This window comes from Harpia harpyja, chromosome 4, assembly GCF_026419915.1.
Source record: "Harpia harpyja isolate bHarHar1 chromosome 4, bHarHar1 primary haplotype, whole genome shotgun sequence".
Lineage (NCBI taxonomy): Eukaryota > Metazoa > Chordata > Aves > Accipitriformes > Accipitridae > Harpia > Harpia harpyja.
The window spans coordinates 80,267,885-80,334,677 of NC_068943.1; the positions used below are offsets into that span (position 1 = coordinate 80,267,885).

General features: G+C 54.5%; 11 protein-coding genes across 12 annotated transcripts in view; 5 read left to right on the top strand and 6 right to left on the bottom strand.

Moving 5' to 3' along the window:
- Positions 1–2,111: 2,111 nt before the first annotated feature.
- On the bottom strand, positions 2,112–2,895 carry LOC128140742 (feather keratin 1-like). The gene has a single exon (XM_052784947.1). The coding sequence runs from the start codon at positions 2,756–2,758 to the stop codon at positions 2,453–2,455; it is 306 nt and encodes a 101-aa protein (XP_052640907.1). The 5' UTR covers positions 2,759–2,895; the 3' UTR covers positions 2,112–2,452.
- A 5,292-nt stretch (positions 2,896–8,187) lies between these two features.
- LOC128140741 (feather keratin 1-like) lies at positions 8,188–9,491 on the top strand. The gene is made up of 2 exons (XM_052784946.1): positions 8,188–8,328; positions 8,744–9,491. The coding sequence occupies exon 2, from the start codon at positions 8,765–8,767 to the stop codon at positions 9,068–9,070; it is 306 nt and encodes a 101-aa protein (XP_052640906.1). The 5' UTR covers positions 8,188–8,328; positions 8,744–8,764; the 3' UTR covers positions 9,071–9,491.
- Positions 9,492–13,797: 4,306 nt separating this feature from the next.
- On the bottom strand, positions 13,798–14,986 carry LOC128140740 (feather keratin 1-like). The gene is made up of 2 exons (XM_052784945.1): positions 14,766–14,986; positions 13,798–14,353 (listed from the first exon to the last, which is right to left on the bottom strand). The coding sequence occupies exon 2, from the start codon at positions 14,330–14,332 to the stop codon at positions 14,027–14,029; it is 306 nt and encodes a 101-aa protein (XP_052640905.1). The 5' UTR covers positions 14,333–14,353; positions 14,766–14,986; the 3' UTR covers positions 13,798–14,026.
- Positions 14,987–20,432: 5,446 nt separating this feature from the next.
- On the top strand, positions 20,433–20,753 carry LOC128141264 (feather keratin 1-like). The gene has a single exon (XM_052785859.1). The coding sequence runs from the start codon at positions 20,448–20,450 to the stop codon at positions 20,751–20,753; it is 306 nt and encodes a 101-aa protein (XP_052641819.1). The 5' UTR covers positions 20,433–20,447.
- A 3,853-nt stretch (positions 20,754–24,606) lies between these two features.
- On the bottom strand, positions 24,607–31,921 carry LOC128141266 (feather keratin 1-like). 2 transcript variants are annotated; one of them, XM_052785863.1, is made up of 2 exons: positions 31,906–31,921; positions 24,607–24,914 (listed from the first exon to the last, which is right to left on the bottom strand). In XM_052785863.1, the coding sequence occupies exon 2, from the start codon at positions 24,910–24,912 to the stop codon at positions 24,607–24,609; it is 306 nt and encodes a 101-aa protein (XP_052641823.1). In that variant the 5' UTR covers positions 24,913–24,914; positions 31,906–31,921. The 2 variants fall into 2 exon arrangements, with proteins under 2 accessions (XP_052641823.1, XP_052641822.1); XM_052785862.1 differs by lacking the exon at positions 31,906–31,921 and having other exon boundaries at positions 24,607–24,936.
- On the top strand, positions 30,307–31,337 carry LOC128141265 (feather keratin 1-like). Its single transcript, XM_052785860.1, has 2 exons — positions 30,307–30,491; positions 30,909–31,337. Exon 2 carries the CDS (start codon positions 30,930–30,932, stop codon positions 31,233–31,235), a length of 306 nt encoding a protein of 101 aa, XP_052641820.1. The 5' UTR covers positions 30,307–30,491; positions 30,909–30,929; the 3' UTR covers positions 31,236–31,337.
- Positions 31,922–43,872: 11,951 nt separating the features above from the next.
- On the bottom strand, positions 43,873–45,146 carry LOC128141267 (feather keratin 1-like). The gene is made up of 2 exons (XM_052785864.1): positions 45,006–45,146; positions 43,873–44,590 (listed from the first exon to the last, which is right to left on the bottom strand). The coding sequence occupies exon 2, from the start codon at positions 44,567–44,569 to the stop codon at positions 44,264–44,266; it is 306 nt and encodes a 101-aa protein (XP_052641824.1). The 5' UTR covers positions 44,570–44,590; positions 45,006–45,146; the 3' UTR covers positions 43,873–44,263.
- Positions 45,147–50,656: 5,510 nt separating this feature from the next.
- On the top strand, positions 50,657–51,411 carry LOC128141268 (feather keratin 1-like). The gene has a single exon (XM_052785865.1). The coding sequence runs from the start codon at positions 50,681–50,683 to the stop codon at positions 50,984–50,986; it is 306 nt and encodes a 101-aa protein (XP_052641825.1). The 5' UTR covers positions 50,657–50,680; the 3' UTR covers positions 50,987–51,411.
- Positions 51,412–54,780: 3,369 nt separating this feature from the next.
- LOC128141269 (feather keratin 1-like) lies at positions 54,781–55,724 on the bottom strand. The gene is made up of 2 exons (XM_052785866.1): positions 55,584–55,724; positions 54,781–55,166 (listed from the first exon to the last, which is right to left on the bottom strand). The coding sequence occupies exon 2, from the start codon at positions 55,143–55,145 to the stop codon at positions 54,840–54,842; it is 306 nt and encodes a 101-aa protein (XP_052641826.1). The 5' UTR covers positions 55,146–55,166; positions 55,584–55,724; the 3' UTR covers positions 54,781–54,839.
- A 5,514-nt stretch (positions 55,725–61,238) lies between these two features.
- On the top strand, positions 61,239–61,559 carry LOC128141270 (feather keratin 1-like). Its single transcript, XM_052785867.1, has one exon. It carries the CDS (start codon positions 61,254–61,256, stop codon positions 61,557–61,559), a length of 306 nt encoding a protein of 101 aa, XP_052641827.1. The 5' UTR covers positions 61,239–61,253.
- Positions 61,560–65,413: 3,854 nt separating this feature from the next.
- The window catches only part of LOC128141244 (uncharacterized), a 3,371-nt gene continuing 1,991 nt past the window's right edge, over positions 65,414–66,793 (bottom strand). The window contains exons 2-3 of the mRNA XM_052785840.1: positions 66,117–66,269; positions 65,414–65,740 (exon numbers count right to left, since the gene is read on the bottom strand). Coding sequence (XP_052641800.1) covers positions 65,414–65,740; positions 66,117–66,269 — 480 coding nt within the window. The remainder of the gene's footprint in view (positions 65,741–66,116; positions 66,270–66,793) is intronic.

The following is a 66,793-nucleotide window of genomic DNA, read 5'->3' on the forward strand; positions in this document are numbered from 1 at the left end:
GCCGACTTAAGAATTCCCAAGATTTAAAGCGATGGCTCAAAATGTGCCTATCACTCACCTGAAAGCTGAGGGCTCTCTCCCTCGAGGAGTTACCTCGGGCGGTGCCCCGGCCCGAGGGGGAGTCCCCGACTGCAGACCCGCTGCTCCGAGGAGGACTGCCAACGTGTCCTCCTGCGGGACCCCGTTTATACCCCTGTCGAATCTGACCTGTGGTCATTTAATTCTATTGGCCAGGAGGGTCGCCTCGGTGTACCTGGCGCATCTCGATTGGCCAGTTCAAATTTCAACCTGCAGCCTCCAGGGTTTCCTTCCCCTTCTCGCTTCCTGGAGAAGTTTCATTTCCTGCTGGCAGGATGGGGGGGGGGGGGGCGGGATGCAGCACGCTGTGGCTGTCACTTTCTTCCTACATGTCAACACCTCTAGGCCTTGCTATTCCCCCCCTTCCAGCTCTGCTTTCTGAGTACTCAGGGACCCAGGAGAAACCCAAGATGACAGGGAGTGGGAAGTGGGATGTAACTTTCAGAGCAGCTCCTGATTCTCTCACCCTGCTGGAGGTGTCCTGGTCCCAGCACACAAGGGCCAGGCACTACAGGCTGTTCCCTGGGGCTCTGGGAAGCAGCAGACCAGGGACCTGGAGCAGGGGCACAGCACAGCTCCCCTTCCAGGCCACCCTACAAGAGGTGATGGGCATAACTGTACTGCACTGCAGGATCCACACTGAGCCAAGAGCTCTGAGCTCCTGCCCCAAACCACTGTCCACCTTGTCTCCAGCCTTCCAGTTCTTGCTGCAGAGCCAGGAACATGTTGCCTTCTCCAGGATCATCTGGATTGTGGAGCCTTTCCCTGTGCAGTCACTGACTCACACTTTTTCCAGATTCCATGGGAAAGACCACTGTCAGTCAGCAGAAGTGACTTGTCATGGTGGAGGAAAGAGGCACCTTCCAGACCATCAGGTCTTATCAGATATGCCACTTTGGTGCCATGCTCTGGTACTAGCAGAGAGGAGGCCAAACCCCACACCTGCTCTCATATCACACAGCAGGTGGCCCCAAGCAGAGCAGCCAACTCACCACACAGATGAATACCATGGGGAAATACAAATTCCAGTGGTTGGAGGGATTTGAGGTCTCTGATGCTGGTTTGTGCCTGTGCTGTCCATGACACCCTGGTGCAGGGAGCTTCCTTGGTTGGGCAAAAACCTGGGAAAGGGAGTGGGTGTTCCTGTGCAAGGCTGAGCTGGGGGGACAGCTCTCCCCTGGCTGTGCTATTTCACCTCCGCAGCCAGGCATGTCGTCAATAAACCTCTTTCTAAAGGTGGCCACACTTCAGAGGATGGACAAAGTGGTGAGAAAGCCTCTGTGGTGGAAATTTTCTCTCTCCACATCCCAGGTCAGGACCACACTCACTGTAGGCTACACAGGGCTATTTTGACCTGGTCTCACTGCATGGTTCCATGGGCTGAAAGAAACTGGTAAAGGCTCCTCCAGGTCCAGCAGTCCTGTGTCAAAAACTTTTTTGGTTTCTCCAGAGGACTTTTTCCCACAACACAGAAAGAAGAAATTGTTCCCAGGTGGAACATTTATGCTGAACAAAAAAGATACTGACATACAGCTTCCGTGGGAAGTGGACCCCCAACCCACAAGACAGTAGAAATTTCAAGGCATTGGAAGGATTATGAGATGTGGACCAAGTTATTCTGGTGCATTACAGAAACACAGTGGCACTCTGTGTGCACTTTCCCTCCACAGAGTTTAAGGTTGGCCAACGGTGTCATTCAGAGTAAAATCAGTTTTGCAGCTGGAATATTATCAGCCTGCTGGTTTTCAAAGAGGCAGAGAAGTTTAGGAAGCAAAGAGTAACCCAATGCATGCCTAAGCACACTCTAGACAAACCTAGGATACCTAGTCACTGCACAAGCATCCCCAAACACCTCCTCCGAGAAATAACCTTGAGCAACATCTCTCTTCCTGGGCATCTTGGGAGAGCATCTGCAAGGGAAAGAATGACACAGAACCATGGGCTGGGATGCAGCAGAACTTTAATGATTCAAAAGAGGGAAACTACATCAATCTGAGTTGAGATCCTGGTGCAGGGAGCACCACGGGCAGAAAAGAGTCTGTGGTCCATGGCTGTGCCAGAGATCCTGCCAAGTGTCCATCTGCCTGCCCCACAGAGGGTGCAGGGTCAGCAGGTCTTCCCTAGGCTGGCTTTGTGGGGCTCACAGCCCAGGGGAGCACAAAAGAACAAGGACATGGGAGGAAAAGGAGAGAGTGGAGGAGGGGAAAGGCAGGCAAGGACTGTGCTTTCTCAGAGCTGAGGCTGGCCCCGTCCTTTTGCAAGGGGTGCTGGGGTTGCTCCGCCTCTTTGCAAGCAACAAGCCGATGCTCCGTCCCCAGTGCGGTACCATCTCCTGGGTCCCTGGTGGCCTTGCCCAGGGCCATCGCCAGCAGCTTTAGCAGGGGAGGCACCTCCTGCCGCAGTAGCGGCTGCCAAAGCCGGAGAGGCCAAAGCCCCCGGAGGAGATGGGCACTCCCTCAGAGCTGAGGATGCTGCCAACGGCAGCGGAGGTGGAGGAGCCCACGGCGGTGTTCTGTGGGAAGGAGCTGAGGATGGGGCCGGGCAGGGTCACCACCACGGGGGAGGGCTGGATGACAACGGTGGAGTCCTGGCACTGCCTGACACAGGGCTCATTGCAGCTGTTGGCCAGCGGGGTCGGGCCGCAGGGCTGGCAGGGCAGGCACTGGTTGTAGCAGGACATGTCTTGGGTCCGGAGGTGCACCTGGGAGAGAGGGCAGGGGGGAGCAGAGCACAGGGGCTGGGTGAGGAGAAGCCTGTAGGCCCACCACAAGGAAGAAAAGCCACAAGCTGGAGGTGAGAGCTGGAGGCTGTGTAGGGAGGCCCGCTGTCCTCACCATCCCCTCAGCCCAAAAGAGCCCTCAGAAGAGCAAACATGCCCAGGGAGATCCCCTCCTAGCCCATAGCTCAGGAGACAACTCAGCCAAGCCCAACCTCTTTCCATGCACACCTAATACCTCCATCCTTCTCTCATGACAACGAGCTCCATGACCCAGCAAGGACAAAAGGCAGTTTTGTGCTGAGAAATCCCGTAGCAGGAAGAGGAGGAGGAAGAAGAAAAGAAGGAAGAGAAAGAGCTTCAGACTCACCTTTTTCCCAAGGAGATGCAGGCAACAGGAGCGGATGAGAGAGAGAGGAGAAGGGCCCACTTTTATACCGCTCCTGCACCGCCCCAGGCCCACAGTCACTGCACGCGGGCAGTAATTTTCCAACAGACTCACCTCCAAAGCAAAATATCCTACCTAATGGCACAGGTGGTGTTTTTGTTTCCGTCAACGCTGCCATTTCGGTTCCTCATTTCTGACATACCCATGAGGCCACAGAGGCTCCCGTCATGTACCAGGATGAGAGGCCCAAGGATTTCCTGGGCAGGAACACATCAGTACAGGCAGAAGATGCACCAGCAAGTGCAGGAGGGGTCTGTGTAGGCAAGAGACATCGGTGTGGGGAAATTTGGTGAGGTTGTTTTCAACTCACATTACAGGAATGTACAGATATCCTCCTGCCAAAACAGTCCATCCTGGGTACCCAAAGGCTCCTGTCCCTGATGCTGTGACACATCCTTCTCCCTTAATCCTTTACAGGTTTATTTTACAAAGTCATCCCCACTCGTTACGGTCTATGGGTGTCTCTGATCACTGCCTTCAGCAGGCATGAAGAAGGAAAATGTTACCCTTCTGAACACCACGATTCCTCAACAAGCCCTGTGGAGTCGGGTCCGTCCTCACTACCAAAGGGGTGTGTTGGGGCTCAGGACAGCGCCTCGTTCCTCCCACTCTCCACCATGCACTTTGGTTGCAGGCTTTGGACCCTGACCTGCAGGAGACACAAAGGCCAGGCCACTTTTCCAAAACACACTGACCATCCTGCAACCACCCCCGAGCTGTGGGAGCGCTGGCAAGAAGGTCATGCTGAGGGCTATGGCCCTTGGGTCTCCCTGGCGCTGCGTACTTGGGTACAAGCCCAGCGCTCGGACATGGTTTTCCCGGGGCAGGGATGGAACCGCCCTGGCTGCAGGGGAGTTCAGCCCTGCATGGGACACGGCCCGCAGACAGCACGCGCTCCTGGCTTGGCCTCACGCCAAGAGGCTGACACATGGCCAACCCAAAATTAGAGCGTGACTCGCCATGGGTAGGGAGAGTCTATCCCAGGAAGCTTGGCTACTGAAGGCATTCCCTTGCCCTCCTGGGGCGCGCCCCAGCTGCCTCCGTGTCTGCAGGGCAGGGAAGTGCATCACCTCCTTGATGTAGTCTGAGAGCTGGTTTTGCACCCAGGGCCCTTCTGAGCACATCCCCTCCCTGAGCATCCCCAGGCGCGTAGCACTGCGGGGTCCTGCCAGCCCTCGCTCGCTGGGGAACCGGGGGAAGTTTCCCTACATCTCCAGCGGTGCTGGGTTGTGCTGCAAGCTGAGGAGGCCTGTGGGGCATGGGAAAGGCGGCATGCTGAAGCACTAATGCCATGAGAGGACATATTGCCTGGGACCCAGGGATGAGTCCCAGCCGCTGGGGACGTGTTTTCGGCAACCCTTTCTTTCCCTCCATGGAGCGTTCCGGAGAGCTCCTCACCACAGCCCAGTCTCTTTGGCCAGGAAGATGAGGCCTGTCCGTCCACCCTCCATGCCTCTCCCCAAGGCTGACCCTGCCCCCGCCGGCAGATCTGCCCAGAGGAGGGTCAAGGGCTCTAAGATCGTAGCACAGTTCAGTCCCCCGTTCGTCCTTAAGCAAGAGGTTCTTCCCTTCCTGGTGCAGGACTTGCCATCTGACCTTCTTGAATGCCATGAGGCTCCTGTGGCCCAGTCCTCCAGCTGCTCTACGTCTCCCCTTACAGCACTGCTGCCCTGGAGCACGTCACCTGGCTTGTATGGGTTGACTTTTCTCAGGCAGTCCTTGATTTGAAGCCCACCCACTGCTGGGAGGGCCCCGCCTCCTTCCTTCAACTCTTTCAGAGGGCACATCGGCCCGGGAGAACTTGCACGTAAAGAGTGAGAGAGAGAAGGCATGGACTCCCCCCAGACTGCTCTCTGTCCACTCGGAGGAAATCAGCCGCCCCAGTCAGCAGTGGGCCCGCTTCTTCCTCCGTCACTCTTCGGCTACTCTTGCAGGGGTTGATCTTGCTCTTGATGCTTGCTGCCTGTTGCTCTTCGTGCCCCTCGCAAGACTCAAGGCACGCTGAGCTTTGACTTTCCTAACAGCATCCCAACATGCCTAGGAATTATTTCCAAATTCCTCCTTTGCAGCTCGTCCCTCCCTACAACTCCAGGATGCTGCCTTTTGACGCTGGTGCTCTGCCTTGAGTACCCCACTTAGCCAAAGCTAGTCTGCTGAGACATCTGTTTGTTTCCCTGTGCACTGGGCTGGACCATTCTTGCGCTTGGACCATGAGGCGCCTAAGGCGCTGCCAGCTTTTCGGAGCTCTTTTGAGCTTCACAGCTGCCTCCGCAGCATCTGACCTACCAGCTGCCTGACTAGGCCAAAGTCAGCGTGCCTGAAGGCCAGGGGCCGTACTCTGCTACTCGCTTTCCTCCCTGCCGTCAGGTCGTGAACTCCGCTGTTTCGCAGGTGTGACAACCACGCCTGCCCTTGATTCCAATGTTCCCAACCAGTTCTTCCCTCTGAGGGGCAGCTGTGCAGCACCCGTCTTTTGCCCATGACAGCATCGCAGGATCCCTGAGGTTGGAAGGGACCTCTGGAGATCGCCTCGTCCAACTGCCCCTGCTCAAAGCACGGTCAGCCTTTGGAGGATGCTCAGGGCCAAGTCCTGTCAAGCTCTGCATACCTACAGGGATGGAGAAGCCACAACCTGTCCGTGGCAACCCCATCCAGTACGCGACCACCCTCACACTAACAAAGTCTTTTCTTAGGTTTTTGTGGGATTTCCCGTCATTCAATGTGTGCCTATCACCTCTTGCCCCTTCACCGCATAGGACTCAGGACAGTCTGACTCTATGTTCTTGACTCTCTCCCAGCAGCTCTTTTACGCATTGCTAAGAGGCGTGCTGCGGGGCCTTCGCTCCTCCAGGGTGAACAACCCCACCTCTCACAGCCCCTCCTGCCTCAGGGGCTCCAGTTGCTTCGTGGGCTCCGTGACGCTTTGCGGGACTCGCGCCAGTACGGCCGTGTGTTTTGGGGTTGTGTGGCAGGGTTTTGGTAGCGGGGGAGGAGCTGCAGGGTCGGCTCCCGTGAGAAGCTCCTAGAAGATTCCCCGGCTCCAAGGTGGACCCGCCTCTGACCAAGGCCGACCCAATCAGTGATGGCGGTAGCGCCTCTGGGATAACACACTTAAGAAGGGGAACCTACAGTGGGGGAGGAGATTGGAATTTGAGAGAAAAACCTGTGCAGATACCGAGGTCAGTGAAGAAGGAGGTGCGCCCTGCGGCCCGTGGTGAGACGGCAGGCTGTCCCCCTGCAGCCCGTGGAGGTGAGCGGGGAAGCAGATGCCCACTTGCAGCCCGTGGAGGACCCCACGCCGGAGCAGTCGGATGCCCCCGAAGATGGCCGTGACGCCATGGGAAAGCCCGCGCTGCCTCAGTCTGTGACTGAAGATCGGTCCGCAAAAAGGACCCATGGCCGAGAAGTTTGTGAAGGACTGCAGCCCGTGGAAGGACTCACGCTGGAGAAGTTTGGGAAGCACTCTCTCCCGTGGGAGGGACCCCACGCTGGAGCAGGGGAAGAGCGCGAGGAGTCCTCCCCCTGTGGAGGAAGGACCGGCAGAGACAAATGTGTGGCGAACTGACTGCAACGCCCATTCCCCGTCCCCCTGCGCCGCTGGGGGAGGACGTAGAGAAAACCGGGAGTGGAGCTGAGCCGGGAAGGAGGGAGGGGTGGGGGGGAGATGTTCTAAGGTTTGGGTTTACTTCTCAGTATCCTTGTTTTGGTTTGATTTGTAGTAAATTCAATTGATTTTGTTTCTTCCCCAAGTTGAGCCTGTCTTTTGCCCGTGACCATAAGCGGCGAGTGATCCCTCCCTCTCCTTGTCTCGACCCACGAGCTGTTCTTTATATTTTCTCCTCATCCCACCGGGGCCGCGGCAGGCGAGGAGCGAGCGAGCGGCTTCGTGGTGCTTTGATACCGGCTGAGCTTAAACCACGACACTGTGCATCTCTCATACTGGGGAGCCACGAACTCGACACTCTTTGCGGCAGTTGTGGTCTCGGCACTGTCGAGCAGAGGAGAGGGATCACCTTCCATGACCTGATGGCAAACCCCTTCCTCATGCAGCCCAGGATGCTTTCAAATGCCATTTCCGCAAGGGTGCAGGCCTGCCTCATGGTGTCCACCGGGACCCACATCCTCCCCGGCAAAGCTGTTTGGCAGCCCATCGGCCCCAGGCTGTAGCAGTGCAGGAGGTTCTTCCTCCCCCACTGCAGGACTTTGCCTAAAGGGGGTTAAACGTTATTGGCCCCAGGCTGGGCCCCTGCAGTGCACCAGGAGTGAGCGTCTGCCAGCTGGACTTGGTGCTGCTCATCACAACCCTTGGAGACCAGCAGCCATGCCAGATTGCAATGCCCTGCACTGCCCTCTTCCCCAGCCTGTGTTTCGTTAGCTGGTCTGTCAGGATCGTGCCCTGGTTTCGGCTGGAATAAAGTTAATTTTCTTCCTGGCAGCTGGTATAGTGCTGTGGTTTGCATTTAGGATGAGAATAATGTTGATAACGCACTGATGTCTCAGTCGTTGCTAAGCAGCGCCTATACTAAGTATGCTGCTGACCTACCTGGAAGAAGACTTTCTTGTTGCCCTCCACGTGCTTTGCCTGATTCAATGCCAGGTGGGCTTTGATTTTGCTAGCACCAGCCCCGCATACGCAGACAGCCTGGCAAATGTGCTCCCCAGAGCAAAGGGCATCGAGAGGAAGACAGCTGAAACCTTTGGCACGGCCTGGCTGCCTGGAGATGCCACAGCTAGTGACCGCTGGAGCGAGCTGAGAGAGAGGGAGGAGAGAGAAGCACGTGGCACGTCCTTGAAAAGAGCAGCCTTTGGGTGCTCTGCTGACGTGTGCAGCGGCAGGCAGAGCTGGGCCTCTTCCTGCCAAGGGAGTTGCAAACAGTCGCGCTTCACTGCCCCAAGCCAACATCCCCTGCCTGCACAGGACCATGGGAGCCATCTTCTGCCCAAACCGACGCAGCCCTGCCCGGGATATCCTTGGGAGTCTCATGAGGGCACATGAAAGGAGCCTGCATGGCAGACCAAGCAAGTCAGAAATGAGGAAATGAAATGGCAGCGTTGACGGAAACAAAAACACCACCTGTGCCATTAGGTAGGATATTTTGCTGTGGAGGTGAGTCTGTTGGAAAATTACTGCCTGCGTGCGGTGACTGTGGGCCTGGGGCGGTGCAGGAGCAGTATAAAAGTGGGCCCTTCTCCTCACTCTCTCATCCACTCCTCTCGCCTCCATCTCCTTGCGAACAAGGTGAGTACGAAGGCCTAACTCCTACTCCGCATCCTCCTCCAGGATTTCTCAGCACACACCCTATCTTATGCTGGGTCGTGGGGCTACTTAATCGTGGGAGAGGGAAGGGGGCTGAAAGTGTGGCATGGTGAGAGGCTGGGGCTTGGCTGAGGTGAGCTATGGGCTCTTGCCTCCAGCTCGTGGCTTGTCTCCCTCATGGGGGGGTGACAGGCTGCTCCTCACCCCTCTCCCCTGCTCTGCTCCCCCCTGCCCTCTCTCCCAGGTGCACCTCCGGACCCAAGACATGTCCTGCTACAACCAGTGCCTGCCCTGCCAGCCCTGCGGCCCGACCCCGCTGGCCAACAGCTGCAATGAGCCCTGTGTCAGGCAGTGCCAGGACTCCACCGTCGTCATCCAGCCCTCCCCCGTGGTGGTGACCCTGCCCGGCCCCATCCTCAGCTCCTTCCCACAGAACACCGCCGTGGGCTCCTCCACCTCCGCTGCCGTTGGCAGCATCCTCAGCTCTGAGGGAGTGCCCATCTCCTCCGGGGGCTTTGGCCTCTCCGGCTTTGGCAGCCGCTACTGCGGCAGGAGGTGCCTCCCCTGCTAAAGCTGCTGGCGATGGCCCTGGGCAAGGCCACCAGGGACCCAGGAGATGGTACCGCACTGGGGACGGAGCATCGGCTTGTTGCTTGCAGAGAGGCGGAGCAACCCCAGCACCCCTTGTAAAAGGACGGGGCCAGCCTCAGCTCTGAGAAAGCACAGCCCTTGCCTGCCTTTCCCCTCTTCCGCTCTCTCCTTTCCCTCCCGTCTCCTTGTTCTCTTGTGCTCCCCTGGGCTGTGAGCACCACAAAGGCAGCCTAGAGAAGACCTGCTGACCCTGCACCCTCTGTGGGGCAGGCACATGGACACTTGGCAGGATGTCCAGCACAGCCATGGGGCGCAGATTCTTTTCTGCCCCTGGTGCTCCCTGCAGTGGGTCCTTGCCTCAGATTGATGTAGTCTCCCTCTTTTGACTCATTAAAGTTCTGCTGCATCCCATCCCATGCCTCGTTGTCATCTTTTCCCCTGAAAAGTCTCTCCCGAGATGCCCAGGGAGAGAGATGTTGCTCAGTGGTTTCTGGGAAGGGGTTGTTGGGGGTGAATGGGTAGTGATTGGTAACAGCATTGTATAGGTTCTACCTGGGATGGAGTTTAATTTTCACCATATTAGCCCTCCTACTGGTTCTTGGTAGTTGTAGCTAAAATGGTGTTGATAACAGGTAAATGTTTTCTTTTTGCTGGGCAGTGGTTGCACAGCAGCAACCCTTTCTCTCCAACTCCCTCTCCAAAAGGCCAGTAGGCTGCGCGTGGGCAAGAGGTTGGGAGGAGACATAGCCAGGACAGCTGACCCAGACTGAACAAAGGGATAGTCCACACCCTATGACATCATATGCAGCAATAAACGCTAAGAGAAAGGAGAAAGCGGGGTGGAGGTGGGGGTGGGGGCGGCGGCGAGGCATTCATTATTAAGTTGTTTGTCTTTCGAGCAACCGCTAAGTGTACTGTAACTCTGCTTCTGTCCTGGTTTCAGCTGGGATAGAGTTAATTGTCTTCCTAGTAGCTGGTACGGTGCTATGTTTTGAGTTCAGTGTGCGAAGAATGTCGATAACACTGATGTTTTCAGTTGTTGCTAAGTAGTGTTTAGTCTAAAGTCAAGGATTTTTCAGCTTCTCATGCCCAGCCAGCGAGAAAGCTGGAGGGGCACAAGAAGTTGTCACAGGACACAGCCAGGGCAGCTGACCCAAACTGGCCAACGGGGTATTCCACACCATGGGACGTCCCATCTAGTGTATAAACTGGGGGGAGTGGGGGAGGGGGATCGCCGCTCGGGGACTAGCTGGGTGTCGATCTGTGGGTGGTGAGCAGTTGGACTATGCATCATTTGTACATTCCAATCCTTTTATTACTGCTGTTGTCATTTTATTAGTGTTATCATTATCATTATTAGTTTCTTCTTTTGTGTTCTATTAAACCGTTCTTATCTCAACCCACGAGTTTTACTTCTTTTCCCGATTTTCTCCCCCATCCCACTGCGGGGGGGGGAGTGAGTGAGCGGCTGTGTGGTGCTTAGTTGCTGGCTGGGGCTAAACCACGACAGCTTCCCAGGAGTGCCTGGACATCACCTGCTGATGGGAAGTAGAGACTAAATCTTTTTGCGCGCTTTGCTTTGCTTTGCTTTTCTTCATTAAACTACCCGTATCTCAACTCTGTTTTTTTTCATCTTATTTTGCCCCCCCTTTCTCAATGAGGAAGGGGAGTGGTAGAACACCTTGGTGGGCACCTGGTGGCCAGACATTGTCAACTCACCACGGTCTTGTTGGTGCTTAACATGGGGCTCAAGACAATGGCAGTTTTGAACTGAGCATGCTATAGCTGTAGTAGTTACTAATTGACTGGCCTCTGTGCAGGTCAGGGAGTTTGCTTGCTGCACTACTTATCTCTTTATTTGGCTGAGCTTGGGAACTTGTTAATAGAACCAAAGGCCATGTGGTTTGCCCTGGCATTCATGCCCTTACTGTGCTGGGAGAGCTGTCTTGTGGAGAGGATGAGGGAATACACCTCCCTCTTCCCATCTGGGACTGATGTGGGTTGTTTTGTTGTGCAGGCTTCCGAGGTCCTTGTCCACCCTTACGTGAGGTGTTTAATACTACTAATTAACACTGTTGGCCTACTATGACTTTTGTGGAATCTGGTGTCATGCTGGCAAAAGAAGAGACAACTTTTGGATGAGGCAACAGTGAAACATGCCCTGCCGTGGCCGGTCCCTGGGGGGCAGCTTTTAGCACTGTATTGGAGCTTGACCTGTGCCTATCGAGCCACGATTCAGTATTATCAGAGGACAGTGGTTAAGACAGGGACCCAAACTACCTCTGCAAATGTCACGATTCAGCCAGGGATCCAAACTACATGTAAGAACGTGGTAGTTGAGGCAGAGACCCAAACCACATCTGAGAACACCATGGTGGAAATAGGGACGCAAACACCACCTACAGTAATCGCTCCAGTAGTGAAAAAGAAATAGTGGACAAGGAGGTGAATGGGTCCATATCATTGATTAGTAAGGGAGTGGGGAGGAGGCAGAGTCTGACTGGGAAGCCAGTCCTTCAGCAAAGAAATGGAGGAAGAAGTGAGAGAAATCACGCAATCACTCAAGAGATGGAAAGTATCTGGTTCCCGACCTCGAGAGAACTTTGAGAGATGTGTAAAGATTACAGGCACCTGCCAGGTGAGTGGATTACTGCCTGGCAACTCCAAAGCTGGGAGAGTGGGGCCAACAGTCAGGACTTGGAAGGTAAGGAAGCTCAGCAGATGAGATCCTTCTCTAGGGACTGGGGAGTTGACAGTGGAATTGGAAAAGAGGCAATGAACTGCAGTCTCTGGAGGTGTCTCCTGTCAAGTGTGAGGGCAAGATATCTGTTCAAGTGTCGTGGTTTAACCCCAGCCAGCAACTAAGCACCAGGCAACCAGTCGCCTACTCCCCACTCCCCGCAGTGGGATGGGGAGAGAATCAGAAAAGAATAAGTAAAACTCGTGGGTTGAGATAAGAAAAGTTTAAGAGGACAGAAAGCAAGAAACTAATAATGATAATAATAACAGTAATAAAATGACAATAATAATAATAATAATAGGATTGGAATCTACAAGTGATGCACAATGCAATTGCTCACCACCCGCCGACCGACGCCCAGTTAATTTCCCAGCGGAGATCCCCCCAGCCCCACTCCCCCCAGTTTATATACTAGACGTGACGTCACATGGTATGGAATACCCTGTTAGCCAGTTTGGGTCAGCTGTCCTGGCTGTGTCCCCTCCCAACTTCTTGTGCCCCTCCAGCCTTCTTGCTGGCTGGGCATGAGAAGCTGAAAAATCCTTGACTTAGTCTAAACATTACTTAGCAACAACTGCAAACATCAGTGTGTTATCAACATTCTTCTCATACTGAACCCAAACCATAGCACTATACTAGCTACTAGGAAGACAATTAACTCTATCCCAGCTGAAACCAGGACATCAAGGAAGATCTTGTGATTTAGCAAGGAGGGTGGACTCCTGCTTAGGAAGGCATCGAGTACCTGAGAGAATTAGCGGTGCTGGAAGTCATCTACAGTGACCTCGATGACAACAAGGTCTCCAAATGTCTAGATAATGCCCTGTGTACATGAGCCATGTGAGAAAGTTTGTCCAGAATGCACCAGTGTCATATTCTAACAGCTTGGCAGCAACATATTGCCCGGATCTGGATACAGCAACTGTGGAGAGAGCATCTTCCCACCTCTGAAATTTTGAAGAAAATCTCTCTCCCTTTTTGTCCCCACAGGCCAGCACCTCAGCTTTGAGGGGTGCCCCATGGAGCCAGGTCTCTCCCACCACGGTCAGTGGGAAAGGGACCCCCAAGACCATGCTGCGTGGCCCTCTGTGGTTCCTCCTGCATGACCGGGAGAGGACTGAGGAAGTGGGATGGTGAGTCCACCTTTAAGCTGGAAGCCTGTGTATGCAAACTGAAGGGGAAGACAGCTGCTAAGGAGGAGCTGTGCAAGAAGGCTGTCAGTTTGGTTGCCCCATCATGTGGGGCAGTAAAGGAGAAGTGTTTGAGAAGGGCAAAAGAACAATTCCAATTCTTCTGAAAGGTGGATTGGGCATGAAAAGAAGCAAGGTCAAAGGACCTGCACAGGAGATGCAGTTCTTGGGAGTAAAATGGCAGGGTGGATGTTGTCACATCCCCATGGATGTGATCAGTAAGATAAAAACTGTATCCTCACCAATCTGTGGGCAAGACAATGTTAACCCACCACAAGAAAGGTTTTTAACCAGCTCTGCATGGTCCTTCCCTCTGTGAACACTGAAGCAGCAATGGTGAGGAGAGCGTTGCCCTGGGGAAGCTTGGGGTGCATTAGGCACATGGGGAGCCTTCACCATTCCCAAAGGGAGGGGAGGGTGAACCGGTGCATGACTATGCATACTCAATGCAAGCCTGTGTCACTGCACAACCATCCTCAAGAACCCCTTCCCAGAAGCACCCCCGAGCAACATCTCTCTCCCTGGGCATCTTGGGAGAGATTTTTCAGGGGAAAAGATGACAACGAGGCATGGGATGGGATGCAGCAGAACTTTAATGAGTCAAAAGAGGGAGAAGGGGTCGGTCTGGGTGGAGGTCCCAGTACACAGAGCACCAGGGGCATATAAATCTCTGCACCCGATGGCTGTGGTGGAGATCCTTCCAGCTGTCCATGTGCCTGCCCCACAGAGGGAGAAGGACCAACAGCTCTTCTCTAGGCTGGCTTTGTGGGCCTCACAGCCCAGGGGAGCACAAGAGAACAAGGAGACGGGAGGGAAAGGAGAGAGCGGAAGAGGGGAAAGGCAGGCAAGGGCTGTGCTTTCTCAGAGCTGAGGCTGGCCCCGTCCTTTTGCAAGGGGTGCTGGGGTTGCTCCGCCTCTCTGCAAGCAACAAGCCGATGCTCCGTCCCCAGTGCGGTACCATCTCCTGGGTCCCTGGTGGCCTTGCCCAGGGCCATCGCCAGCAGCTTTAGCAGGGGAGGCACCTCCTGCCGCAGTAGCGGCTGCCAAAGCCGGAGAGGCCAAAGCCCCCGGAGGAGATGGGCACTCCCTCAGAGCTGAGGATGCTGCCAACGGCAGCGGAGGTGGAGGAGCCCACGGCGGTGTTCTGTGGGAAGGAGCTGAGGATGGGGCCGGGCAGGGTCACCACCACGGGGGAGGGCTGGATGACGACGGTGGAGTCCTGGCACTGCCTGACACAGGGCTCATTGCAGCTGTTGGCCAGCGGGGTCGGGCCGCAGGGCTGGCAGGGCAGGCACTGGTTGTAGCAGGACATGTCTTGGGTCCGGAGGTGCACCTGGGAGAGAGGGCAGGGGGGAGCAGAGCAGGGAAGAGGGGTGAGGAGCAGCCTGTCACCCCCCCATGAGGGAGACAAGCCACGAGCTGGAGGCAAGAGCCCATAGCTCACCTCAGCCAAGCCCCAGCCTCTCACCATGCCACACTTTCAGCCCCCTTCCCTCTCCCACGACTAAGTAGCCCCACGACCCAGCATAAGATAGGGTGTGTGCTGAGAAATCCTGGAGGAGGATGCGGAGTAGGAGTTAGGCCTTCGTACTCACCTTGTTCCCAAGGAGATGGAGGCGAGAGGAGTGGATGAGAGAGTGAGAAGGGCCCACTTTTATACTGCTCCTGCACCGCCCCAGGCCCACAGTCACCGCACGCAGGCAGTAATTTTCCAACAGACTCACCTCCACAGCAAAATATCCTACCTAATGGCACAGGTGGTGTTTTTGTTTCCGTCAACGCTGCCATTTCATTTCCTCATTTCTGACTTGCTTGGTCTGCCATGCAGGCTCCTTTCATGTGCCCTCATGAGACTCCCAAGGATATCCCGGGCAGGGCTGCATCAGTTTGGGCAGAAGATGGCTCCCACGTGCTGGAGGGGTCCTGTGCAGGCAGGGGATGTTGGCTTGGGGCAGTGAAGCGCGACTGTTTGCAACTCCCTTGGCAGGAAGAGGCCCGGCTCTGCCTGCCGCTGCACACGTCAGCAGAGCACCCAAAGGCTGCTCTTTTCAAGGACGTGCCACGTGCTTCTCTCTCCTCCCTCTCTCTCAGCTCGCTCCAGCGGTCACTAGCTGTGGCATCTCCAGGCAGCCAGGCCGTGCCAAAGGTTTCAGCTGTCTTCCTCTCGATGCCCTTTGCTCTGGGGAGCACATTTGCCAGGCTGTCTGCGTATGCGGGGCTGGTGCTAGCAAAATCAAAGCCCACCTGGCGTTGAATCAGGCAAAGCACGTGGAGGGCAACAAGAAAGTCTTCTTCCAGGTAGGTCAGCAGCATACTTAGCATAAGCGCTGCTTAGCAACGACTGAGACATCAGTGCGTTATCAACATTATTCTCATCCTAAATGCAAACCACAGCACTATACCAGCTGCCAGGAAGAAAATTAACTTTATTCCAGCCGAAACCAGGGCACAATCCTGACAGACCAGCTAACGAAACACAGGCTGGGGAAGAGGGCAGTGCAGGGCATTGCAATCTGGCATGGCTGCTGGTCTCCAAGGGTTGTGATGAGCAGCACCAAGTCCAGCTGGCAGACGCTCACTCCTGGTGCACTGCAGGGGCCCAGCCTGGGGCCAATAACGTTTAACCCCCCTTTAGGCAAAATCCTGCAGTGGGGGAGGAAGAACCTCCTGCACTGCTACAGCCTGGGGCCGATGGGCTGCCAAACAGCTTTGCCGGGGAGGATGTGGGTCCCGGTGGACACCATGAGGCAGGCCTGCACCCTTGCGGAAATGGCATTTGAAAGCATCCTGGGCTGCATGAGGAAGGGGTTTGCCATCAGGTCATGGAAGGTGATCCCTCTCCTCTGCTCGACAGTGCCGAGACCACAACTGCCGCAAAGAGTGTCGAGTTCGTGGCTCCCAGCATGAGAGATGCACGGTGTCGTGGTTTAAGCTCAGCCGGTATCAAAGCACCACGAAGCCGCTCGCTCGCTCCTCGCCTGCCACGGCCCCAGTGGGATGAGGAGAAAATATAAAGAAAAGCTCGTGGGTCGAGACAAGGAGAGGGAGGGATCACTCGCCGCTTATGGTCACGGGCAAAAGACAGGCTCAACTTGGGGAAGAAACAAAATCAATTGAATTTACTACAAATCAAACCAAAACAAGGATACTGAGAAGTCAACCCAAACCTTAGAACATCTCCCCCCCACCCCTCCCTCCTTCCCGGCTCAGCTCCACTCCCGGTTTTCTCTACGTCCTCCCCCAGCGGCGCAGGGGGACGGGGAATGGGCGTTGCAGTCAGTTCGCCACACATTTGTCTCTGCCGGTCCTTCCTCCGCGGGCGGAGGACTCCTCGCGCTCTTCCCCTGCTCCAGCGTGGGGTCCTTCCCACGGGAGAGAGTGCTTCCCAAACTTCTCCAGCGTGAGTCCTTCCACGGGCTGCAGTCCTTCACAAACTTCTCGGCCATGGGTCCTTTCTGCGGACCGATCTTCAGTCACAGACTGCTGCAGCGCGGGCTTTCCCATGGCATCACGGCCATCTTCGGGGGCATCCGACTGCTCCGGCGTGGGGTCCTCCACGGGCTGCAAGTGGGCATCTGCTTCCCCGCTCACCTCCACGGGCTGCAGGGGGACAGCCTGCCGTCTCACCACGGGCCGCAGGGCGCACCTCCTTCTTCACTGACCTCGGTATCTGCACAGGGGTTTCTCTCACATTCCAATCTCCTCCCCCACTGTAGGTTCCCCTTCTTAAGTGTGTTATCCCAGAGGCGCTACCGCCATCACTGATTGGGTCGGCCTTGGTCAGAGGCGGGTCCACCTTGGAGCCGGGGAATCTTCTAGGAGCTTCTCACGGGAGCCGACCCTGCAGCCCCTCCCCCGCTACCAAAACCCTGCCACACAACCCCAAAACACACGGCCGTACTGGCGCGAGTCCCGCAAAGCGTCACGGAGCCCACGAAGCGACTGGAGCCCCTGAGGCAGGAGGGGCTGTGAGAGGTGGGGTTGTTCACCCTGGAGGAGCGAAGGCCCCGCGGCACGCCTCTTAGCAATGCGTAAAAGAGCTGCTGGGAGAGAGTCAAGAACATAGAGTCAGACTGTCCTGAGTCCTATGCGGTGAAGGGGCAAGAGGTGATAGGCACACATTGAACGACGGGAAATCCCACAAAAACCTAAGAAAAGACTTTGTTCGTGTGAGGGTGGTCACGTACTGGATGGGGTTGCCACGGACAGGTTGTGGCTTCTCCATCCCTGTAGGTATGCAGAGCTTGACAGGACTTGGCCCTGAGCATCCTCCAAAGGCTGACCGTGCTTTGAGCAGGGGCGGTTGGACGAGGCGATCTCCAGAGGTCCCTTCCAACCTCAGGGATCCTGCGATGCTGTCATGGGCAAAAGACAGGTGCTGCACAGCTGCCCCTCAGAGGGAAGAACTGGTTGGGAACATTGGAATCAAGGGCAGGCGTGGTTGTCACACCTGCGAAACAGCGGAGTTCACGACCTGACGGCAGGGAGGAAAGCGAGTAGCAGAGTACGGCCCCTGGCCTTCAGGCACACTGACTTTGGCCTAGTCAGGCAGCTGGTAGGTCGGACGCCGCGGAGGCAGCTGTGAAGCACAAAAGAGCTCCGAAAAGCTGGCAGCGCCTTAGGCGCCTCATGGTCCAAGCGCAAGAATGGTCCAGCCCAGTGCACAGGGAAACAAACAGATGTCTCAGCAGACCAGCTTTGGCTAAGTGGGGTACTCAAGGCAGAGCACCAGCGTCAAAAGGCAGCATCCTGGAGTTGTAGGGAGGGACGAGCTGCAAAGGAGGAATTTGGAAATAATTCCTAGGCATGTTGGGATGCTGTTAGGAAAGTCAAAGCTCAGCGTGCCTTGAGTCTTGCGAGGGGCACGAAGAGCAACAGGCAGCAAGCATCAAGAGCAAGATCAACCCCTGCAAGAGTAGCCGAAGAGTGACGGAGGAAGAAGCGGGCCCACTGCTGACTGGGGCGGCTGATTTCCTCCGGGTGGACAGAGAGCAGTCTGGGGGGAGTCCATGCCTTCTCTCTCTCACTCTTTACGTGCAAGTTCTCCCGGGCCGATGTGCCCTCTGAAAGAGTTGAAGGAAGGAGGCGGGGCCCTCCCAGCAGTGGGTGGGCTTCAAATCAAGGACTGCCTGAGAAAAGTCAACCCATACAAGCCAGGTGACGTGCTCCAGGGCAGCAGTGCTGTAAGGGGAGACGTAGAGCAGCTGGAGGACTGGGCCACAGGAGCCTCATGGCATTCAAGAAGGTCAGATGGCAAGTCCTGCACCGGGAAGGGAAGAACCTCTTGCTTAAGGACGGATGGGGGACTGAACTGTGCTATGATCTTAGAGCCCTTGACCCTCCTCTGGGCAGATCTGCCGGCGGGGGCAGGGTCAGCCTTGGGGAGAGGCATGGAGGGTGGACGGACAGGCCTCATCTTCCTGGCCAAAGAGACTGGGCTGTGGTGAGGAGCTCTCCGGAACGCTCCATGGAGGGAAAGAAAGGGTTGCCGAAAACACGTCCCCAGCGGCTGGGACTCATCCCTGGGTCCCAGGCAATATGTCCTCTCATGGCATTAGTGCTTCAGCATGCCGCCTTTCCCATGCCCCACAGGCCTCCTCAGCTTGCAGCACAACCCAGCACCGCTGGAGATGTAAGGAAACTTCACCCGGTTCCCCAGCGAGCGAGGGCTGGCAGGACCCTGCAGTGCTACGCGCCTGGGGATGCTCAGGGAGGGGATGTGCTCAGAAGGGCCCTGGGTCCAAAACCAGCTCTCAGACTACATCAAGGAGGTGATGCACTTCCCTGCCCTGCAGACATGGAGGCAGCTGGGGCGCGCCCCAGGAGGGCAAGGGAATGCCTTCAGTAGCCAAGCTTCCTGGGATAGACTCTCCCTACCCATGGCGAGTCACGCTCTAATTTTGGGTTGGCCATGTGTCAGCCTCTTGGCGTGAGGCCAAGCCAGGAGCGCGTGCTGTCTGCGGGCCGTGTCCCATGCAGGGCTGAACTCCCCTGCAGCCAGGGCAGTTCCATCCCTGCCCCGGGAAAACCATGTCCGAGCGCTGGGCTTGTACCCAAGTACGCAGCGCCAGGGAGACCCAAGGACCATTGCCCTCAGCATGACTTTCTTGCCAGCGCTCCCACAGCTCGGGGGTGGTTGCAGGATGGTCAGTGTGTTTTGGAAAAGTGGCCCGGCCTTTGTGTCTCCTGCAGGTCAGGGTCCAAAGCCTGCGACCAAAGAGCATGGTGGAGAGTGGGAGGAACGAGGCGCTGTCCTGAGCCTCAACACACCCCTTTGGTAGTGAGGACGGACCCGACTCCACAGGACTTGTTGAGGAATCGGGTGGCGCGGGAAGGCAAAGTTTTCCTTCCGCAAGCCTGCTGACGGCACTGGTGGGGGACCCCCAGAGGCTGCCACGAGAGGGGACGACTTTGCCAAACAAACTGTCAAATGTCTCCCCAGAAGGAGAAGCTTTCCTTGGGTGAAGGCACTTGAAAACAGTAGGGCAGCCCACCTGCCAATCGGGTCAATGACCAGTGACTGCTGGAGCGAGCGTGGAGGCAGTAAGGGTGGGAGAAGGATGCGGCATGTCCTCGGTCACGGGAGCCTTTGGGCACCCAGAGGAGGACTGCATCGGCAGGAGGATATGCGCACATGCAAGGAGGGTTGTAAACAAGCTCACCAGGTTTCCCCAGACCGGTGTCCCCTGTTGGCATGGACCCCTCCAGCACTCGGGGGCACGTCTTCTGCCTGTACTGATGTGTTCCTGCCCAGGAGATCCTTGGGCCTCTCAACCTGGTACTTGACAGGAGCCTCCGTGGCCTCGTGGGCGTGTCAGAAATGAGGAAGCGAAATGGCAGCGTTGACGGAAAGCAAAATACCACCTGTGCCATCAGGTAGGATATTTTGCTTTGGAGGTGAATCTGTTGGAAAATTACTGCCCGCGTGCAGTGACTGTGGGCCTGGGGCGGTGCAGGAGCAGTATAAAAGTGGGCCCTTCTCCTCTCTCTCTCATCCGCTCCTGTCGCCTGCATCTCCTTGGGAACAAGGTGAGTCTGGAGCCCTTCCTCCTCCTCGTCATCCTCCTCCTCCTCTGTCATTTCTCAGCACATACCTGCCTCTTTGTCCCGTGCTGGGTCTTAGAGCTGCTTGCTATTGGAGAGGGAAGGGGGCAGAAGGTGTGGCATGGAGAGTGGTTGGGTCTTGGCTGGGGTGTCTATTGAGCTATGGGCTAGGCGGGGACCTCCCTGCGCTTAGTCGCTGCTGGCAGGGCTCTTTTGGGATGAGGGGAAGGGGAAACCCATGGACATCTCTACAGTGCCTCTGGCTCTCGCCACCAGTGTGTGATTTGGCTCCCTTGTGGTGGGGTGACAGGCTGCTCCTCACCCCTCTCCCCTGCACTGCTTCCCCCTGCCCTCTCTCCCAGTTGTTCCTCCGGACCCAAGACATGTCCTGCTACAACCAGTGCCTGCCCTGCCAGCCCTGCGGCCCGACCCCGCTGGCCAACAGCTGCAATGAGCCCTGCGTCAGGCAGTGCCAGGACTCCACCGTCGTCATCCAGCCCTCCTCCGTGGTGGTGACCCTGCCTGGCCCCATCCTCAGCTCCTTCCCACAGAGCACCGCCGTGGGATCCTCCACCTCCGCTGCCGTTGGCAGCATCCTCAGCTCTGAGGGAGTGCCCATCTCCTCTGGGGGCTTTGGCCTCTCTGGCTTTGGCAGCCGCTACTGCGGCAGGACGTGCCTCCCCTGCTAAAGCTCCTCCCTGCACTGAGGCCTCCGTTTGGATCGACCTCGTTTCCCTCTTTTGACTCATTAAAGTTCTTCTGCATCACAGCCCCTGCCTCTGTGTCATCCTTCCCCTGCAGATGCTCTCCCAAGATGGCCAGGCGGAGAGCTGTTGCTCAGGAGTGGTTCTGGGAGGGGGTTGTTGGGGATGGTTTTGCACTGCTTGTCAACAGAGGCTTGCATTGAGTATGCTTGCTCATGCATCAGCTGATGCTCTAGTTTCTAAATTTGTCTGCCTCTTTGGGCCTGGATAGAATTACCCAACATAGTTCAGTGTCTACCGTCGACTTTGTTGTGCACACCTTTTGGTTTTCCTCAGTAAACTCAACACTGCGATGCAAGTAGTCAGGAGGGAACGTGGTTTTGACAAGACATACGCACTAGCTTCCCAGGAGAGGCCAGGAGAACCCCTCCTAACCCTAGCATTCTCAAAGGGAGGGACACAGTGCAGTGGGCTGCCTTATCGTAGAACCATCTTACCATAGAATCAGAGAATGGTTGTGGTTGGAAGAGACTTTGAAAGATCATCCAGTCAAACCCCGCTGCCATGGGCAGGGACATCTGTCACTAGATCACGTTACTCAAAGTTCCGTTGAACCCGACTTTGAACCCTTCCAACGATGGGGCGTCCCATCATTCTCTGGGCAACCTTTTCCAGTGTCTCACCACCCTCATCATAATAAATTTCTTCCTTTTGTCCAATCTACGTCTACCCTATTTCAGTTTAAAACTGTTGCTCCTTGTCCTATCGCTACAGGCCTTGATAAAAAGTCCCTCTCCGACTTTCTTGCGAGTCCCCTTTATATCTGGAGAGGCTGCAATAAGGTCTCCCCATAGCCTTCTCAGGCTCAGCCTCCAAGCTGAGCAGCCCCAACTCCCTCAGCCTTTCTTCATAAGAGGGGTGATATAGCCCCCTTACCATTTTTGCAGTCCATCTCTGGAGCTGCTCTAAGAGGTCCCTGCCTTTTTTGTACTGGGGATCCCAGGCTGGGTGCATTGCTCCAGGTGGGGTCTAACGAGAGTGGACTAGAAGCAGAGAATCACCTCCCTCAACCTGCTGGCCACACTTCTTTTTGTGCAGCCCAGGCCACGAGTGGCTTTCTGGGCTGCAAGCACCCATTGCTGGCTCATGTCCAATTCTTCAGCCTCCAGTACCCCGCAGTCCTTCTCTGCGGGGCCGCTCTCAACCATTCATCCTCCAGTCTGTGTTGATATAGTTGATACAGGGGATTGCCCCAACGCAGGTGCAGGCCCTTGCACTTGGCCTTGTTGAAGTTCCTGAGTTTCACTTTCATGAGACCATTCCTCACGCCTGTCAAGTTCGCTCTGGATTGCATGGCTCCCCTCAAGCGTAACAGTTGCACCCCTCAGCTTGGTGTCGCGCACAAACTTGCTGAGGGTGCGCTCAGTCCCGCTATCTATGTCACTGATGAAGGTATGAAATAGTATGGGTCCCAGTACGGACCCCTGAAGGACCCCACTCGTTGCTGGTTTCCACTTGGAGATTGAGCTGTTGACTATAACTCCTTGGATGCAGCCAAAGTGCCCTTGGGGCACTGTCAGTTGCAGGTGAGGAAGGCATCCAGGACTCCACCAGCGCCCCTGGCCATCAGGCCCGGCTTTGCTGAGCCTCTGCCCAGACGTGTTCTCTTGGCCTCGGTGCACGTGCTGCGGAAGGGGCACATGGACACTGCTTGACCTCAGCTGAGGAGCCTGGGCTGTGGAAGGCCCTGGGAGGGCAGCAGCCCCACAGGCTCCTGGGAAGCGGACAAGAGGGGAGAAGAAGGGAGGCGAGAGGAGGGGCGGCAATTCCTCTTGGCCTGGCTGCCGCTGTTCCGGGGGAGGAGGCTCGAGTACAAAAACGGCCCCAGAGGACAACAGGAGAGGGAATGGGGGAACCAGGCCGTACTGGCGCTGGCTGGGATGGAGGTAATTTTCTTCATAGCAGCCCCTGTGGTGCTGTGTTTTAAATGTAAGGGTACACCAGTGCAGATAACACTGCAGTGCTTGCACAGCTTCAAGGCCATCCCTCTTTCCTAGTCTGCACCCCTGCAGTGAAGGCTGGGGGTGGGCAAGCAGCCGAGAGGGGACACAGCCAGGACAGCTGACCTGAATTGACCAAAGGGCTACTCCATGCCATATAACATCATGCTCAGCAATGAAACTGTGGGCAGTCTTTCCAAAGTAGCTGTTCTTCGGAGACTGGCTGGGCATCAGTCTGCTGGTGCTAGGTGGTGGGTGATTGCCTTTGCATCATTTGGGTTTTTTCTCTTTTTTCCCTTCCCCACTTAAACTGTCCTGATCTTGACCCCAAGGTTTTTTTGGAGTCTTTCTCTTCCAATTCTTGCCCCATCCCACTCGGACAGCAGACGGAGAAAACGGCTGGTGAGTGCTTAGTGCTGGTTGAGGTCAACAGACCACACAGGCCCATAGGCAGCGCATGTCCTGCTTGCCCTGCTCCTTTGCTGTCTGTGCCCAGGGCTTCCTGGGAAAGTTTCTGGAGACAGGGAGGCAGGGAGAGACTCAGGGCAGGAGGAGAGGCAGCGGGTGTGGGCTGAGCGTCTGGAAGGGCTGTCTGGGAGCTCTCCAAAGCGGCGCGGTGACCAGCAGCAAAGGCTGCAGAAAGACTTGCAGCTGAGAAAGGGGAGCTGCTGAACTGCTGCAGGACACAGCTGGGCAAGATGATACATGTCCACCCAGAGCCCTGATCGGCAGCTAAACTTGGTAGCAAGCGGCCCTGTCTCTCCACACGTGCTTCTACCCCTGGCAAGTAGCAGCCCAAAAGCGGGGCCAGGGGAAGGTGCTCTTGTAGTAACGCCATCAAAACGGGTGCGACTCCCAGCACTGTTCCCGGACACCAAGGACTGTCACCAACAACCTGGGCTATATGAGCAGCAGCATAGCCAGGAGATCGATGGGAGCGACAAGCCCACTCTGCTCAGCGCTCACCTGACGGCGTGTAGAAAGCTGTGTTGAGTTTTGGGCTGCAATGCAAGGAAGACCTTGAGCAAGTGGCGTGAGTTCAGTGGAGGGTGGCCAGGATGGTGAGAGGGCTTGAGCACTTGGCTGGGGAGGACAGGCTGAGGGTGCAGGGCTTGCTGAGCGTGGAGAAGAGAATGCTTTGGTGGGAGCCCTAAAATCATCTTTGGAGTAGCTGTGGTCACTAGACTGCATCGGGTCATCCTATCCAGCCCCAGATAGGCAGGGAAGTTCAGAAAGCAGAGGGTCAACCTGAGCCTGACTAAGCGTCTTCAGTGCAAGCCTGTGTTGATAATCACGGCACAAGCATCCCCAACAAGCCCCTCCCAGAACCACCCCCGAGCAACATCTCTCTCCCTGGGCATCTTGAGACAGCATGTGGAGAGGAAAGGATGAGACGAAGGCATGGGCTGGGATGCAGCAGAACTTTAATGAGTCAAAAGAGGGAGACGGGGTCGGTCTGGGTGGAGGTCCCAGTACACAGAGCACCAGGGGCATATAAAACTCTGCACCCCATGGCTGTGGTGGAGATCCTTCCAGGTGTCCATGTGCCTGCCCCACAGAGGGAGAAGGACCAACAGCTCTTCTCTAGGCTGCCTTTGTGGTGCTCACAGCCCAGGGGAGCACAAGAGAACAAGGAGACGGGAGGGAAAGGAGAGAGCGGAAGAGGGGAAAGGCAGGCAAGGGCTGTGCTTTCTCAGAGCTGAGGCTGGCCCCGTCCTTTTGCAAGGGGTGCTGGGGTTGCTCCACCTCTCTGCAAGCAACAAGCCGATGCTCCGTCCCCAGTGCGGTACCATCTCCTGGGTCCCTGGTGGCCTTGCCTAGGGCCATCGCCAGCAGCTTTAGCATGGGAGGCACCTCCTGCCGCAGTAGCGGCTGCCAAAGCCGGAGAGGCCAAAGCCCCCGGAGGAGATGGGCACTCCCTCAGAGCTGAGGATGCTGCCAACGGCAGCGGAGGTGGAGGAGCCCACGGCGGTGTTCTGTGGGAAGGAGCTGAGGATGGGGCCGGGCAGGGTCACCACCACGGGGGAGGGCTGGATGACGACGGTGGAGTCCTGGCACTGCCTGACACAGGGCTCATTGCAGCTGTTGGCCAGCGGGGTCGGGCCGCAGGGCTGGCAGGGCAGGCACTGGTTGTAGCAGGACATGTCTTGGGTCCGGAGGTGTATCTGGGTGAGAGGGCAGGGGGAAACAGAGCACAGGGGTGGGTGAGGAGAAGCCTGTAGGCCCACCACAAGGAAGAAAAGCTACAAGCTGGAGGTGAGAGCTGGAGGCTGTGTAGGGAGGCCCGCTGTCCTCACCATCCCCTCAGCCCAAAAGAGCCCTCAGAAGAGCAAACATGCCCAGGGAGATCCCCTCCTAGCCCATAGCTCAGGAGACAACTCAGCCAAGCCCAACCTCTTTCCATGCACACCTAATACCTCCATCCTTCTCTCATGACAACGAGCTCCATGACCCAGCAAGGACAAAAGGCAGTTTTGTGCTGAGAAATCCCGTAGCAGGAAGAGGAGGAGGAAGAAGAAAAGAAGGAAGAGAAAGAGCTTCAGACTCACCTTGTTCCCAAGGAGATGGAGGCGAGAGGAGTGGATGAGAGAGTGAGGAGAAGGGCCCACTTTTATACTGCTCCTGCACTGCCCCAGGCCCACAGTCACTGCATGCGCGCAGTAATTTTCCAACAGACTCACCTCCAAAGCAAAATATCCTACCTAATTGCACAGGTGGTGGTTTTGTTTCCGTCAACACTGCCATTTCATTTCCTCATTTCAGACATACCCATGAGGCCACAGAGGCTCCCGTCATGTACCAGGATGAGAGGCCCAAGGATTTCCTAGGCAGGAACACATCAGTACAGGCAGAAAATGCACCAGCAAGTGCAGGAGGGGTCTGTGTAGGCAAGAGACATCGGTGTGGGGAAATTTGGTGAGGTTGTTTTCAACTCACATTACAGGAATGTACAGATATCCTCCTGCCAAAACAGTCCATCCTGGGTACCCAAAGGCTCCTGTCCCTGATGCTGTGACACATCCTTCTCCCTTAATCCTTTACAGGTTTATTTTACAAAGTCATCCCCATACGTTATGGTCTATGGGTGTCTCTGATCAGTGCCTTCAGCAGGCACGAAGAAGGAAAACTTTGCCCTTCTGAACACCATGATTACTCAACAAGCTTGGTGGAGTCGGGTCTGTCCTCACTACCAAAGGGGTGTGTTGGGGCTCAGGACAGCGCCTCGTTCCTCCCAATCTGCACCATGCACTTTGGTTGCAGGCTTTGGACCCTGACCTGCAGGAGACACAAAGGCCTGGCCACTTTTCCAAAACACACTGACCATCCTGCAACCACCCCCGAGCTGTGGGAGCGCTGGCAAGAAGGTCATGCTGAGGGGTATGGCCCTTGGGTCTCCCTGGCGCTGCGTACTTGGGTACAAGCCCAGCGCTCGGACATGGTTTTCCCGGGGCAGGGATGGAACCGCCCTGGCTGCAGGGGAGTTCAGCCCTGCATGGGACACGGCCCGCAGACAGCACGCGCTCCTGGCTTGGCCTCACGCCAAGAGGCTGACACATGGCCAACCCAAAATTAGAGCGTGACTCGCCATGGGTAGGGAGAGTCTATCCCAGGAAGCTTGGCTACTGAAGGCATTCCCTTGCCCTCCTGGGGCGCGCCCCAGCTGCCTCCGTGTCTGCAGGGCAGGGAAGTGCATCACCTCCTTGATGTAGTCTGAGAGCTGGTTTTGCACCCAGGGCCCTTCTGAGCACATCCCCTCCCTGAGCATCCCCAGGCGCGTAGCACGGCGGGGTCCTGCCAGCCCTCGCTCGTTGGGGAACTGGGGGAAGTTTCCCTACATCTCCAGCGGTGCTGGGTTGTGCTGCAAGCTGAGGAGGCCTGTGGGGCATGGGAAAGGCGGCATGCTGAAGCACTAATGCCATGAGAGGACATATTGCCTGGGACCCAGGGATGAGTCCCAGCCGCTGGGGACGTGTTTTCGGCAACCCTTTCTTTCCCTCCATGGAGTGTTCCGGAGAGCTCCTCACCACAGCCCAGTCTCTTTGGCCAGGAAGATGAGGCCTGTCCGTCCACCCTCCATGCCTCTCCCCAAGGCTGACCCTGCCCCCGCCGGCAGATCTGCCCAGAGGAGGGTCAAGGGCTCTAAGATCGTAGCACAGTTCAGTCCCCCGTCCGTCCTTAAGCAAGAGGTTCTTCCCTTCCCGGTGCAGGACTTGCCATCTGACCTTCTTGAATGCCATGAGGCTCCTGTGGCCCAGTCCTCCAGCTGCTCTACGTCTCCCCTTACAGCACTGCTGCCCTGGAGCACGTCACCTGGCTTGTATGGGTTGACTTTTCTCAGGCAGTCCTTGATTTGAAGCCCACCCACTGCTGGGAGGGCCCCGCCTCCTTCCTTCAACTCTTTCAGAGGGCACATCGGCCCGGGAGAACTTGCACGTAAAGAGTGAGAGAGAGAAGGCATGGACTCCCCCCAGACTGCTCTCTGTCCACTCGGAGGAAATCAGCCGCCCCAGTCAGCAGTGGGCCCGCTTCTTCCTCCGTCACTCTTCGGCTACTCTTGCAGGGGTCGATCTTGCTCTTGATGCTTGCTGCCTGTTGCTCTTCGTGCCCCTCGCAAGACTCAAGGCACGCTGAGCTTTGACTTTCCTAACAGCATCCCAACATGCCTAGGAATTATTTCCAAATTCCTCCTTTGCAGCTCGTCCCTCCCTACAACTCCAGGATGCTGCCTTTTGACGCTGGTGCTCTGCCTTGAGTACCCCACTTAGCCAAAGCTGGTCTGCTGAGACATCTGTTTGTTTCCCTGTGCACTGGGCTGGACCATTCTTGCGCTTGGACCATGAGGCGCCTAAGGCGCTGCCAGCTTTTCGGAGCTCTTTTGTGCTTCACAGCTGCCTCCGCGGCGTCCGACCTACCAGCTGCCTGACTAGGCCAAAGTCAGCGTGCCTGAAGGCCAGGGGCCGTACTCTGCTACTCGCTTTCCTCCCTGCCGTCAGGTCGTGAACTCCACTGTTTCGCAGGTGTGACAACCACGCCTGCCCTTGATTCCAATGTTCCCAACCAGTTCTTCCCTCTGAGGGGCAGCTGTGCAGCACCCGTCTTTTGCCCATGACAGCATCGCAGGATCCCTGAGGTTGGAAGGGACCTCTGGAGATCGCCTCGTCCAACCGCCCCTGCTCAAAGCACGGTCAGCCTTTGGAGGATGCTCAGGGCCAAGTCCTGTCAAGCTCTGCATACCTACAGGGATGGAGAAGCCACAACCTGTCCGTGGCAACCCCATCCAGTACGTGACCACCCTCACACGAACAAAGTCTTTTCTTAGGTTTTTGTGGGATTTCCCGTCGTTCAATGTGTGCCTATCACCTCTTGCCCCTTCACCGCATAGGACTCAGGACAGTCTGACTCTATGTTCTTGACTCTCTCCCAGCAGCTCTTTTACGCATTGCTAAGAGGCGTGCCGCGGGGCCTTCGCTCCTCCAGGGTGAACAACCCCACCTCTCACAGCCCCTCCTGCCTCAGGGGCTCCAGTCGCTTCGTGGGCTCCGTGACGCTTTGCGGGACTCGCGCCAGTACGGCCGTGTGTTTTGGGGTTGTGTGGCAGGGTTTTGGTAGCGGGGGAGGGGCTGCAGGGTCGGCTCCCGTGAGAAGCTCCTAGAAGATTCCCCGGCTCCAAGGTGGACCCGCCTCTGACCAAGGCCGACCCAATCAGTGATGGCGGTAGCGCCTCTGGGATAACACACTTAAGAAGGGGAACCTACAGTGGGGGAGGAGATTGGAATGTGAGAGAAACCCCTGTGCAGATACCGAGGTCAGTGAAGAAGGAGGTGCGCCCTGCGGCCCGTGGTGAGACGGCAGGCTGTCCCCCTGCAGCCCGTGGAGGTGAGCGGGGAAGCAGATGCCCACTTGCAGCCCGTGGAGGACCCCACGCCGGAGCAGTCGGATGCCCCCGAAGATGGCCGTGACGCCATGGGAAAGCCCGCGCTGCCTCAGTCTGTGACTGAAGATCGGTCCGCGGAAAGGACCCATGGCCGAGAAGTTCGTGAAGGACTGCAGCCCGTGGAAGGACTCACGCTGGAGAAGTTTGGGAAGCACTCTCTCCCGTGGGAGGGACCCCACGCTGGAGCAGGGGAAGAGTGCGAGGAGTCCTCCCCCTGTGGAGGAAGGACCGGCAGAGACAAATGTGTGGCGAACTGACTGCAACGCCCATTCCCCGTCCCCCTGCGCCGCTGGGGGAGGACGTAGAGAAAACCGGGAGTGGAGCTGAGCCGGGAAGGAGGGAGGGGTGGGGGGGAGATGTTCTAAGGTTTGGGTTGACTTCTCAGTATCCTTGTTTTGGTTTGATTTGTAGTAAATTCAATTGATTTTGTTTCTTCCCCAAGTTGAGCCTGTCTTTTGCCCGTGACCATAAGCGGCGAGTGATCCCTCCCTCTCCTTGTCTCGACCCACGAGCTTTTCTTTATATTTTCTCCTCATCCCACCGGGGCCGCGGCAGGCGAGGAGCAAGCGAGCGGCTTCGTGGTGCTTTGATACCGGCTGAGCTTAAACCACGACACCGTGCATCTCTCATACTGGGGAGCCACGAACTCGACACTCTTTGCGGCAGTTGTGGTCTCGGCACTGTCGAGCAGAGGAGAGGGATCACCTTCCATGACCTGATGGCAAACCCCTTCCTCATGCAGCCCAGGATGCTTTCAAATGCCATTTCCGCAAGGGTGCAGGCCTGCCTCATGGTGTCCACCGGGACCCACATCCTCCCCGGCAAAGCTGTTTGGCAGCCCATCGGCCCCAGCCTGTAGCAGTGCAGGAGGTTCTTCCTCCCCCACTGCAGGACTTTGCCTAAAGGGGGTTAAACGTTATTGGCCCCAGGCTGGGCCCCTGCAGTGCACCAGGAGTGAGTGTCTGCCAGCTGGACTTGGTGCTGCTCATCACAACCCTTGGAGACCAGCAGCCATGCCAGATTGCAATGCCCTGCACTGCCCTCTTTCCCAGCCTGTATTTCGTTAGCTGGTCTGTCAGGATCGTGCCCTGGTTTCGGCTGGAATAAAGTTAATTTTCTTCCTGGCAGCTGGTATAGTGCTGTGGTTTGCATTTAGGATGAGAATAATGTTGATAACGCACTGATGTCTCAGTCGTTGCTAAGCAGCGCTTATGCTAAGTATGCTGCTGACCTACCTGGAAGAAGACTTTCTTGTTGCCCTCCACGTGCTTTGCCTGATTCAACGCCAGGTGGGCTTTGATTTTGCTAGCACCAGCCCCGCATACGCAGACAGCCTGGCAAATGTGCTCCCCAGAGCAAAGGGCATCGAGAGGAAGACAGCTGAAACCTTTGGCACGGCCTGGCTGCCTGGAGATGCCACAGCTAGTGACCGCTGGAGCGAGCTGAGAGAGAGGGAGGAGAGAGAAGCACGTGGCACGTCCTTGAAAAGAGCAGCCTTTGGGTGCTCTGCTGACGTGTGCAGCGGCAGGCAGAGCCGGGCCTCTTCCTGCCAAGGGAGTTGCAAACAGTCACGCTTCACTGCCCCAAGCCAACATCCCCTGCCTGCACAGGACCCCTCCAGCACGTGGGAGCCATCTTCTGCCCAAACTGATGCAGCCCTGCCCGGGATATCCTTGGGAGTCTCATGAGGGCACATGAAAGGAGCCTGCATGGCAGACCAAGCAAGTCAGAAATGAGGAAATGAAATGGCAGCGTTGACGGAAACAAAAACACCACCTGTGCCATTAGGTAGGATATTTTGCTGTGGAGGTGAGTCTGTTGGAAAATTACTGCCTGCGTGCGGTGACTGTGGGCCTGGGGCGGTGCAGGAGCAGTATAAAAGTGGGCCCTTCTCCTCACTCTCTCATCCACTCCTCTCGCCTCCATCTCCTTGGGAACAAGGTGAGTACGAAGGCCTAACTCCTACTCCGCATCCTCCTCCAGGATTTCTCAGCACACACCCTATCTTATGCTGGGTCGTGGGGCTACTTAGTCGTGGGAGAGGGAAGGGGGCTGAAAGTGTGGCATGGTGAGAGGCTGGGGCTTGGCTGAGGTGAGCTATGGGCTCTTGCCTCCAGCTCGTGGCTTGTCTCCCTCATGGGGGAGGGTGACAGGCTTCTCCTCACCCAGCCCCTGTGCTCTGCTCCCCCCTGCCCTCTCTCCCAGGTGCACCTCCGGACCCAAGACATGTCCTGCTACAACCAGTGCCTGCCCTGCCAGCCCTGCGGCCCGACCCCGCTGGCCAACAGCTGCAATGAGCCCTGTGTCAGGCAGTGCCAGGACTCCACCGTCGTCATCCAGCCCTCCCCCGTGGTGGTGACCCTGCCTGGCCCCATCCTCAGCTCCTTCCCACAGAACACCGCCGTGGGCTCCTCCACCTCCGCTGCCGTTGGCAGCATCCTCAGCTCTGAGGGAGTGCCCATCTCCTCCGGGGGCTTTGGCCTCTCCGGCTTTGGCAGCCGCTACTGCGGCAGGAGGTGCCTCCCCTGCTAAAGCTGCTGGCGATGGCCCTGGGCAAGGCCACCAGGGACCCAGGAGATGGTACCGCACTGGGGACGGAGCATCGGCTTGTTGCTTGCAGAGAGGCGGAGCAACCCCAGCACCCCTTGTAAAAGGACGGGGCCAGCCTCAGCTCTGAGAAAGCACAGCCCTTGCCTGCCTTTCCCCTCTTCCGCTCTCTCCTTTCCCTCCCGTCTCCTTGTTCTCTTGTGCTCCCCTGGGCTGTGAGCACCACAAAGGCAGCCTAGAGAAGAGCTGTTGGTCCTTCTCCCTCTGTGGGGCAGGCACATGGACACCTGGAAGGATCTCCACCACAGCCATGGGGTGCAGAGTTTTATATGCCCCTGGTGCTCTGTGTGCTGGGACCTCCACGCAGACCGACCCCGTCTCCCTCTTTTGACTCATTAAAGTTCTGCTGCATCCCAGCCCATGCCTTCATCTCGTCCTTTCCTCTCCACATGCTGTCTCAAGATGCCCAGGGAGAGAGATGTTGCTCGGGGGTGCTTCTGGGAAGGGTTTCTTGAGGATGGTTGTGCAGTGACACAGGCTTGCATTGAGTATGCATAGTCATGCACCGGTTCACCCTCCCCTCCCTTTGGGAATGGTGAAGGCTCCCCATGTGCCTAATGCACCCCAAGCTTCCCCAGGGCAACGCTCTCCTCACCATTGCTGCTTCAGTGTTCACAGAGGGAAGGACCATGCAGAGCTGGTTAAAAACCTTTCTTGTGGTGGGTTAACATTGTCTTGCCCACAGATTGGTGAGGATACAGTTTTTATCTTATTGATCACATCCATGGGGATGTGACAACATCCACCCTGCCATTTTACTCCCAAGAACTGCATCTCCTGTGCAGGTCCTTTGACCTTGCTTCTTTTCATGCCCAATCCACCTTTCAGAAGAATTGGAATTGTTCTTTTGCCCTTCTCAAACACTTCTCCTTTACTGCCCCACATGATGGGGCAACCAAACTGACAGCCTTCTTGCACAGCTCCTCCTTAGCAGCTGTCTTCCCCCTCACTTTGCATACACAGGCTTCCAGCTTAAAGGTGGACTCACCATCCCACTTCCTCAGTCCTCTCCCGGTCATGCAGGAGGAACCACAGAGGGCCACGCAGCATGGTCTTGGGGGTCCCTTTCCCACTGACCGTGGTGGGAGAGACCTGGCTCCATGGGGCACCCCTCAAAGCTGAGGTGCTGGCCTGTGGGGACAAGAAGGGAGAGAGATTTTCTTCAAAATTTCAGAGGTGGGAAGATGCTCTCTCCACAGTTGCTGTATCCAGATCCGGGCAATATGTTGCTGCCAAGCTGTTAGAATATGACACTGGTGCATTCTGGACAAACTTTCTCACATGGCTCATATACACAGGGCATTATCTAGACATTTGGAGACCTTGTTGTCATCGAGGTCACCGTAGATGACTTCCAGCACCGCTAATTCTCTCAGGTACTCGATGCCTTCCTAAGCAGGAGTCCACCTTCCTTGCTAAATCACAAGATCTTCCTTGATGTCCTGGTTTCAGCTGGGATAGAGTTAATTGTCTTCCTAGTAGCTAGTATAGTGCTATGGTTTGGGTTCAGTATGAGAAGAATGTTGATAACACACTGATGTTTGCAGTTGTTGCTAAGTAATGTTTAGACTAAGTCAAGGATTTTTCAGCTTCTCATGCCCAGCCAGCAAGAAGGCTGGAGGGGCACAAGAAGTTGGGAGGGGACACAGCCAGGACAGCTGACCCAAACTGGCTAACAGGGTATTCCATACCATGTGACGTCACGTCTAGTATATAAACTGGGGGGAGTGGGGCTGGGGGGATCTCCGCTGGGAAATTAACTGGGCGTCGGTCGGTGGGTGGTGAGCAATTGCATTGTGCATCACTTGTAGATTCCAATCCTATTATTATTATTATTATTATTATTGTCATTTTATTACTGTTATTATTATTATTATTAGTTTCTTGCTTTCTGTCCTCTTAAACTGTTCTTATCTCAACCCACGAGTTTTACTTATTTATTTCTGATTCTCTCCCCATCCCACTGCGGGGAGTGGGGAGTAGGCGACTGGTTGCCTGGTGCTTAGTTGCTGGCTGGGGTTAAACCATGACACTTGAACAGATATCTTGCCCTCACACTTGACAGGAGACACCTCCAGAGACTGCAGTTCATTGCCTCTTTTCCAATTCCACTGTCAACTCCCCAGTCCCTAGAGAGGGATCTCATCTGCTGAGCTTCCTTACCTTCCAAGTCCTGACTGTTGGCCCCACTCTCCCAGCTTTGGAGTTGCCAGGCAGTAATCCACTCACCTGGCAGGTGCCTGTAATCTTTACACATCTCTCAAAGTTCTCTCAAGGTCGGGGACCAGGTACTTTCCATCTCTTGAGTGATTGCGTGATTTCTCTCACTTCTTCCTCCATTTCTTTGCTGAAGGACTGGCTTCCCAGTCAGACTCTGCCTCCTCCCCACTCCCTTACTAATCAATGATATGGACCCATTCACCTCCTTGTCCACTATTTCTTTTTCACTACTGGAGCGATTACTGTAGGTGGTGTTTGCGTCCCTATTTCCACCATGGTGTTCTCAGATGTGGTTTGGGTCTCTGCCTCAACTACCACGTTCTTACATGTAGTTTGGATCCCTGGCTGAATCGTGACATTTGCAGAGGTAGTTTGGGTCCCTGTCTTAACCACTGTCCTCTGATAATACTGAATCGTGGCTCGATAGGCACAGGTCAAGCTCCAATACAGTGCTAAAAGCTGCCCCCCAGGGACCGGCCACGGCAGGGCATGTTTCACTGTTGCCTCATCCAAAAGTTGTCTCTTCTTTTGCCAGCATGACACCAGATTCCACAAAAGCCATAGTAGGCCAACAGTGTTAATTAGTAGTATTAAACACCTCACGTGAGGGTGGACAAGGACCTCGGGAGCCTGCACAACAAAACAACCCACATCAGTCCCAGATGGGAAGAGGGAGGTGTATTCCCTCATCCTCTCCACAAGACAGCTCTCCCAGCACAGTAAGGGCATGAATGCCAGGGCAAACCACATGGCCTTTGGTTCTATTAACAAGTTCCCAAGCTCAGCCAAATAAAGAGATAAGTAGTGCAGCAAGCAAACTCCCTGACCTGCACAGAGGCCAGTCAATTAGTAACTACTACAGTTATAGCATGCTCAGTTCAAAACTGCCATTGTCTTGAGCCCCATGTTAAGCACCAACAAGACCGTGGTGAGTTGACAATGTCTGGCCACCAGGTGCCCACCAAGGTGTTCTACCACTCCCCTTCCTCATTGAGAAAGGGGGGGCAAAATAAGATGAAAAAAAACAGAGTTGAGATACGGGTAGTTTAATGAAGAAAAGCAAAGCAAAGCAAAGCGTGCAAAAAGATTTAGTCTCTACTTCCCATCAGCAGGTGATGTCCAGGTGTTGCCGAAATCCGGAATAAAACTCATTAACAGCAATGAGAAGTTAAGAAGCAGGCACTCCTTTATTGCAGCGCTGGGCACATGGGGGATCGCTCCACCTATCGTGTGCACCTGTCTTGTCTAACAATACAGTTAAATACACACCTGTTATAAATATTCACTAGATTTCCAAGCAAAATGTTAATTCCTTTTCAATGATTGGTCTTTTAATCATACCACCTTATTAATATTCTTATGTTAAAACAATCATTGGTCAATTTCACTTAACTCTACTGATTGGAATCCTCGATAAGGGGGTTTCCAAGCAGCAAACTGGTGTCCATGACGGTTTCCTTAGTTTCTTGAAACAAAACATAGAAAGACCAGTATCTTCCTGGTGAGGTTTCTATGGTTAGCTTATTTCAAACTTAACAATACTAAGGTTCCTATAGTCACGCATAACACAGTTCCTAAAGTTTCTATGACTACATTTCAAACTTAACACTGCTATACATTATGCTTCACAATTTTCTACTTCTTAATCAAACCAAACTCTTATATAATTGGATTTTAATTTCTTTATCAAAATATTTTCAACATTCCCCCCTTTGAAAGTTTTGAAAATCATTTCAATACTTTCACTATCATTTTACTAATCACTCACTATATGGTGGAGGAAACTCTGAGATTGTTTGTCCATCTTGCTGTCTTGTAACAGCTTGGATGATCATGCGATTAAAAGAAGTTTTACGAGTAATTTGCCTTTTCAAAAAGTAATAAATCAAAATGATCATTACAAAAATTATCAACAAGGTTAATATTGTACTAATCAATGATTTGATCCAAAAACTCAGATTCCAACTTAATCCCTTAAAAATCTTGTCTATCCAACTCTCTTGTATATCTTGTTGCAACTCTTGAGTGTCTTTCTCAATTTTTCCCAATAATTCCAAATCATGTTCTACATCCTGAGTTACATTCGGAATGTGTATACAACAATGGTCTATTCTGTCTTTTAAATATCCACACACTCAATGTGCTTTGAGTAAAAGCATATCTAAAGTAATTCTATTTTGTAGAGTCATTTTGGAAGTGGCCTGTAATTGTATATTTAGATCTCTAAATCCTTTTCTGGTCACATTGGTTAGTTTCTCTACTTGTCTTGTTAGTTGGTACAGCCAGTTTCGATTCCTATATATTGTCAAAGGGGTTAGTAGAGATTCTAGGGTCTAACTAATTCTAACTCCAGTGGAGGGTTCATTCCATTCATCATCTATTTCTGACCTTTTTGCCCGTTCCAATTTCAAATTTTTTAATGATGCTCTAAAAGGAGACTTTTTCCAAATTGGGTATAATGTTGGCATTCTCAAAGTGATTTGTTTTACCTTCCCATCAAGAGGCAGGTGGGTTGTCCAGGTTCCATCACTCATTGCCCAAACCAAGTGTCCTGGACTCTGAATAGTAGTTTTTCTGCAACTAAATATTGTTCCTCTTTTAGGTTTAAAGGTTTCAGTCAATTGAAGATCATTTTTAAGTCCTCTACACAAGCAGCCATACTTCACGGCTGCTGCTAAAGGTGGAATTCTTTGGATTGCCATGTCTTTAGTACTGTAATTGTATATTTTCTCACATTTCCACCACGGTACTGAATTTTCCTTTTCTCGTAATGTACTCCCTTTATCATTTACCGATGGCCAAGTTGTAAAAATGGTTCCATCCTAAGTAAAACACCAAGGAGCTTTAGCCATATATTGGAATTGAGACAGTATAGTCATAGACCACACTGAGTCTCAACTAATTGTCCTTTCTAACATTGTCTGATTAGCCTTGTCACATTTCCATTCCATGATCATTCGAGTTGTATTTTTCTTAACTTGTTCATCATAAGTACAATATCCTACATTATGAAATCTCCCAACTTTAATAAAACCAGAATTTAATAATTTTTCACAATCTGCCCTGCTCCCTGGAGACTTCTATTGTTTCTTGATAATTGTCACTTGTTCTTGCCATCCAACTACTGGTCTTTGTTCACAGTGGCTAGTCACATTTCTATGTTCTAAATTAGTCAAATTCATTGTCAAAATTCCCCATGGAACAGATTCACCAACTGCCCTTGGTATTGGTAAACAGGCAGTAATTTGTGTCACATTCTGGAAATTAGCAAATCCCTTAATCAATCCTACCATCAAATTTTCTTCCTGAGTTTTCTTTGGGAGGTAAATTAATTGTTTAGCTTGTCTCTTATTTCTTGCCTTTTTCTTCAGTTCAATTTGTCTTGCTAGATACTTGCCTTTTCCTTTATCTCTCATCCAACTAATTTCTAATTTGTCAGGATCAAATTCTGGAATCTGAGTAAAGTTACATCCCAATCCCAGAATACCTCCATAGTTCACTGTTACTTGTTGTTCAGCCACAATCTCAGACCAGACCCCCACCAATATTATTTTCCAAATCAAAATGCATTTCCCCCAGATTTCAAAATTATATGGAAGATTAGGCATGCTTCAAAGTCAGTTTTAAGGTTCTAGGGTCTCTATATATAACTTTCCAAGATGATGGAGCTTTCTTCACCCGAGTATAGTGGATCCATGCATCTGATTCAGCAATCTTGACAGCGGTGAAAGTAGTCAACAATACTTGAAAGGGTCCTTTCCAGCGTTCCTGAAGAGGTTCAAAAGTCCATGTCTTCACAGAGACATAATCACCTGGTTGGAAATCATGTACTGGATTTTCCAAAGACAGAGGTCTGTTCCAAACAACCACACTCCGAAGTGCAGTTAAAGTTTTTCCTAAAGAAAGCAGATAGTTATATACATCTTGTTTTCCTTTTAAATGTATGCTCAGATTTGGTTCAGGAGATTCATAAGGTTTACCATATAATAGCTCATAGGGACTGATTAATGTCCCACTCTTTGGCTGAACCCGAATTCGTAAAAGGGTCAGTGGGAGTGCTTGAGGCCATTTCAAATTAGTTTCCTGACATATTTTACTAATTTGTCTTTTCAATGTTTGATTCATTCTTTCCACCTTCCCACTAGATTGTGGTCTCCAAGGTGTGTGTAAGTCCCATGTAATTCCCAAAATTCTACTAACACCCTGGACCACTTCTGCAACAATATGGGAACCTCTATCAAAAGAGATTCCAATTGGTACTCCAAATCTCGGGATCATTTCTTGTAATAACCATTTAATGATCTCCTTTGCTTGATTGGTCCGACAGGGAAAGGCTTCTGGCCATCCTGTAAACGTATCAACCCCCACCAGAATGTATCGATACCCATTCTGTCGAGGTAACTCCGAAAAATCTATTTGCCAATAATCCCCTGGTTCCATTCCTGATTTCAACATTCTCATTTGAACCTTCCTTTTTACAACTGGATTATTCTTTAAACATATCTCACATTTCACAGTTGTCATTTTAGCTATTTCTAGCATTTTTACTGATACTACTTGCCTTTTTAAAAGAGTTACTAATGCTTCTGCTCCCCAATGACATTCCTTATGTTTTGTTTGTACTATTTCCCTCATTACAAATGGTGGAATTACTACTTGTCCTTTTGATGTCACCTACCATCCTTCCAAATTTTTCCTTACATTTAATAGTCTCCCCAATTTCTCATCCTCCTCTGAATATTTAGGTTTTTCCTTTGGTAATGCAATAGTTTTTGTAGGAATTAATACCATTTGTAGGGTATTCCTTTTGGCTGCTTCTCTAGCTGATTTATCTGCTAGTCTGTTCCCTACAATCTCTTTTGTATTCCCTGATTGATGTGTTTTACAGTGCATGATTGCTACTGCAGTTGGTTTCCGAACTGCTTGTAATAAATGTAAAATCTCATCTTTATATTTAATGTTGGACCCCTGAGAGGATAATAATCCTCTTTCTTTCCATAAAATCCCATGGACATGGACCACACCAAATGCATATTTCGAATCAGTCCAGATATTCACTTTCTTTTCTTCACTCAATTCTAGAGCCTTTGTCAAAGCCACTAATTCCACCTTCTGAGCTGAAGTTGTGCTTGGCAAAGCATTGGCTTCTATAACTGATTTTTCAGTTGTTACCACATATCCTGCATAGCGGATTCCATTTTCAACGAAACTGCTACCATCTGTGTACAATTCCCAGTCCGAATTGTCCATAGGTACATCCTTCAGATCCTCTCGACTGGAATATACATACTCAATGGTAGTCAGGCAATCATGTTCCAGTTGTCCTTCTTCCTGTATAGAACTCAAAAAGACTGCAGGATTAGTTAAATTAGTGGTTTTCAAAAGTACATCATCTTGCTCCATTAAAATTACCTGATATTTCATCATTCTGCTTGGGGAGAGCCAATGGCCCTCCTTTTGCTCTAACACTGATATCACCATATGTGGTACATATACCACCATCATCCTTCCCAAAGTCAATTTTCGGGCCTCCTGTATTATCATCACAGTGGCTGCTACTGCTCTCAAACAAGCAGGCCAGCCCTTACTTACAAAGTCCAATTGTTTGGAAAAATATCCAGCCGGTCGCTTCCAACTTCCCATCTTCTGAGTCAGCACTCCCAGTGCAAGGTGTTGTTTCTCATGTACAAATAACTGGAAGTCTTTAGTCAGATCCAGAAGTCCCAGGGTTGGTGCTGTCATCAGGGCCTGTTTTAGATTCTTGAAAGCTCTCTGCTGATCTGGACCCCGTTCAAATGGTGGACCTTTAAGAGCTTCATATAATGGTTTAGCCAACAGACCATAGTTCATTATCCATAGCCGACACCACCCAGTCATTCCCAAAAAGGTTCTCAATTCGTGGGTATTTCTCGGCTCCGGGATGCTGCAAATTGCTTCTTTGCAGTTTGTTCCCAACTGTCTTTGCCCTTGTGAGATTTCAAAACTCAGATATATCACAGTCTGTTTTGCTATCTGGGTCTTAGTTCTAGAGACTTTGTATCCGCTTAGCCCCAAAAAGTTTAAAAGATCAATTGTTACCTTTATACATGCTGGTCTCTCTTCTGTCGCTATCAATATGTTGTCTACATACTGTAGGAGCAAATGTCCAGGTTTGGGACCATCTTGTTTCCACATCTCAAGTTCTTTTGCTAATTGGCTCCCAAAATTGTTGGACTGTTCTTGAATCCTTGTGGCAATCTTGTCCATGTCAATTGTGTTTTTCGTCCTGTTTTTGGATTTTCCCACTCGAAAGCAAATAATTTTCGACTTCCTTTTTCCAGGGGTATACAAAAGAAAGCATCCTTTAAATCAAGCACTGTAAACCACTGGTGATTCTCCCCTAGAGCTGTTAAAAGTGTATATGGATTGGCCACTACAGGATATATGTCTTTCACTATCTGATTTATCGCCCTCAAATCCTGTACTAATCTATATTCTCCTGATAGCTTTTTCACTGGTAAAATTGGAGTATTATATTCAGATTCACACTCCTCTAAGATTCCATATTCCAAAAATTTATCAATTAATTTCTTGATTCCCAATCTAGCCTCAGGTTTAACTGGATACTGTTTTAATCTCACTGGTTTCACATTTTCCTTCAGTTCTGCTTTTACAGGCTGTGCCATTTTAGATTTTCCAGGTATCTCTGTGTTCCAAACTGTAGGGATCACAGCATCAACTTCTTGTGGCATCTCCTGAATCTTAACCTTCTCTTGTATCATCAATATTTCTCCTGTCTTTGATTCTGGTATCTTTAAAAGAATTTCTCCTCCCTCAAAAGCTATCTGTGCATTTAATTTGGATAACAAATCTCGACCCAACAAGGGTATCGGACATTCTGGCACATACAAAAATTCATGTGTAATTGCCTTATTTCCAAATTTTAAATCAAGGGGTTGAAAGAATGGTCTATTTTCTTGTTTCCCAGTCGCTCCAATTATATTCGCTGTTTTATTTCCCAATTTCCCTTTATAAGTATTCAAAACAGAATATACTGCTCCCGTATCAACTAAAAATTCAACTTTATCATTTCCCAGCTTAATTGTAACCAGAGGTTCAGCTGGGTTCCCCTCCGGTCCCCTTCATTCATTTAAAGTCATCATTTTTGCTGACTGCCCCATAAAAATCAAAGTCAATTGCTGTTGTTCTGCCTCTGTTTCCAATTTCAAATCAGTATATTTTTTAGCAGTTTCTTTCAATTTTTCCAAAAACACAGAGAGATTCATTTTTATCTTGCTTTATTTCATATAATTTAGACCAATTCAAAGCTTTCGGCATTGCATGCTTTACTCCATACAATACCCATTTTTGATATCGAGTTAACCTTCTCCTGTGTACAGTGTCATTTGGATCCCACTGGGGATCTCCCGAAGGAAAACTCTGTTCCAAAGTTCCAGAGAGCATTTCATTCATAAGTGCTGCCTCTGCTTGTGCTTTTCCAGTTTTTAATACCATCTGTTTTTCAGTACTATCCAATAAATTATTCTCCCTGACTCAATACTCCTTTCCCATGAATGTGAGGGGGAGAGATCCTGCTCCTCCCTTGGTGGGGCTATTTCTAATTCTAGTTCCATTTCATCTTCTTTTGGTACTGTACATCTAATGCACCTCCTTCCAATATCACAAGCCGAACAACAACTCAGCTTTCTTATTTTCTGAAGTTAATGTCATCACCAAATTGTCTCGACTAATTAACTTGCATTCCTTTTGCCAATCCGTTCTCTGCCTCAAATAAAAGAACAGATCCACATATGGCACTTCAAACCATTTACCCTCTCTCCTACAAAATAACATTAACTGTAATATAGTATTATAACTTAAAGTTCCATTTGTTGGCCACTTTTCCTGCTCTTCCAAAACATACAAAGGCCACCAATGATTACAATATTCAATCATTTGACTTTTACGTAAATCATCATGTAATTCACTCCAATGTGCCAATAAACATCCCAATGGTGATGTTTTCGGTATCTTTTCATCAGTGGTTATATTTCCCATACTCTTACTCTTGAATAATTTGGCTAATGCCATTATACTTATATATCAAATACCAAATGCACCAAATATCAAATATCAAAGTTCCAAATATTAATAACCAAATATCAAATGCCAAATATCAAATATCGAGTATCAAATACCAAATACCAAATATCAAATATCAAATACCAAATAAATGCAAATGACAATTGTCCCAGATACACAGATGTCCAACCCAGCAATAGCTTTCGCTTATGACTTACGGGCAGACTTATCCCAGATACACAGATGTCCAACCCAGCAATAGCTTTCGCTTATGACTTACGGGCAGACGCCTAGGCTTCTCCACAGACGGGTACCCTCTGAGGCCCAACCCTGTGAAGCTTTCGCTGCGCCTTACGGGCAGGCTATCCGAACAGATTCCAGAGAAGAAGTGCCTTACCCTTTCTCCAGGGAAAGTTGCGAGGAGCTTTGTGAGTCGAGAGCGATGGTTCCCCCCGAGAATCCCTCGGTGCCGGCTGGAGTTCGATCACCACTCGATCTCATCCAGTCTCACTCGCAAGGTCCCATCTGGGGTGCCAAAACTGTTGCCGAAATCCGGAATAAAACTCCTTAACAGCAATGAGAAGTTAAGAAGCAGGCACTCCTTTATTGCAGCGCTGGGCACACGGGGGATCGCTCCACCTATCGTGTGCACCTGTCTTGTCTAACAATACAGTTAAATACACACCTGTTATACATATTCACTAGATTTCCAAGCAAAATGTTAATTCCTTTTCAATGATTGGTCTTTTAATCATACCACCTTATTAATATTCTTATGTTAAAACAATCATTGGTCAATTTCACTTAACTCTACTGATTGGAATCCTCGATAAGGGGGTTTCCAAGCAGCAAACTGGTGTCCATGACGGTTTCCTTAGTTTCTTGAAACAAAACATAGAAAGACCAGTATCTTCCTGGTGAGGTTTCTATGGTTAGCTTATTTCAAACTTAACAATACTAAGGTTCCTATAGTCACACATAACACAGTTCCTAAAGTTTCTATGACTACATTTCAAACTTAACACTGCTATACATTATGCTTCACAATTTTCTACTTCTTAATCAAACCAAACTCTTATATAATTGGATTTTAATTTCTTTATCAAAATATTTTCAACACAGGCACTCCTGGGAAGCTGTCGTGGTTTAGCCCCAGCCAGCAACTAAGCACCACGCAGCCGCTCACTCACTCCCCCCCCCGCAGTGGGATGGGGGAGAAAATCGGGAAAAGAAGTAAAACTCGTGGGTTGAGATAAGAACGGTTTAATAGAACACAAAAGAAGAAACTAATAATGATAATGATAACACTAATAAAATGACAACAGCAATAATAAAAGGATTGGAATGTACAAATGATGCACAGTGCAATTGCTCACCACCCACCCACCGATCGACACCCAGCTAGTCCCCGAGCGGTGATCCCCCGCCCCCACTCCCCCCAGTTTATACACTAGATGGGACGTCCCATGGTGTGGAATACCCCGTTGGCCAGTTTGGGTCAGCTGCCCTGGCTGTGTCCTGTGACAACTTCTTGTGCCCCTCCAGCTTTCTCGCTGGCTGGGCATGAGAAGCTGAAAAATCCTTGACTTTAGACTAAACACTACTTAGCAACAACTGAAAACATCAGTGTTATCGACATTCTTCGCACACTGAACTCAAAACATAGCACCGTACCAGCTACTAGGAAGACAATTAACTCTATCCCAGCTGAAACCAGGACAGAAGCAGAGTTACAGTACACTTAGCGGTTGCTCGAAAGACAAACAACTTAATAATGAATGCCTCGCCGCCGCCCCCACCCCCACCTCCACCCCGCTTTCTCCTTTCTCTTAGCGTTTATTGCTGCATATGATGTCATAGGGTGTGGACTATCCCTTTGTTCAGTCTGGGTCAGCTGTCCTGGCTATGTCTCCTCCCAACCTCTTGCCCACGCGCAGCCTACTGGCCTTTTGGAGAGGGAGTTGGAGAGAAAGGGTTGCTGCTGTGCAACCACTGCCCAGCAAAAAGAAAACATTTACCTGTTATCAACACCATTTTAGCTACAACTACCAAGAACCAGTAGGAGGGCTAATATGGTGAAAATTAAACTCCATCCCAGGTAGAACCTATACAATGCTGTTACCAATCACTACCCATTCACCCCCAACAACCCCTTCCCAGAAACACCACTGAGCAACATCTCTCTCCCTGGGCATCTCGAGAGAGACTTTTCAGGGGAAAAGATGACAACGAGGCATGGGATGGGATGCAGCAGAACTTTAATGAGTCAAAAGAGGGAGACTACATCAATCTGAGGCAAGGAACCACTGCAGGGAGCACCAGGGGCAGAAAAGAATCTGCGCCCCATGGCTGTGGTGGAGATCCTTCCAGGTGTCCATGTGCCTGCCCCACAGAGGGAGAAGGACCAACAGCTCTTCTCTAGGCTGCCTTTGTGGTGCTCACAGCCCAGGGGAGCACAAGAGAACAAGGAGACGGGAGGGAAAGGAGAGAGCGGAAGAGGGGAAAGGCAGGCAAGGGCTGTGCTTTCTCAGAGCTGAGGCTGGCCCCGTCCTTTTGCAAGGGGTGCTGGGGTTGCTCCGCCTCTCTGCAAGCAACAAGCCGATGCTCCGTCCCCAGTGCGGTACCATCTCCTGGGTCCCTGGTGGCCTTGCCCAGGGCCATCGCCAGCAGCTTTAGCAGGGGAGGCACCTCCTGCCGCAGTAGCGGCTGCCAAAGCCGGAGAGGCCAAAGCCCCCGGAGGAGATGGGCACTCCCTCAGAGCTGAGGATGCTGCCAACGGCAGCGGAGGTGGAGGAGCCCACGGCGGTGTTCTGTGGGAAGGAGCTGAGGATGGGGCCGGGCAGGGTCACCACCACGGGGGAGGGCTGGATGACGACGGTGGAGTCCTGGCACTGCCTGACACAGGGCTCATTGCAGCTGTTGGCCAGCGGGGTCGGGCCGCAGGGCTGGCAGGGCAGGCACTGGTTGTAGCAGGACATGTCTTGGGTCCGGAGGTGCACCTGGGAGAGAGGGCAGGGGGGAGCAGAGCAGGGGAGAGGGGTGAGGAGCAGCCTGTCACCCCCCCATGAGGGAGACAAGCCACGAGCTGGAGGCAAGAGCCCATAGCTCACCTCAGCCAAGCCCCAGCCTCTCACCATGCCACACTTTCAGCCCCCTTCCCTCTCCCACGATTAAGTAGCCCCACGACCCAGCATAAGATAGGGTGTGTGCTGAGAAATCCTGGAGGAGGATGCGGAGTAGGAGTTAGGCCTTCGTACTCACCTTGTTCGCAAGGAGATGGAGGCGAGAGGAGTGGATGAGAGAGTGAGGAGAAGGGCCCACTTTTATACTGCTCCTGCACCGCCCCAGGCCCACAGTCACCGCACGCAGGCAGTAATTTTCCAACAGACTCACCTCCACAGCAAAATATCCTACCTAATGGCACAGGTGGTGTTTTTGTTTCCGTCAACGCTGCCATTTCATTTCCTCATTTCTGACTTGCTTGGTCTGCCATGCAGGCTCCTTTCATGTGCCCTCATGAGACTCCCAAGGATATCCCGGGCAGGGCTGCGTCGGTTTGGGCAGAAGATGGCTCCCATGGTCCTGTGCAGGCAGGGGATGTTGGCTTGGGGCAGTGAAGCGCGACTGTTTGCAACTCCCTTGGCAGGAAGAGGCCCAGCTCTGCCTGCCGCTGCACACGTCAGCAGAGCACCCAAAGGCTGCTCTTTTCAAGGACGTGCCACGTGCTTCTCTCTCCTCCCTCTCTCTCGGCTTGCTCCAGCGGTCACTAGCTGTGGCATCTCCAGGCAGCCAGGCCGTGCCAAAGGTTTCAGCTGTCTTCCTCTCGATGCCCTTTGCTCTGGGGAGCACATTTGCCAGGCTGTCTGCGTATGCGGGGCTGGTGCTAGCAAAATCAAAGCCCACCTGGCATTGAATCAGGCAAAGCACGTGGAGGGCAACAAGAAAGTCTTCTTCCAGGTAGGTCAGCAGCATACTTAGTATAGGCGCTGCTTAGCAACGACTGAGACATCAGTGCGTTATCAACATTATTCTCATCCTAAATGCAAACCACAGCACTATACCAGCTGCCAGGAAGAAAATTAACTTTATTCCAGCCGAAACCAGGGCACGATCCTGACAGACCAGCTAACGAAACACAGGCTGGGGAAGAGGGCAGTGCAGGGCATTGCAATCTGGCATGGCTGCTGGTCTCCAAGGGTTGTGATGAGCAGCACCAAGTCCAGCTGGCAGACGCTCACTCCTGGTGCACTGCAGGGGCCCAGCCTGGGGCCAATAACGTTTAACCCCCTTTAGGCAAAGTCCTGCAGTGGGGGAGGAAGAACCTCCTGCACTGCTACAGCCTGGGGCCGATGGGCTGCCAAACAGCTTTGCCGGGGAGGATGTGGGTCCCGGTGGACACCATGAGGCAGGCCTGCACCCTTGCGGAAATGGCATTTGAAAGCATCCTGGGCTGCATGAGGAAGGGGTTTGCCATCAGGTCATGGAAGGTGATCCCTCTCCTCTGCTCGACAGTGCCGAGACCACAACTGCCGCAAAGAGTGTCGAGTTCGTGGCTCCCCAGTGTGAGAGATGCACGGTGTCGTGGTTTAAGCTCAGCCGGTATCAAAGCACCACGAAGCCGCTCGCTCGCTCACTCCTCGCCAGCTGCGGCCCCGGTGGGATGAGGAGAAAATATAAAGAAAAGCTCGTGGGTCGAGACAAGGAGAGGGAGGGATCACTCGCCGCTTATGGTCACGGGCAAAAGACAGGCTCAACTTGGGGAAGAAACAAAATCAATTGAATTTACTACAAATCAAACCAAAACAAGGGTACTGAGAAGTAAACCCAAACCTTAGAACATCTCCCCCCCACCCCTCCCTCCTTCCCGGCTCAGCTCCACTCCCGGTTTTCTCTACGTCCTCCCCCAGCGGCGCAGGGGGACGGGGAATGGGCGTTGCAGTCAGTTCGCCACACATTTGTCTCTGCCGGTCCTTCCTCCCCAGGGGGAGGACTCCTCGCGCTCTTCCCCTGCTCCAGCGTGGGGTCCTTCCCACGGGAGAGAGTGCTTCCCAAACTTCTCCAGCGTGAGTCCTTCCACGGGCTGCAGTCCTTCACGAACTTCTCGGCCATGGGTCCTTTCCGCGGACCGATCTTCAGTCACAGACTGCTGCAGCACGGGCTTTCCCATGGCGTCACGGCCATCTTCGGGGGCATCCGACTGCTCCGGCGTGGGGTCCTCCACGGGCTGCAAGTGGGCATCTGCTTCCCCGCTCACCTCCACGGGCTGCAGGGGGACAGCCTGCCGTCTCACCACGGGCCGCAGGGCGCACCTCCTTCTTCACTGACCTCGGTATCTGCACAGGGGTTTCTCTCACATTCCAATCTCCTCCCCCACTGTAGGTTCCCCTTCTTAAGTGTGTTATCCCAGAGGCGCTACCGCCATCACTGATTGGGTCGGCCTTGGTCAGAGGCGGGTCCACCTTGGAGCCGGGGAATCTTCTAGGAGCTTCTCACGGGAGCCGACCCTGCAGCCCCTCCCCCGCTACCAAAACCCTGCCACACAACCCCAAAACACACGGCCGTACTGGCGCGAGTCCCGCAAAGCGTCACGGAGCCCACGAAGCGACTGGAGCCCCTGAGGCAGGAGAGGCTGTGAGAGGTGGGGTTGTTCACCCTGGAGGAGCGAAGGCCCCGCGGCACGCCTCTTAGCAATGCGTAAAAGAGCTGCTGGGAGAGAGTCAAGAACATAGAGTCAGACTGTCCTGAGTCCTATGCGGTGAAGGGGCAAGAGGTGATAGGCACACATTGAACGACGGGAAATCCCACAAAAACCTAAGAAAAGACTTTGTTCGTGTGAGGGTGGTCACGTACTGGATGGGGTTGCCACGGACAGGTTGTGGCTTCTCCATCCCTGTAGGTATGCAGAGCTTGACAGGACTTGGCCCTGAGCATCCTCCAAAGGCTGACCGTGCTTTGAGCAGGGGCGGTTGGACGAGGCGATCTCCAGAGGTCCCTTCCAACCTCAGGGATCCTGCGATGCTGTCATGGGCAAAAGACGGGTGCTGCACAGCTGCCCCTCAGAGGGAAGAACTGGTTGGGAACATTGGAATCAAGGGCAGGCGTGGTTGTCACACCTGCGAAACAGCGGAGTTCACGACCTGACGGCAGGGAGGAAAGCGAGTAGCAGAGTACGGCCCCTGGCCTTCAGGCACGCTGACTTTGGCCTAGTCAGGCAGCTGGTAGGTCGGACGCCGCGGAGGCAGCTGTGAAGCACAAAAGAGCTCCGAAAAGCTGGCAGCGCCTTAGGCGCCTCATGGTCCAAGCGCAAGAATGGTCCAGCCCAGTGCACAGGGAAACAAACAGATGTCTCAGCAGACCAGCTTTGGCTAAGTGGGGTACTCAAGGCAGAGCACCAGCGTCAAAAGGCAGCATCCTGGAGTTGTAGGGAGGGACGAGCTGCAAAGGAGGAATTTGGAAATAATTCCTAGGCACGTTGGGATGCTGTTAGGAAAGTCAAAGCTCAGCGTGCCTTGAGTCTTGCGAGGGGCACGAAGAGCAACAGGCAGCAAGCATCAAGAGCAAGATCGACCCCTGCAAGAGTAGCCGAAGAGTGACGGAGGAAGAAGCGGGCCCACTGCTGACTGGGGCGGCTGATTTCCTCCGAGTGGACAGAGAGCAGTCTGGGGGGAGTCCATGCCTTCTCTCTCTCACTCTTTACGTGCAAGTTCTCCCGGGCCGATGTGCCCTCTGAAAGAGTTGAAGGAAGGAGGCGGGGCCCTCCCAGCAGTGGGTGGGCTTCAAATCAAGGACTGCCTGAGAAAAGTCAACCCATACAAGCCAGGTGACGTGCTCCAGGGCAGCAGTGCTGTAAGGGGAGACGTAGAGCAGCTGGAGGACTGGGCCACAGGAGCCTCATGGCATTCAAGAAGGTCAGATGGCAAGTCCTGCACCGGGAAGGGAAGAACCTCTTGCTTAAGGACGGACGGGGGACTGAACTGTGCTACGATCTTAGAGCCCTTGACCCTCCTCTGGGCAGATCTGCCGGCGGGGGCAGGGTCAGCCTTGGGGAGAGGCATGGAGGGTGGACGGACAGGCCTCATCTTCCTGGCCAAAGAGACTGGGCTGTGGTGAGGAGCTCTCCGGAACGCTCCATGGAGGGAAAGAAAGGGTTGCCGAAAACACGTCCCCAGCGGCTGGGGCTCATCCCTGGGTCCCAGGCAATATGTCCTCTCATGGCATTAGTGCTTCAGCATGCCGCCTTTCCCATGCCCCACAGGCCTCCTCAGCTTGCAGCACAACCCAGCACCGCTGGAGATGTAGGGAAACTTCCCCCGGTTCCCCAGCGAGCGAGGGCTGGCAGGACCCCGCAGTGCTACGCGCCTGGGGATGCTCAGGGAGGGGATGTGCTCAGAAGGGCCCTGGGTGCAAAACCAGCTCTCAGACTACATCAAGGAGGTGATGCACTTCCCTGCCCTGCAGACACGGAGGCAGCTGGGGCGCGCCCCAGGAGGGCAAGGGAATGCCTTCAGTAGCCAAGCTTCCTGGGATAGACTCTCCCTACCCATGGCGAGTCACGCTCTAATTTTGGGTTGGCCATGTGTCAGCCTCTTGGCGTGAGGCCAAGCCAGGAGCGCGTGCTGTCTGCGGGCCGTGTCCCATGCAGGGCTGAACTCCCCTGCAGCCAGGGCAGTTCCATCCCTGCCCCGGGAAAACCATGTCCGAGCGCTGGGCTTGTACCCAAGTACGCAGCGCCAGGGAGACCCAAGGACCATAGCCCTCAGCATGACCTTCTTGCCAGCGCTCCCACAGCTCGGGGGTGGTCGCAGGATGGTCAGTGTGTTTTGGAAAAGTGGCCAGGCCTTTGTGTCTCCTGCAGGTCAGGGTCCAAAGCCTGCGACCAAAGTGCATGGTGGAGAGTGGGAGGAACGAGGCGCTGTCCTGAGCCCCAACACACCCCTTTGGTAGTGAGGACGGACCCGACTCCACAGGGCTTGTTGAGGAATCGGGTGGCGCGGGAGGGCAAAGTTTTCCTTCCGCAAGCCTGCTGACGGCACTGGTGGGGGACCCCCAGAGGCTGCCACGAGAGGGGACGACTTTGCCAAACAAACTGTCAAATGTCTCCCCAGAAGGAGAAGCTTTCCTTGGGTGAAGGCACTTGAAAACAGTAGGGCAGCCCACCTGCCAATCGGGTCAATGACCAGTGACTGCTGGAGCGAGCATGGAGGCAGTAAGGGTGGGAGAAGGATGCGGCATGTCCTCGGTCACGGGAGCCTTTGGGCACCCAGAGGAGGACTGCATCGGCAGGAGGATATGCGCACATGCAAGGAGGGTTGTAAACAAGCTCACCAGGTTTCCCCAGACCGGTGTCCCCTGTTGGCATGGACCCCTCCAGCACTCAGGGGCGCGTCTTCTGCCTGTACTGATGTGTTCCTGCCCAGGAGATCCTTGGGCCTCTCAACCTGGTACTTGACAGGAGCCTCCGTGGCCTCGTGGGCGTGTCAGAAATGAGGAAGCGAAATGGCAGCGTTGACGGAAAGCAAAATACCACCTGTGCCATCAGGTAGGATATTTTGCTTTGGAGGTGAATCTGTTGGAAAATTACTGCCCGCGTGCAGTGACTGTGGGCCTGGGGCGGTGCAGGAGCAGTATAAAAGTGGGCCCTTCTCCTCACTCTCTCATCCGCTCCTGTCGCCTGCATCTCCTTGGGAACAAGGTGAGTCTGGAGCCCTTCCTCCTCGTCGTCCTCCTCCTCCTCCTCTGTCATTTCTCAGCACACACCTGCCTCTTTGTCCCGTGCTGGGTCTTAGAGCTGCTTGCCATGGGAGAGGGAAGGGGGCAGAAGGTGTGGCATGGAGAGTGGTTGGGTCTTGGCTGGGGTGTCTATTGAGCTATGGGCTAGGCAGGGACCTCCTTGGGCTTAGTCGCTGCTGGCAGGGCTCTTTTGGGATGAGGGGAAGGGGAAACCCGTGGACATCTCTACAGCGCCTCTGGCTCTCACCACCAGTGTGTGATTTGGCTCCCTTGTGGTGGGGTGACAGGCTGCTCCTCACCCCTTTCCCTGCTCTGCTTCCCCCTGCCCTCTCTCCCAGGTGCACCTCCGGACCCAAGACATGTCCTGCTACAACCAGTGCCTGCCCTGCCAGCCCTGCGGCCCGACCCCGCTGGCCAACAGCTGCAATGAGCCCTGTGTCAGGCAGTGCCAGGACTCCACCGTCGTCATCCAGCCCTCCCCCGTGGTGGTGACCCTGCCTGGCCCCATCCTCAGCTCCTTCCCACAGAACACCGCCGTGGGCTCCTCCACCTCCGCTGCCGTTGGCAGCATCCTCAGCTCTGAGGGAGTGCCCATCTCCTCCGGGGGCTTTGGCCTCTCCGGCTTTGGCAGCCGCTACTGCGGCAGGAGGTGCCTCCCCTGCTAAAGCTGCTGGCGATGGCCCTGGGCAAGGCCACCAGGGACCCAGGAGATGGTACCGCACTGGGGACGGAGCATCGGCTTGTTGCTTGCAGAGAGGCGGAGCAACCCCAGCACCCCTTGCAAAAGGACGGGGCCAGCCTCAGCTCTGAGAAAGCACAGCCCTTGCCTGCCTTTCCCCTCTTCCGCTCTCTCCTTTCCCTCCCGTCTCCTTGTTCTCTTGTGCTCCCCTGGGCTGTGAGCACCACAAAGGCAGCCTAGAGAAGAGCTGTTGGTCCTTCTCCCTCTGTGGGGCAGGCACATGGACACCTGGAAGGATCTCCACCACAGCCATGGGGTGCAGAGTTTTATATGCCCCTGGTGCTCTGTGTACTGGGACCTCCACCCAGACCGACCCCGTCTCCCTCTTTTGACTCATTAAAGTTCTGCTGCATCCCAGCCCATGCCTTCGTCTCATCCTTTCCTCTCCACATGCTGTCTCAAGATGCCCAGGGAGAGAGATGTTGCTCGGGGGTGGTTCTGGGAGGGGCTTGTTGGGGATGCTTGTGCCGTGATTATCAACACAGGCTTGCACTGAAGACGCTTAGTCAGGCTCAGGTTGACCCTCTGCTTTCTGAACTTCCCTGCCTATCTGGGGCTGGATAGGATGACCCGATGCAGTCTAGTGACCACAGCTACTCCAAAGATGATTTTAGGGCTCCCACCAAAGCATTCTCTTCTCCACGCTCAGCAAGCCCTGCACCCTCAGCCTGTCCTCCCCAGCCAAGTGCTCAAGCCCTCTCACCATCCTGGCCACCCTCCGCTGAACTCACGCCACTTGCTCAAGGTCTTCCTTGCATTGCAGCCCAAAACTCAACACAGCTTTCTACACGCCGTCAGGTGAGCGCTGAGCAGAGTGGGCTTGTCGCTCCCATCGATCTCCTGGCTATGCTGCTGCTCATATAGCCCAGGTTGTTGGTGACAGTCCTTGGTGTCCGGGAACAGTGCTGGGAGTCGCACCCGTTTTGATGGCGTTACTACAAGAGCACCTTCCCCTGGCCCCGCTTTTGGGCTGCTACTTGCCAGGGGTAGAAGCACGTGTGGAGAGACAGGGCCGCTTGCTACCAAGTTTAGCTGCCGATCAGGGCTCTGGGTGGACATGTATCATCTTGCCCAGCTGTGTCCTGCAGCAGTTCAGCAGCTCCCCTTTCTCAGCTGCAAGTCTTTCTGCAGCCTTTGCTGCTGGTCACCGCGCCGCTTTGGAGAGCTCCCAGACAGCCCTTCCAGATGCTCAGCCCACACCCGCTGCCTCTCCTCCTGCCCTGAGTCTCTCCCTGCCTCCCTGTCTCCAGAAACTTTCCCAGGAAGCCCTGGGCACAGACAGCAAAGGAGCAGGGCAAGCAGGACATGCGCTGCCTATGGGCCTGTGTGGTCTGTTGACCTCAACCAGCACTAAGCACTCACCAGCCGTTTTCTCCGTCTGCTGTCCGAGTGGGATGGGGCAAGAATTGGAAGAGAAAGACTCCAAAAAAACCTTGGGGTCAAGATCAGGACAGTTTAAGTGGGGAAGGGAAAAAAGAGAAAAAACCCAAATGATGCAAAGGCAATCACCCACCACCTAGCACCAGCAGACTGATGCCCAGCCAGTCTCCGAAGAACAGCTACTTTGGAAAGACTGCCCACAGTTTCATTGCTGAGCATGATGTTATATGGCATGGAGTAGCCCTTTGGTCAATTCAGGTCAGCTGTCCTGGCTGTGTCCCCTCTCGGCTGCTTGCCCACCCCCAGCCTTCACTGCAGGGGTGCAGACTAGGAAAGAGGGATGGCCTTGAAGCTGTGCAAGCACTGCAGTGTTATCTGCACTGGTGTACCCTTACATTTAAAACACAGCACCACAGGGGCTGCTATGAAGAAAATTACCTCCATCCCAGCCAGCGCCAGTACGGCCTGGTTCCCCCATTCCCTCTCCTGTTGTCCTCTGGGGCCATTTTTGTACTCGAGCCTCCTCCCCCGGAACAGCGGCAGCCAGGCCAAGAGGAATTGCCGCCCCTCCTCTCGCCTCCCTTCTTCTCCCCTCTTGTCCGCTTCCCAGGAGCCTGTGGGGCTGCTGCCCTCCCAGGGCCTTCCACAGCCCAGGCTCCTCAGCTGAGGTCAAGCAGTGTCCATGTGCCCCTTCCGCAGCACGTGCACCGAGGCCAAGAGGACACGTCTGGGCAGAGGCTCAGCAAAGCCGGGCCTGATGGCCAGGGGTTCTGGTGGAGTCCTGGATGCCTTCCTCACCTGCAACTGACAGTGCCCCAAGGGCACTTTGGCTGCATCCAAGGAGTTATAGTCAACAGCTCAATCTCCAAGTGGAAACCAGCAACGAGTGGGGTCCTTCAGGGGTCCGTACTGGGACCCATACTATTTCATACCTTCATCAGTGACATAGATAGCGGGACTGAGCGCACCCTCAGCAAGTTTGTGCGTGACACCAAGCTGAGGGGTGCAACTGTTACGCTTGAGGGGAGCCATGCAATCCAGAGCGAACTTGACAGGCGTGAGGAATGGTCTCATGAAAGTGAAACTCAGGAACTTCAACAAGGCCAAGTGCAAGGGCCTGCACCTGCATTGGGGCAATCCCCTGTATCAACTACATCAACACAGACTGGAGGATGAATGGTTGCGAGCAGCCCCGCAGAGAAGGACTGCGGGGTACTGGAGGCTGAAGAATTGGACATGAGCCAGCAATGGGCGCTTGCAGCCCAGAAAGCCACTCGTGGCCTGGGCTGCACAAAAAGAAGTGTGGCCAGCAGGTTGAGGGAGGTGATTCTCTGCTTCTAGTCCGCTCTCGTTAGACCCCACCTGGAGCAATGCACCCAGCCTGGGATCCCCAGTACAAAAAAGGCAGGGACCTCTTAGAGCAGCTCCAGAGATGGACTGCAAAAATGGTAAGGGGGCTATATCACCCCTCTTATGAAGAAAGGCTGAGGGAGTTGGGGCTGCTCAGCCTGGAGGCTGAGCCTGAGAAGGCTATGGGGAGACCTTACTGCAGCCTCTCCAGATATAAAGGGGACTCGCAAGAAAGTCGGAGAGGGACTTTTTATCAAGGCCTGTAGCGATAGGACAAGGAGCAACAGTTTTAAACTGAAATAGGGTAGACGTAGATTGGACAAAAGGAAGAAATTTATTATGATGAGGGTGGTGAGACACTGGAAAAGGTTGCCCAGAGAATGATGGGACGCCCCATCGTTGGAAGGGTTCAAAGTCGGGTTCAACGGAACTTTGAGTAACGTGATCTAGTGACAGATGTCCCTGCCCATGGCAGCGGGGTTTGACTGGATGATCTTTCAAAGTCTCTTCCAACCACAACCATTCTCTGATTCTATGGTAAGATGGTTCTACGATAAGGCAGCCCACTGCACTGTGTCCCTCCCTTTGAGAATGCTAGGGTTAGGAGGGGTTCTCCTGGCCTCTCCTGGGAAGCTAGTGCGTATGTCTTGTCAAAACCACGTTCCCTCCTGACTACTTGCATCGCAGTGTTGAGTTTACTGAGGAAAACCAAAAGGTGTGCACAACAAAGTCGACGGTAGACACTGAACTATGTTGGGTAATTCTATCCAGGCCCAAAGAGGCAGACAAATTTAGAAACTAGAGCATCAGCTGATGCATGAGCAAGCATACTCAATGCAAGCCTCTGTTGACAAGCAGTGCAAAACCATCCCCAACAACCCCCTCCCAGAACCACTCCTGAGCAACAGCTCTCCGCCTGGCCATCTTGGGAGAGCATCTGCAGGGGAAGGATGACACAGAGGCAGGGGCTGTGATGCAGAAGAACTTTAATGAGTCAAAAGAGGGAAACGAGGTCGATCCAAACGGAGGCCTCAGTGCAGGGAGGAGCTTTAGCAGGGGAGGCACCTCCTGCCGCAGTAGCGGCTGCCAAAGCCAGAGAGGCCAAAGCCCCCGGAGGAGATGGGCACTCCCTCAGAGCTGAGGATGCTGCCAACAGCAGCGGAGGTGGAGGAGCCCACGGCGGTGTTCTGTGGGAAGGAGCTGAGGATGGGGCCGGGCAGGGTCACCACCACGGGGGAGGGCTGGATGACGACGGTGGAGTCCTGGCACTGCCTGACACAGGGCTCATTGCAGCTGTTGGCCAGCGGGGTCGGGCCGCAGGGCTGGCAGGGCAGGCACTGGTTGTAGCAGGACATGTCTTGGGTCCGGAGGTGCACCTGGGAGAGAGGGCAGGGGGGAGCAGACCACGAGGGTTGGCTGAGGAGCAGCCTGTCACCCTCCCCCATGAGGGAGACAAGCCACGAGCTGGAGGCAAGAGCCCATAGCTCACCTCAGCCAAGCCCCAGCCTCTCACCATGCCACACTTTCAGCCCCCTTCCCTCTCCCACGATTAAGTAGCCCCACGACCCAGCATAAGATAGGGTGTGTGCTGAGAAATCCTGGAGGAGGATGCGGAGTAGGAGTTAGGCCTTTGTACTCACCTTGTTCCCAAGGAGATGGAGGCGAGAGGAGTGGATGAGAGAGTGAGGAGAAGGGCCCACTTTTATACCGCTCCTGCACCGCCCCAGGCCCACAGTCACTGCACGCAGGCAGTAATTTCCCAACAGACTCACCTCCACAGCAAAATATCCTACCTAATGGCACAGGTGGTGTTTTTGTTTCCGTCAACGCTGCCATTTCATTTCCTCATTTCTGACTTGCTTGGTCTGCCATGCAGGCTCCTTTCATGTGCCCTCATGAGACTCCCAAGGATATCCCGGGCAGGGCTGCGTCGGTTTGGGCAGAAGATGGCTCCCATGGTCCTGTGCAGGCAGGGGATGTTGGCTTGGGGCAGTGAAGCGTGACTGTTTGCAACTCCCTTGGCAGGAAGAGGCCCAGCTCTGCCTGCCGCTGCACACGTCAGCAGAGCACCCAAAGGCTGCTCTTTTCAAGGACGTGCCACGTGCTTCTCTCTCCTCCCTCTCTCTCAGCTCGCTCCAGCGGTCACTAGCTGTGGCATCTCCAGGCAGCCAGGCCGTGCCAAAGGTTTCAGCTGTCTTCCTCTCGATGCCCTTTGCTCTGGGGAGCACATTTGCCAGGCTGTCTGCGTATGCGGGGCTGGTGCTAGCAAAATCAAAGCCCACCTGGCGTTGAATCAGGCAAAGCACGTGGAGGGCAACAAGAAAGTCTTCTTCTAGGTAGGTCAGCAGCATACTTAGTATAGGCGCTGCTTAGCAACGACTGAGACATCAGTGCGTTATCAACATTATTCTCATCCTAAATGCAAACCACAGCACTATACCAGCTGCCAGGAAGAAAATTAACTTTATTCCAGCCAAAACCAGGGCACGATCCTGACAGACCAGCTAACGAAACACAGGCTGGGGAAGAGGGCAGTGCAGGGCATTGCAATCTGGCATGGCTGCTGGTCTCCAAGGGTTGTGATGAGCAGCACCAAGTCCAGCTGGCAGACGCTCACTCCTGGTGCACTGCAGGGGCCCAGCCTGGGGCCAATAACGTTTAACCCCCTTTAGGCAAAGTCCTGCAGTGGGGGAGGAAGAACCTCCTGCACTGCTACAGCCTGGGGCCGATGGGCTGCCAAACAGCTTTGCCGGGGAGGATGTGGGTCCCGGTGGACACCATGAGGCAGGCCTGCACCCTTGCGGAAATGGCATTTGAAAGCATCCTGGGCTGCATGAGGAAGGGGTTTGCCATCAGGTCATGGAGGGTGATCCCTCTCCTCTGCTCGACAGTGCCGAGACCACAACTGCCGCAAAGAGTGTCGAGTTCGTGGCTCCCAGTATGAGAGATGCACGGTGTCGTGGTTTAAGCTCAGCCGGTATCAAAGCACCACGAAGCCGCTCGCTTGCTCCTCGCCTGCCGCGGCCCCGGTGGGATGAGGAGAAAATATAAAGAAAAGCTCGTGGGTCGAGACAAGGAGAGGGAGGGATCACTCGCCGCTTATGGTCACGGGCAAAAGACAGGCTCAACTTGGGGAAGAAACAAAATCAATTGAATTTACTACAAATCAAACCAAAACAAGGGTACTGAGAAGTAAACCCAAACCTTAGAACATCTCCCCCCCACCCCTCCCTCCTTCCCGGCTCAGCTCCACTCCCGGTTTTCTCTACGTCCTCCCCCAGCGGCGCAGGGGGACGGGGAATGGGCGTTGCAGTCAGTTCGCCACACATTTGTCTCTGCCGGTCCTTCCTCCGCGGGGGGAGGACTCCTCGCACTCTTCCCCTGCTCCAGCGTGGGGTCCCTCCCACGGGAGAGAGTGCTTCCCAAACTTCTCCAGCGTGAGTCCTTCCACGGGCTGCAGTCCTTCACGAACTTCTCGGCCATGGGTCCTTTCCGCGGACCGATCTTCAGTCACAGACTGCTGCAGCGCGGGCTTTCCCATGGCGTCACGGCCATCTTCGGGGGCATCCGACTGCTCCGGCGTGGGGTCCTCCACGGGCTGCAAGTGGGCATCTGCTTCCCCGCTCACCTCCACGGGCTGCAGGGGGACAGCCTGCCGTCTCACCACGGGCCGCAGGGCGCACCTCCTTCTTCACTGACCTCGGTATCTGCACAGGGGTTTCTCTCACATTCCAATCTCCTCCCCCACTGTAGGTTCCCCTTCTTAAGTGTGTTATCCCAGAGGCGCTACCGCCATCACTGATTGGGTCGGCCTTGGTCAGAGGCGGGTCCACCTTGGAGCCGGGGAATCTTCTAGGAGCTTCTCACGGGAGCCGACCCTGCAGCCCCTCCCCCGCTACCAAAACCCTGCCACACAACCCCAAAACACACGGCCGTACTGGCGCGAGTCCCGCAAAGCGTCACGGAGCCCACGAAGCGACTGGAGCCCCTGAGGCAGGAGGGGCTGTGAGAGGTGGGGTTGTTCACCCTGGAGGAGCGAAGGCCCCGCGGCACGCCTCTTAGCAATGCGTAAAAGAGCTGCTGGGAGAGAGTCAAGAACATAGAGTCAGACTGTCCTGAGTCCTATGCGGTGAAGGGGCAAGAGGTGATAGGCACACATTGAACGACGGGAAATCCCACAAAAACCTAAGAAAAGACTTTGTTCGTGTGAGGGTGGTCACGTACTGGATGGGGTTGCCACGGACAGGTTGTGGCTTCTCCATCCCTGTAGGTATGCAGAGCTTGACAGGACTTGGCCCTGAGCATCCTCCAAAGGCTGACCGTGCTTTGAGCAGGGGCGGTTGGACGAGGCGATCTCCAGAGGTCCCTTCCAACCTCAGGGATCCTGCGATGCTGTCATGGGCAAAAGACGGGTGCTGCACAGCTGCCCCTCAGAGGGAAGAACTGGTTGGGAACATTGGAATCAAGGGCAGGCGTGGTTGTCACACCTGCGAAACAGTGGAGTTCACGACCTGACGGCAGGGAGGAAAGCGAGTAGCAGAGTACGGCCCCTGGCCTTCAGGCACGCTGACTTTGGCCTAGTCAGGCAGCTGGTAGGTCGGATGCCGCGGAGGCAGCTGTGAAGCACAAAAGAGCTCCGAAAAGCTGGCAGCGCCTTAGGCGCCTCATGGTCCAAGCGCAAGAATGGTCCAGCCCAGTGCACAGGGAAACAAACAGATGTCTCAGCAGACCAGCTTTGGCTAAGTGGGGTACTCAAGGCAGAGCACCAGCGTCAAAAGGCAGCATCCTGGAGTTGTAAGGAGGGACGAGCTGCAAAGGAGGAGTTTGGAAATAATTCCTAGGCATGTTGGGATGCTGTTAGGAAAGTCAAAGCTCAGCGTGCCTTGAGTCTTGCGAGGGGCACGAAGAGCAACAGGCAGCAAGCATCAAGAGCAAGATCGACCCCTGCAAGAGTAGCCGAAGAGTGACGGAGGAAGAAGCGGGCCCACTGCTGACTGGGGCGGCTTATTTCCTCCGAGTGACAGAGAGCAGTCTGGGGGCAGTCCATGCCTTCTCTCTCTCACTCTTTACGTGCAAGTTCTCCCGGGCCGATGTGCCCTCTGAAAGAGTTGAAGGAAGGAGGCGGGGCCCTCCCAGCAGTGGGTGGGCTTCAAATCAAGGACTGCCTGAGAAAAGTCAACCCATACAAGCCAGGTGACGTGCTCCAGGGCAGCAGTGCTGCAAGGGGAGACGTAGAGCAGCTGGAGGACTGGGCCACAGGAGCCTCATGGCATTCAAGAAGGTCAGATGGCAAGTCCTGCACCGGGAAGGGAAGAACCTCTTGCTTAAGGACGAACGGGGGACTGAACTGTGCTACGATCTTAGAGCCCTTGACCCTCCTCTGGGCAGATCTGCCGGCGGGGGCAGGGTCAGCCTTGGGGAGAGGCATGGAGGGTGGACGGACAGGCCTCATCTTCCTGGCCAAAGAGACTGGGCTGTGGTGAGGAGCTCTCCGGAACGCTCCATGGAGGGAAAGAAAGGGTTGCCGAAAACACGTCCCCAGCGGCTGGGGCTCATCCCTGGGTCCCAGGCAATATGTCCTCTCATGGCATTAGTGCTTCAGCATGCCGCCTTTCCCATGCCCCACAGGTCTCCTCAGCTTGCAGCACAACCCAGCACCGCTGGAGATGTAGGGAAACTTCCCCCGGTTCCCCAACGAGCGAGGGCTGGCAGGACCCCGCCGTGCTACGCGCCTGGGGATGCTCAGGGAGGGGATGTGCTCAGAAGGGCCCTGGGTGCAAAACCAGCTCTCAGACTACATCAAGGAGGTGATGCACTTCCCTGCCCTGCAGACACGGAGGCAGCTGGGGCGCGCCCCAGGAGGGCAAGGGAATGCCTTCAGTAGCCAAGCTTCCTGGGATAGACTCTCCCTACCCATGGCGAGTCACGCTCTAATTTTGGGTTGGCCATGTGTCAGCCTCTTGGCGTGAGGCCAAGCCAGGAGCGCGTGCTGTCTGCGGGCCGTGTCCCATGCAGGGCTGAACTCCCCTGCAGCCAGGGCAGTTCCATCCCTGCCCCGGGAAAACCATGTCCGAGCGCTGGGCTTGTACCCAAGTACGCAGCGCCAGGGAGACCCAAGGGCCATACCCCTCAGCATGACCTTCTTGCCAGCGCTCCCACAGCTCGGGGGTGGTTGCAGGATGGTCAGTGTGTTTTGGAAAAGTGGCCCGGCCTTTGTGTCTCCTGCAGGTCAGGGTCCAAAGCCTGCGACCAAAGAGCATGGTGGAGAGTGGGAGGAACGAGGCGCTGTCCTGAGCCCCAACACACCCCTTTGGTAGTGAGGACGGACCCGACTCCACAGGGCTTGTTGAGGAATCGGGTGGCGCGGGAGGGCAAAGCTTTCCTTCCGCAAGCCTGCTGACGGCACTGGTGGGGGACCCCCAGAGGCTGCCACGAGAGGGGACGACTTTGCCAAACAAACTGTCAAATGTCTCCCCAGAAGGAGAAGCTTTCCTTGGGTGAAGGCACTTGAAAACAGTAGGGCAGCCCACCTGCCAATCGGGTCAATGACCAGTGACTGCTGGAGCGAGCATGGAGGCAGTCAGGGTGGGAGAAGGATGCGGCATGTCCTCGGTCACGGGAGCCTTTGGGCACCCAGAGGAGGACTGCATGGGCAGGAGGATATGCGCACATGCAAGGAGGGTTGTAAACAAGCGCACCAGGTTTCCCCAGACCGGTGTCCCCTGTTGGCATGGACCCCTCCAGCACTCGGGGGCACGTCTTCTGCCTGTACTGATGTGTTCCTGCCCAGGAGATCCTTGGGCCTCTCAACCTGGTACTTGACAGGAGCCTCCGTGGCCTCGTGGGCGTGTCAGAAATGAGGAAGCGAAATGGCAGCGTTGACGGAAAGCAAAATACCACCTGTGCCATTAGGTAGGATATTTTGCTTTGGAGGTGAATCTGTTGGAAAATTACTGCCCGCGTGCAGTGACTGTGGGCCTGGGGCAGTGCAGGAGCAGTATAAAAGTGGGCCCTTCTCCTCTCTCTCTCATCCGCTCCTGTCGCCTGCATCTCCTTGGGAACAAGGTGAGTCTGGAGCCCTTCCTCCTCCTCGTCTTCCTCCTCCTCCTCTGTCATTTCTCAGCACATACCTGCCTCTTTGTCCCGTGCTGGGTCTTAGAGCTGCTTGCCATGGGAGAGAGAAGGGGGCAGAAGGTGTGGCATGGAGAGTGGTTGGGTCTTGGCTGGGGTGTCTATTGAGCTATGGGCTAGGCGGGGACCTCCCTGCGCTTAGTCGCTGCTGGCAGGGCTCTTTTGGGATGAGGGGAAGGGGAAACCCGTGGACATCTCTACAGCGCCTCTGGCTCTCGCCACCAGTGTGTGATTTGGCTCCCTTGTGGTGGGGTGACAGGCTGCTCCTCACCCCTCTCCCCTGCACTGCTTCCCCCTGCCCTCTCTCCCAGTTGTTCCTCCGGACCCAAGACATGTCCTGCTACAACCAGTGCCTGCCCTGCCAGCCCTGCGGCCCGACCCCGCTGGCCAACAGCTGCAATGAGCCCTGCGTCAGGCAGTGCCAGGACTCCACCGTCGTCATCCAGCCCTCCTCCGTGGTGGTGACCCTGCCCGGCCCCATCCTCAGCTCCTTCCCACAGAGCACCGCCGTGGGATCCTCCACCTCCGCTGCCGTTGGCAGCATCCTCAGCTCTGAGGGAGTGCCCATCTCCTCTGGGGGCTTTGGCCTCTCCGGCTTTGGCAGCCGCTACTGCGGCAGGACGTGCCTCCCCTGCTAAAGCTCCTCCCTGCACTGAGGCCTCCGTTTGGATCGACCTCGTTTCCCTCTTTTGACTCATTAAAGTTCTTCTGCATCACAGCCCCTGCCTCTGTGTCATCCTTCCCCTGCAGATGCTCTCCCAAGATGGCCAGGCGGAGAGCTGTTGCTCAGGAGTGGTTCTGGGAGGGGGTTGTTGGGGATGGTTTTGCACTGCTTGTCAACAGAGGCTTGCATTGAGTATGCTTGCTCATGCATCAGCTGATGCTCTAGTTTCTAAATTTGTCTGCCTCTTTGGGCCTGGATAGAATTACCCAACATAGTTCAGTGTCTACCGTCGACTTTGTTGTGCACACCTTTTGGTTTTCCTCAGTAAACTCAACACTGCGATGCAAGTAGTCAGGAGGGAACGTGGTTTTGACAAGACATACGCACTAGCTTCCCAGGAGAGGCCAGGAGAACCCCTCCTAACCCTAGCATTCTCAAAGGGAGGGACACAGTGCAGTGGGCTGCCTTATCGTAGAACCATCTTACCATAGAATCAGAGAATGGTTGTGGTTGGAAGAGACCTTGAAAGATCATCCAGTCAAACCCCGCTGCCATGGGCAGGGACATCTGTCACTAGATCACGTTACTCAAAGTTCCGTTGAACCCGACTTTGAACCCTTCCAACGATGGGGCGTCCCATCATTCTCTGGGCAACCTTTTCCAGTGTCTCACCACCCTCATCATAATAAATTTCTTCCTTTTGTCCAATCTACGTCTACCCTATTTCAGTTTAAAACTGTTGCTCCTTGTCCTATCGCTACAGGCCTTGATAAAAAGTCCCTCTCCGACTTTCTTGCGAGTCCCCTTTATATCTGGAGAGGCTGCAGTAAGGTCTCCCCATAGCCTTCTCAGGCTCAGCCTCCAGGCTGAGCAGCCCCAACTCCCTCAGCCTTTCTTCATAAGAGGGGTGATATAGCCCCCTTACCATTTTTGCAGTCCATCTCTGGAGCTGCTCTAAGAGGTCCCTGCCTTTTTTGTACTGGGGATCCCAGGCTGGGTGCATTGCTCCAGGTGGGGTCTAACGAGAGCGGACTAGAAGCAGAGAATCACCTCCCTCAACCTGCTGGCCACACTTCTTTTTGTGCAGCCCAGGCCACGAGTGGCTTTCTGGGCTGCAAGCGCCCATTGCTGGCTCATGTCCAATTCTTCAGCCTCCAGTACCCCGCAGTCCTTCTCTGCGGGGCTGCTCGCAACCATTCATCCTCCAGTCTGTGTTGATGTAGTTGATACAGGGGATTGCCCCAACGCAGGTGCAGGCCCTTGCACTTGGCCTTGTTGAAGTTCCTGAGTTTCACTTTCATGAGACCATTCCTCACGCCTGTCAAGTTCGCTCTGGATTGCATGGCTCCCCTCAAGCGTAACAGTTGCACCCCTCAGCTTGGTGTCACGCACAAACTTGCTGAGGGTGCGCTCAGTCCCGCTATCTATGTCACTGATGAAGGTATGAAATAGTATGGGTCCCAGTACGGACCCCTGAAGGACCCCACTCGTTGCTGGTTTCCACTTGGAGATTGAGCTGTTGACTATAACTCCTTGGATGCAGCCAAAGTGCCCTTGGGGCACTGTCAGTTGCAGGTGAGGAAGGCATCCAGGACTCCACCAGCGCCCCTGGCCATCAGGCCCGGCTTTGCTGAGCCTCTGCCCAGACGTGTCCTCTTGGCCTCGGTGCACGTGCTGCGGAAGGGGCACATGGACACTGCTTGACCTCAGCTGAGGAGCCTGGGCTGTGGAAGGCCCTGGGAGGGCAGCAGCCCCACAGGCTCCTGGGAAGCGGACAAGAGGGGAGAAGAAGGGAGGCGAGAGGAGGGGCGGCAATTCCTCTTGGCCTGGCTGCCGCTGTTCCGGGGGAGGAGGCTCGAGTACAAAAATGGCCCCAGAGGACAACAGGAGAGGGAATGGGGGAACCAGGCCGTACTGGCGCTGGCTGGGATGGAGGTAATTTTCTTCATAGCAGCCCCTGTGGTGCTGTGTTTTAAATGTAAGGGTACACCAGTGCAGATAACACTGCAGTGCTTGCACAGCTTCAAGGCCATCCCTCTTTCCTAGTCTGCACCCCTGCAGTGAAGGCTGGGGGTGGGCAAGCAGCCGAGAGGGGACACAGCCAGGACAGCTGACCTGAATTGACCAAAGGGCTACTCCATGCCATATAACATCATGCTCAGCAATGAAACTGTGGGCAGTCTTTCCAAAGTAGCTGTTCTTCGGAGACTGGCTGGGCATCAGTCTGCTGGTGCTAGGTGGTGGGTGATTGCCTTTGCATCATTTGGGTTTTTTCTCTTTTTTCCCTTCCCCACTTAAACTGTCCTGATCTTGACCCCAAGGTTTTTTTGGAGTCTTTCTCTTCCAATTCTTGCCCCATCCCACTCGGACAGCAGACGGAGAAAACGGCTGGTGAGTGCTTAGTGCTGGTTGAGGTCAACAGACCACACAGGCCCATAGGCAGCGCATGTCCTGCTTGCCCTGCTCCTTTGCTGTCTGTGCCCAGGGCTTCCTGGGAAAGTTTCTGGAGACAGGGAGGCAGGGAGAGACTCAGGGCAGGAGGAGAGGCAGCGGGTGTGGGCTGAGCATCTGGAAGGGCTGTCTGGGAGCTCTCCAAAGCGGCGCGGTGACCAGCAGCAAAGGCTGCAGAAAGACTTGCAGCTGAGAAAGGGGAGCTGCTGAACTGCTGCAGGACACAGCTGGGCAAGATGATACATGTCCACCCAGAGCCCTGATCGGCAGCTAAACTTGGTAGCAAGCGGCCCTGTCTCTCCACACGTGCTTCTACCCCTGGCAAGTAGCAGCCCAAAAGCGGGGCCAGGGGAAGGTGCTCTTGTAGTAACGCCATCAAAACGGGTGCGACTCCCAGCACTGTTCCCGGACACCAAGGACTGTCACCAACAACCTGGGCTATATGAGCAGCAGCATAGCCAGGAGATCGATGGGAGCGACAAGCCCACTCTGCTCAGCGCTCACCTGACGGCGTGTAGAAAGCTGTGTTGAGTTTTGGGCTGCAATGCAAGGAAGACCTTGAGCAAGTGGCGTGAGTTCAGCGGAGGGTGGCCAGGATGGTGAGAGGGCTTGAGCACTTGGCTGGGGAGGAGAGGCTGAGGGTGCAGGGCTTGCTGAGCGTGGAGAAGAGAATGCTTTGGTGGGAGCCCTAAAATCATCTTTGGAGTAGCTGTGGTCACTAGACTGCATCGGGTCATCCTATCCAGCCCCAGATAGGCAGGGAAGTTCAGAAAGCAGAGGGTCAACCTGAGCCTGACTAAGCGTCTTCAGTGCAAGCCTGTGTTGATAATCACGGCACAAGCATCCCCAACAAGCCCCTCCCAGAACCACCCCCGAGCAACATCTCTCTCCCTGGGCATCTTGAGACAGCATGTGGAGAGGAAAGGATGAGACGAAGGCATGGGCTGGGATGCAGCAGAACTTTAATGAGTCAAAAGAGGGAGACGGGGTCGGTCTGGGTGGAGGTCCCAGTACACAGAGCACCAGGGGCATATAAAACTCTGCACCCCATGGCTGTGGTGGAGATCCTTCCAGGTGTCCATGTGCCTGCCCCACAGAGGGAGAAGGACCAACAGCTCTTCTCTAGGCTGCCTTTGTGGTGCTCACAGCCCAGGGGAGCACAAGAGAACAAGGAGACAGGAGGGAAAGGAGAGAGCGGAAGAGGGGAAAGGCAGGCAAGGGCTGTGCTTTCTCAGAGCTGAGGCTGGCCCCGTCCTTTTGCAAGGGGTGCTGGGGTTGCTCCGCCTCTCTGCAAGCAACAAGCCGATGCTCCGTCCCCAGTGCGGGTACCATCTCCTGGGTCCCTGGTGGCCTTGCCTAGGGCCATCGCCAGCAGCTTTAGCAGGGGAGGCATGTCCTGCCGCAGTAGCGGCTGCCAAAGCCGGAGAGGCCAAAGCCCCCGGAGGAGATGGGCACTCCCTCAGAGCTGAGGATGCTGCCAACGGCAGCGGAGGTGGAGGAGCCCACGGCGGTGTTCTGTGGGAAGGAGCTGAGGATGGGGCCGGGCAGGGTCACCACCACGGGGGAGGGCTGGATGACGACGGTGGAGTCCTGGCACTGCCTGACACAGGGCTCATTGCAGCTGTTGGCCAGCGGGGTCGGGCCGCAGGGCTGGCAGGGCAGGCACTGGTTGTAGCAGGACATGTCTTGGGTCCGGAGGTGCACCTGGGAGAGAGGGCAGGGGGAAGCAGAGCAGGGAAAGGGGTGAGGAGCAGCCTGTCACCCCACCACAAGGGAGCCAAATCACACACTGGAGGCGAGAGCCAGAGGCGCTGTAGAGATGTCCACGGGTTTCCCCTTCCCCTCATCTTAAAAGAGCCCTGCCAGCAGCGACTAAGCCCAAGGAGGTCCCTGCCTAGCCCATAGCTCAATAGACACCCCAGGCAAGACCCAGCCACTCTCCATGCCACACCTTTTGCCCCCTTCCCTCTCCCATGGCAAGCAGCTCTAAGACCCAGCACGGGACAAAGAGGCAGGTATGTGCTGAGAAATGACAGAGGAGGAGGAGGATGACGAGGAGGAGGAAGGGCTCCAGACTCACCTTGTTCCCAAGGAGATGCAGGCGACAGGAGCGGATGAGAGAGTGAGGAGAAGGGCCCACTTTTATACTGCTCCTGCACCGCCCCAGGCCCACAGTCACTGCACGCGGGCAGTAATTTTCCAACAGATTCACCTCCAAAGCAAAATATCCTACCTGATGGCACAGGTGGTATTTTGCTTTCCGTCAACGCTGCCATTTCGCTTCCTCATTTCTGACACGCCCATGAGGCCACGGAGGCTCCTGTCAAGTACCAGGTTGAGAGGCCCAAGGATCTCCTGGGCAGGAACACATCAGTACAGGCAGAAGACGCGCCCCTGAGTGCTGGAGGGTCCATGCCGGCAGGGGACACCGGTCTGGGGAAACCTGGTGAGCTTGTTTACAACCCTCCTTGCATGTGCGCATATCCTCCTGCCCATGCAGTCCTCCTCTGGGTGCCCAAAGGCTCCCGTGACCGAGGACATGCTGCATCCTTCTCCCACCCTTACTGCCTCCACGCTTGCTCCAGCAGTCACTGGTCATTGACCCGATTGGCAGGTGGGCTGCCCTACTGTTTTCAAGTGCCTTCACCCAAGGAAAGCTTCTCCTTCTGGGGAGACATTTGACAGTTTGTTTGGCAAAGTCGTCCCCTCTCGTGGCAGCCTCTGGGGGTCCCCCACCAGTGCCGTCAGCAGGCTTGC

Coding starts and splice junctions, on each gene's coding strand:
- LOC128140742 (XM_052784947.1), bottom strand. CDS start 2,758: ATGTCCTGCTACAACCAGTGCCTGCCCTGCCAGCCCTGCGGCCCGACC.
- LOC128140741 (XM_052784946.1), top strand. CDS start 8,765: ATGTCCTGCTACAACCAGTGCCTGCCCTGCCAGCCCTGCGGCCCGACC.
- LOC128140740 (XM_052784945.1), bottom strand. CDS start 14,332: ATGTCCTGCTACAACCAGTGCCTGCCCTGCCAGCCCTGCGGCCCGACC.
- LOC128141264 (XM_052785859.1), top strand. CDS start 20,448: ATGTCCTGCTACAACCAGTGCCTGCCCTGCCAGCCCTGCGGCCCGACC.
- LOC128141266 (XM_052785863.1), bottom strand. CDS start 24,912: ATGTCCTGCTACAACCAGTGCCTGCCCTGCCAGCCCTGCGGCCCGACC.
- LOC128141265 (XM_052785860.1), top strand. CDS start 30,930: ATGTCCTGCTACAACCAGTGCCTGCCCTGCCAGCCCTGCGGCCCGACC.
- LOC128141267 (XM_052785864.1), bottom strand. CDS start 44,569: ATGTCCTGCTACAACCAGTGCCTGCCCTGCCAGCCCTGCGGCCCGACC.
- LOC128141268 (XM_052785865.1), top strand. CDS start 50,681: ATGTCCTGCTACAACCAGTGCCTGCCCTGCCAGCCCTGCGGCCCGACC.
- LOC128141269 (XM_052785866.1), bottom strand. CDS start 55,145: ATGTCCTGCTACAACCAGTGCCTGCCCTGCCAGCCCTGCGGCCCGACC.
- LOC128141270 (XM_052785867.1), top strand. CDS start 61,254: ATGTCCTGCTACAACCAGTGCCTGCCCTGCCAGCCCTGCGGCCCGACC.